We start from the raw sequence: 72089 nt of genomic DNA, 5'->3' as shown, positions 1-72089 counted from the left end.
AGAATGGCAAGATCCTAGTTTCTGTGTCTACTGAATTAGAAAAGGAATTATGAGTTGGTGTGAACAGAAACTCATTCAGTGATGAGTACAACACAAGGTTGAAATGTTTAGTATTTCTCCAGGGAAATTGTTTTCTTCATCTGATACTATATACCCCTTTTATTTTGATCCACGCCTTCCAAGATTTGTCCCAGCACAGGCTTTACACATTGCAATGTAGAAAAGAAATGAAAACAAATAAAATGCCATGAAATAGCCAAAAGTGTTCTAGGGATACCAAAAAGAAATCCCCCCACCACCATCCTGCCTCCTTTCCTTCTTTCTTGTCTCTATGACTCTTCCTTGCTCCCTTCCCTTTTGTTTTTCTTGTTCTTATTCTTACTCTCTTGCTCTTTTTTTTTCCTTCCTGATTTAAGTTGTTCCATAAAGCTTGATTCTACTTGTTCCTTTAGAGGTAAGAATATATAAAATCCGAATTTTAAAAATGGCACTTTAATGTGCATAAGCCATAACTGCTATGATAGAAACCTCTGCTGTGTGAGATGGTATCCTCATTTGGGATTCAACTTGTGATGTGTTTGCTTGGATAAGAATATTGACAAAAAGAGTGGCTTTCCAATTTTTAGACTTTGTGATGCCTGGTGGCTGTTTTTGAATGATTTACTCATCATGGATTTAAAAGCAGGGAATGTCTTGTTTCTTGTTTCTTTCAATAATTTTACCAAACATCTGCTAAGAACTCCCAGGGGTATATTTTGCACAGGACTGAAAAATGACTGCTGGTAATGCTACGAGCCTGCTACTTTCAGAATACGTAACACAGCTAATATGCATTATGATTTAATAAATCCATGAATGGATATTATATGGAGATTGCAGACCAGCTGTTTCCTCCTAAAACAAGCCAGAGGAACAAGGCTACAGCTAGAGGGATATGGGTTCAATATGAGGAACTGGAAGAAGTTGCTAGGGAGATTTTCGAATCCCCTAGGAAGATCCTTACTTGGAATGCTGAATGTTGTCAGCTCTGGCCTGTGATTTCCAAGTCTTACAAGTTAAAAAAAGAATAAAATATCAACTTGGATTTTAAACTTAGATGAAAATCATTTTATTCACTGGAACAGGTTCTCAAGCAAAACTGAAAATAAGGACAAAATTTCCAATGAAAATTTCTGGAGTTAAAATAGGCCTTGTTCACCCTCTCCTTCTCAATCTCAACCTAGCAAAAACTGAATCCGCACAGGTCTTGTACTAACTGCTCCTCACTATACCACCCCTGGTACTCCCTGTAGACTCCTTGTCCATTACCCTGCCAACCAGAGTAGTCCTGCCATAAGACTGAAGCTATGGGGTGCCTGGGTGGCTCAGTAGGTTAAGTCTCTGTCTTCTGCTCAGGTCATGATCTCAGGGTCCTGGAATTAAGCCCCACATTGGTCTCTCTGCTCAGCAGGGAGCCTGCTTCCTCCTCTCTCTCTGCCTACTTGTGATCTCTGTCTGTCAAATAAACAAATAAAATCTAAAAAAAAAAAAAAAACTGAAGCAACAATGCATCCGTCTGTTTGTTCTGTAATCTTCTAATGTCAAATGCTTTCTTGTTTAGAGTCTCATTTAATCTTCTCACCAACCCTACAAAAGAGGCATAATGACACCCATTTCCCAATGAGAAAAAAATTGGAGGGTAACCTATGCAAAATCACCTACTTTGTAAGTGACAAAGCCAGAGAAAACCAAGTCTTTTGGATGCTATTTAAGGACTCTTTGTACTACAACTCAGTAATTTTGATGCACTCATCTTCTCCCCCGCCCCCCAGAGGTGTTCCATCTTCTAACAATGTGGCTTATTCCTTTGGAATGATCTTGGATATCCACCCTTATAGGAAATTGCAAGGAAAATATTCAGGCCAGAGCTTTCCAGAAAGTACCCTTGATGCATGCATTCCTACTTAGTGGTTCACTATATGCATTGTTCCTCTGGTTTTTCCACTCGCCAACTATGTGGCAAGTTTTTTTTTAACATCTCGGTGTCCTCATCTATATAAATGGAAACAATAAAACACATACCTCAAAGGGCTGTTGTGAGGGAAAATTGAGTTCATGTATTCAAGGTGTTTAGAACAGTCTTTGCTTGGAACATAATAAGTGGAGTGAAAATGTTGGTTAATATTACAGATTTACTATCACCCCCAGACTCCAAGCTTGACTTTCCCATGTAACTGCAGAATAATTAACTAATTTTATAAAAGTTATCTATAAACATACCTCTTTTTAAGGCTTTGGAAGAATGTAGGAATGAATAAAAAAGTAGTGCCTGCCACCAGAAGACATGTTATTCAGTGGAGGAGATAGGGAATATATGTACATTTCTATTGTACAAGGCACAATAAATAATGTAAGATCAGAACACCAAAGGAAAGAGATACTTTTAACAGCTGGAAAGATATAATAAGATTTCTAGGAGTGGAGGTACCTTGAATACCTTGTTTGCCTTGTGTTTCCACAGGACCTGGTGCCTGCTACATAGGAGCTTCTCAGTGGTTAAGTATGAAGTGACTGAGCAGGTAGGGGTCAGGAATTTGGGAAAACATCCTGGGAAGGCAAACAGGATAAGCCACAAATGGAGGAATGGAAAGCATCCATTTAGGAAGGTAATGGTGTGTGATTTCACAAATTAGAATAAATGAATGAAGAAATTATAAAGGTAAGATTAGTCCTAGATATTGGATAGTCTTCCATGAAACTCAACAGATTTAAATTTTATATTGTAACAGTGGAGGCAAGCAGAACATCAGATAGTTCCAAAAAGATCTGACATGATTGGATATGAACTATAGAGCCATACCTTTTATGGTTCAGTGGAATGCTAGGGCTGGTGGTCTGGTATCCAAATATTAACAGGACTACAGTTATCCCACATTAAGGTTGCCAAGGGAAATATCCATGTGGGGGTCAAAGAGCTGTTTGTCCTCAACTTGTGAAAACTCTAGTAAGATGGGCTTAGAAGGGGGTATGTAGACTAGAAGCTAAAGCAGCCTCTTTGTTATCCCTAAGTCTAGACACTAACCTGGGCACGGTGTTCTTTTTGGCTTTAAGAAAGGGCAGAAACTTTTGAGATTTGTGGACTGAAATGAATATGAAAGAGAAGTGATGATCAGGACATTTGGATGACTCATTTTCCCCATGTGGGAGAACCCTGGACCACTTTGCCATTCTAGGCCCATAAAAGGAGAAAGCAAAAGAAAGAGCCATACCCATGGGTCCGATCATTAATTCACAGTGACCTTGCTCATTAGTAAATGTGGCCTAGGCACATGCCTGGGATTTGACTTATTAAATGAGTATTCCTCTCCTTGCAGGCAAGAAAAAGAAGGCACAGGGGAAAGTAGCTGTTTGTCTTTTCAGAGGTCTCCCTGGAAGGTGACTTAAAGAGGAGAACCATGAGAAGCAGAGAGAATTTGAGCTGGGTCTGAGTTAAAAGACATCGAAGATGCTGATGTTGAGGAGAGAGACGCAAAGGCGCTGATGTTGAGGAGAGAGATGCAAAGGCATTGAAACTGCGTACCAGTTTCCTATCTCTTGTTGATTGGTGTGATGGTGCTGCTGCCATTCACTGAGATAGCAATGAAGAGGCCACAATGACTTCTGTTCCTTTCCAGTTTTAAGTAGCCTTTAAACAAAACACATCTGCTTATATTCCGAGACTAAGCAGAACTGTAAGTTAATTCACAAGTAATATTATAGTGAGGAAAAAGGGAAGGATCAAAACCACCTTCCTTCTCTTCCTAGAGAATAAAGAATAAGTAGGTAGAATTCTTCAAAAGGGAGGTAGACTCAAGGTGTTAGAACAAATTGCTGCTTGTTTCACATTTTTCTGTGTGTGTCTCAGAAGATCTCAGAAAACATCTAAGAGGTGCTAAAAGCTTTTAGAAGGATTATGTAAAAAAAAAAAGTTTCAAAAGAAAGCAGTCATAGAAATTATTCTCTGAGCAACATTTTCATAGTTGAGCAGAGAGCCCTCTCTGGGAATCGTTTAAGTATGTTACAGAAAAGAAGAGATCCCTCTTAAAAGCCAACAATTGTATTTTAGAAAGAAGAAAAGGAGCAACTTGATGATGTTAAGCTCATGAAGAAAAAGACATTGTGTATCTTACCATTTGCTCGAGAATCACAGAAGGGAGCTGCGCATGGGTGCAGGATAAACAACTGAGATTAGAAGTGATGAAATGTAGTTTCACAGTCCAGGTTAATATTCTAGGAAGACAAGAAAAATCTGTGACAGAGAAGGGACACAAACTCAGTGATAACTAACAAATCTGTAATTTCTGAGAATACCATAGTTCATGAGGGTCAACTCCAGGCATAGATTAGAAGGCTCATGGGCTGTATACTTAAGCAACCATCAAAAACAAGAACGGACAATGGCCAAGATATAAGGTGGCAGGTAAGATAGGTAGATGGTGGTGGTAAAAGTAGGGCTACAACTTTGGCTGGTGCCTGGGGGGAAATTCTATGAACTCAGTGTAGAAACAGAAAGATGAACCATGGTAAGTGAGAATGCTTTCCTTCGGGTTCTTGTAAGGACACAAGTCATTTCTCAAAATGGGTTACCTTGAGCCCTTATAAGAGAATGACTGAGTGCTTCATGTATGTACATAGAATGATCCCAGATTAAGCAAAAGAAATACAGAGTACTTGGTATAGTATGCTAAGAGTTGTATAAAATAAAAGTTGTGTGGCTTAGAACTTATGAAAAGAAGCACAGGAATCTTTAATAGTGGTTGCTTGGTTAGTGGAAGTGGTTATGATGAAGAAAAAAAGGGGGGGGCGTGGAAGAAAGACTTTAACTTATACCTACAAATTGTTACATGATCTATGGAAAAAAATTAAAGATAAACATTTTAAAAATGTGTGTTGCTTAGGGTTTTAATGAGAGTAAATGGAGTTATATGTCTCGGAAAGGGTAGAGAATGAGGTGAGCAGTCATCTCACCTCATGGAAGAACCATTTTATCTTAACAAGTTGTTCCCAATATGCTTCAACCATAATTTGTGCTTAATGTGTAAGTTAAAAACTTGAACATAGAATTAAAAGTGCGACATGTATCTAGATTGGAGACCCATTTCTTTAGAGAACAGAAATCAATCAAAATCTCCCATTTTGGGGACTGTATGAATTTCTGATTCTTTCTTGATATCTTTAATGGTATAGTTAAATTCAGGAGTAAACCTAGAGGATGAAAAAATGTCATGTATGGGAGTCTCTGGAATAAAATTCCATGTGGCAACAGCATCATGAGCAAGCTCATCCTAATGGTAGATGTTTTGTTTTCTACTTGGTATTAACAATGTTTTGGTTTAAGAACACCAACAAATCAACCTAACCCAACCACAACAACAAAACAAACAAACCCAACAAAACAGAAAAGAGAGACAAGAGTTGATGGTGATGATAAGAAACATTGTATTTCACAGTTCTGCTCAGGACTAGTTTTGCTCAAAACATTTTTCCCTTAAGTCACAACAGTTTACAATAGCAATCCATGGTTCATGGCCGTTCTCCTGCTGGTAGTTCGCAATTGTGGCCAGTGGAGACAAAAATGGAAAGTGATTTTAGAGCAAGGGTGTGAAGTTTCTTACTATGAATGAAATTCTATCCAGAGTGACTGAAGGATTGATTTGGGCAAGTTATGGAGGCTGTGTTAATCATAAATAGGTGTTGGGTTCCACTTTGGAAGAGCTAGAAATTCTATGGGAGTACAGATTTATATTTGGGCGTTACTATCTCAAGACAATGCTAAAAATTATGGTCAGCAAACAAGTTTTAGTAACGTAAAAAGAAATGCGTATTTATAAAGAAAATATTAAAAACAAGGATTTTTGGATTCAGTCCTGATTCTGGCATTTCCTCCTTTTCTTTTCAACCTCTGCAACCTCAATGCCTCCATTCTTCTCATCTCACAAATGGGAAGGTCAACGCTCCTTCACAATGCTACTAGAAGAAACAACTTAAGAAATAGTATATTGGGGCAGTTGGGTGGTACAGTCATTTGAGTGTCTGACTCTTGGTTTTAGCTCAGGTCACGATCTCAGGGTCTTGAGATTGGGGCCTACTTGGGGCTCCACCCTCAGTGGGAAGTCTGCTTGAATATTCTCTCTCCCCCTCTGCCGATTTCCTCTCCCTGCTCATGCTCTCTCTACATAAATAAATAAATAAATAAATAAATAAGGAAATCTTAAAACAAGAAATATTATTGACTCATTCTGCATGGATGAAATGTTACAACTGTAGAAAAATTATTTACATCAATGCAAAATGATCACTGATTAGACTTATTGATAGCTCTTACATTCTTACCTACTCTTTTGGATTATGTTCCCTTGACACATCAATCGCTGTTCCTTTCTTTTTCTTTTTTTTTTTTTTTCTCCCTAAGATTTACTTATTTATTTTGAGAGAGGGATAGGGCAAGCACAGGATTGGTTCTGAGGGGGAAGAAGAGAAGGAATCCTTCAGCAGGCTCCTCGCTGAGTGTGGAGGCCAGTGTAGGCCTCCATCTCAAGATACTGAGATCATGCCCTGAGCCAAAATCAAGAGTCAGGTGCTTAATTGACTGAGCCGTGGAGGTACCCTGACTTTGCTGCTTTTTTGGAGACACTCTGATAGCAATTGAACCAACAGTGTTCCTTTACTTATTTATGTAAGTTTTTCTTTCCATTTTTAAACATCTCTTCTTTGATCTAAAGTGATCTTGGAGCCTTTTTTCTCTTCTTAGCTATAAGACAGATTCATGAAGAAGAATTGTTTTTCCAGTGTTCCAGTCTTGTTTATAATAGTAAGTTCTTTAGAAGTTTCCTAACTGATGTTTCCAAGTGTTCATGATTAAATATTAATGTATTGGGTCTGAAACTATCAAAGAGCAATTTCTGAAGGAAAGAATCAAATGGTCCACAAACCAACAAATAAGGAGAGCTATTAAATACTCTGAAATTCTAGCTATTTATCATTGGTGCTTTGGTAATTGTGATTTATTGAGGAGAGCTACAATGCTCTGAGTTCATCAGGCCCCACTTCTGTACTGTGGCCCAGGCTCACTGCTTCTGTTTGTAACATAAATCATGTCTGGATACTAAAGACTCTGGATCTGCTAAGCTTTAAGCTTTTTGTTTTGTTTTGTTTTGTTTGTATTCTTTATGTTTCCTTATTAGGAAATTTTGATGCTAGTTTCAATGCATATTATTTCCCTTAAAAGAAATATGACCCAGAAATATTATTTGATATAAATGTTACTAGAAGACAGAAGAGCTTCAATTTTATGGCACTTGATCCCCTTCTCCTTGTTTTTAAACTTTTATTGGTGTCATTTGGAACCAGAATCACCTACCTTAAAGACTGTTGTTTTTTGAGATCTTGACAATAAGTAGTTCATTCTTATTTGGGGTAAGTAAAAAATTGGTGTACTAAATATTGCTTTGTGAAGTCACAGGTTACTTTCTCTTTTTTTGAAACAGAGTCACAGGTTACTTTCTCTTTTTTTGAAACAAAAAAAATTTTTTTGAGAAAGAGAGCTCAAGTGAGGGGCTTGCTTCCTGTTTTTTGATCAAACTATATTTTTATGTGTAGGTTCTATGATAAAATTATTTTAAAAAGTCTATTTTTATTTTATCATTTTCAAAGCCTTATTTATTTATTTGTTTGAGAAAGAGAGAACACATATTCACAGTGGGGAATGACAGGGTAGAAGGGGAGAGAGAGAATCACAAGCAGACTCCTCACTGAGTGCAGAGTCCCACCTGGGGCTCAATCTGATCCCACCACTCTAAGATCTTGACCTGAGCCAGAATCAAGCATTGGCCACTTAACCGACTGAGCCAGCTGGGCACCTCTTTAATAATATTTAAAATAAGATAAGGAATCAGGCTTTTCAATTCCCTCTCATGTTAATTTTCTCCTTGATACTTAACAGTTTATCACCATTTAACATTACACACACATACACACACACATACACATACACATACCCTATTTATATATTTATCTTCATTTTCTGTTTCTCTTCAATGGATTGTAAATTGTACATCAAAGATTTCTTTCCATTTTTGTCTGTTTTGCTCTTATGTCTACTATGTGTCTGTCACCTAGTAAAAACATGACAAATGTTTGTTTAATGAATAAATAAATATTTCCATACATAATTTATAGACTTTTATTTTTTCATTTTATCTGTTGCCAGAAAAGCTGGACCAATGCTTCTTGCCACTTCACACTGTCTGTATGATGAAGCTGGAAATCTATGGGCAGAATTATAATTCAGCAAAAACAAATTCTTAAAAAAAAAGTCTGTGATTACACAAGGCCTTAATTTTGTCATTGTTTACAGCATACTATATGTGTTAAATATAAGTTTTTCTTGGAGGGGAATTAAGAAAAAAAAACCCATAAGAAGACAGTCAAATTAGCTCAAATGCAAAAAGTCAACCTCATGTTTCTGATGAATAAGAAAGGGAGCATTTTTAAAAAAATATATGATTCCATGGGAGTACCGTTTAATAATCCCATAAAAAAGTCTTTCTATTTTTTTTTTTCAGTTTTCATTAAGGAAAAAGAAAGAAGTTTTCTCTATTTTTTGGACTACCATACTTCTTTATATTTTGTCTATGAAGTAGGAGGAAAAGGGCTGGTATTTCCATGAGTTGAAATTTCCATAAATTTCACTTTTTTTTTTCAGGAAATTTGAGCTTTTTAAGTGCCAAGCACCCCTTCCCTTTCCCGAGTTAAGCTAGATTAAACTCAGGAGAAGGAACATGTTGAACAGCATTTCTTGCTTTCCAGTACATGAAAGTAAATGTTGGTCAATGTTTCAAGCAGGATGGGGTTGCCCTGTGAAGCATTTTCTTTTACAGAAAAACATGGCATCTCCTGTTCACAAGACTGGCAAGCAGAACAACAAAGAGAGCTAACGAGCAAACTGTCAGGAGTTAATAAAAATTTGAATGACCTTTTCTTCTTAGAGGAAAGGGTTACTGATCCCGGGCATGTGACTGACACCAACAAGTAAGAAAAATGAATATATGGGGTTGGAAAAGTAAATTTTAGGTCTGATAAATGGAAGCCACCTGTTGTCTCCAATTTATAGTTTATAAAATAAATTTCAAATGTTAGAAATCCCAGATTATAGAAAGTTTTTTTTTTTTGCATTAAATGAACCAAAGCAATAATTTCCCCTTCTGAAACACATCTCTTCCATTCATTTTCTCACTCATTCATTCCTTTTTTCCAACGGCTCATCATCTACTAGAGAGATAAACCTGGAAATAATTACAATGGTATGACAAATGTCCTTATAAAAACATGAGCAATGCATAGAGAAGGATTTGGTTAGCTCTGCCTGAGTGTTTAGACAAGACTTTTGTCAGGGAGTGACATTTGAACCATGTTTTAAAGAATAAGAAAGATTTTTCTAGCGGGACAACATGGAAGGAACGTATTAAACAAAAGGAAATGGGATTTTTCAAAGCAATCAAGATGAAAACTAGGAAATCAAAAACATGTAAGTCCTTGCCTTGTTCACGAGAAGGCTTGCTAGGCCATATTCCTGAATGCTAATATCTCAAATGTTCTTCTAACAATTACATACCTGCTTTTCATGTCCAGCCCAGGAGAGTTCCCAATAAACCAAATATAAATGACTGACTCCAGCGTGTCAGGGAGACATATTTTCAATAGAAATCATTTGCTTGAATCACTATGGTGAAGAAATGTGCTCAACAGACTGGTCAGTTACATAGTCTTCACGTTCTGCGAGCATTTCCAGGATACCTATTCATAATGATCAGTTCTCTTGTGGGTGAAATGTTGCTGTTTTCCCATTACTGGTGATGGACTGTCTTGATTAATATCTCTCACTTTTCTTCATTCTACCTCCTGGGTGTTTTGGCCATGACTTCATGGGAATTCAACGGTTGCTTAGTAGAAATATTTGTGCAGTTAGGACAGCTCATATATTCTTTTGAAACAGATATTTGTTTGCTCCCTTCACTCCTTCTGGCCTCTTGCCTTCTCTCTTAGCTGCCTTCACTTTCTCACTCCCCCCAAAAGAGTTAGGACTCTTTCATGCCATGATCTTGGTATTCATTTTTCTTAATCCTCATCATTTACCCAATATGGTAGATATTATAAAATTAAATAGACATTCCAAATCTAGTTGTTCTTGCTTAATACTTTAAATAAATGTACAATCATTTGAGTCCTAAGGTTACAAGAGAAATATTTTATTGTGTGCAAGTAATAATAATGATTCCTGTTTTTATGATAAAAATGTTTTCTATTTGAAGATATTAAATTTGGCTTAATCCATCTTTATGAATTAGCATAACATTGTGAAAAATTATATTTAATGAAATAGCATATTAACCTTTACATGTAGCTTTTAGGTGTTTAGTTATATGTAGGCAGTGAAAAAGGAGAAAGCACTATTATACAGACACTTCTTTTTTCTTGTTTATATTTATCACATCTAGACATAAATTATGACAATTATTACTTATTTCTATAAGCATTGATTTCTATAAGTAAATCATTTGTATTTTCACTTTTCTTACATGTGCCTAAAATATTTGAAGCAGAGTACAGCCAACATATTAGCTACCAACTTAGCCAAAAAAAAAAAGAAAAAAAGAAAAAAAGAAACTTTCTCAAAATACAGACTTAAAGATTCTGAAGTCTTTATGTTTTTAAAGCTGTAGCTGTATGTTTTTAAAGCTGAACAACATGGGGGTTAGAGGCACCAACCTCCCCTTCTTCCACCAGTGTAGTAAAAACTCTTCATGTTGCTTTCAACTCCTCCAAAACTTAACTACTAATAGCCTCCTGTTGCTCGGAAACCTTACTGGTAACATTAACAATTGCTTAACACCTATTCTGTATGTTACAGGTATTGTAACTCTTTTCTTAAGAAAGAGCAAGCTAGAGAAAAAAAAAATTTTAAGAAAATCATAAGGAAGGGAACATACATTTACAGTACTGCTGTATTTACTGAAAAAATTTCATGTGTAAATGGACCTGTGCAGTTCAAACTTGTGCATTCAAGGGTTGACTGTAGTAGCTGTCAATAACATTTAGGATGAGGTGCTTAAATGATCTTGTTGTTTATACATATTTAAACATGGTTATGTGAGAATCTGATTGGTTTTTAAATTAAGTGGCATTATTTAGGTGGTAAACTGAATTACCCTGTAAATAAAATCTTTTTGTCAACTTAATCTCATAGGTCATTTCTGTGGAATCATTCATTTTTATTTTTATTTTCCTTCAGTAGAGCATGTGACTCTTTTTTTAAATTTTATTTTATTTTTTTCATTGTTCCAAGATTCATTGTTTATGCACCACACCCAGTGCTCCATCCAATATGTGCCCTTCTTAATACCCACCACCAGGCTCACCCATCGCCCCGGCACCCCTCCCTCCCAAAACCCTCAGTTTGGTTCTCAGAGTCCACAGCTCTTATGGTTTGTCTCCTGCTCTGATTACCCCCAATTCACTTTTCCTTTCCTTCTCCTAATGACCTCCATGTTATTCCTTATGCTCCACAAGTAAGTGAAACCATATGATAATTGACTTTCTCTGCTTGACTTATTTTACTCAGCATAATCTCCCCCAGTCCCATCCACGTTGATACAAAAGTTGGGTATTCATCCTTTCTGATGGAGGCATAATATTCTATTGTATATATGGACCATATCTTCTGCATTCATTTGTCTATTAAAGACCATCTTGGCTCTTTCCACAGTTTTGTGATTGTGGCCATTGTCGCTATGAGCATGGGTGTACATATAGCCCTTCTTTTCAGTACATCTGTATTTTGGGGTAAATACCCAGTAGTGCAATTGCAGGTTCATTAGGGTAGTTCTATTTTTAATTTCTTAAGAAATCTCCACACTGTTTTCCAGAGTCAACTTGCATTCCCACCAGCAGTATAAGAGGGTTCCCCTTTCTCCACATCCTCTCCAATATTTGTCGTTTCCTGTTTTGTTAATTTTGGTTGTTCTAACTGGTGTATTTGGTATCTCAATGTGGTTTTGATGGCTAATGATGATGAACATTTTTTCATGTGTCTGTTAGCCATTGGTATGTCTTCTTTGGAGAAGTGTCTGTTCATGTCTTCTCATTTTTTGAAGTGACTGTTTTTTGAGTGTTGAGTTTGAGGAGTTCCTTATAGATCTTGGATATCAGCCCTTTGTCTGTTGTATCATTGGTGAATATCTTTTCCCATTCTGTGAGTTGCCCCTTTGTTTTGTTGACTGTTTCCTTTACTGTGCAGAAGCTTTTGATCTTGATAAAGTCCCAAAAGTCCATTTTTGCTTTTGTTTTCATTGTCTTGGAGACATGTCTTGAAAGAAGTTGTTGTGGCCGATGTCAAAGAGGCTACCACCTATGTTCTCTTCTAGGATTTTGATAGATTCTTGCCTCATGTTGAGGTCTTTTATCCATTTCGGGTTTATCTTTGTGTACAGTGTGAGAGAATGGTCAAGTTCTATTCTTCTATACATAGTTGGCCAATTTTCCCAACACTGTTTATTGAGGATACATTTTTCCCCTGGATATTTTTTCCTGCTTTGTCAAATATTATTTCACCATAGAGTTATGGCTCCGTATCTTGGCTTTCTACTTTATTCCACTGATTTATTTGTCTGGTTTTGTGCCAGTACCATGCTGATCATGGCTTTGTAGTAAAGCTTGAAATCAGGAAACAAGATGCCCTCCATTTTGTTTTTCTTTTTCAATATTTATTTCCTTAGCAATTTGGGGTCTTTACTCATTCAATACAAATTTTAGGATTTTTTGTTCCAGCACTTTGAAAAATGCCAGTGGAATTTTTATCAGGATGACATTGAAAGTATAGATTGCTCTGGGGAGTATAGACTTTTTAACAATGTTTATTTTTCTAATCCATGAGCATGGAACGCTCTTCCATCTTTTTGTGTCTTCTTCAATTTCTTTCATGAGTGTTCTGTAGATTCCTTGAATTCAGATCCTTTACCTCTTTGGTTAGGTTTATTCCCAGGTATTTTATGGTTCTTGGTGCTACAGTAAATGAAATTGATTCTCTAAACTCCCTTTCTATATTCTCATTGTTAATGTATAAGAAAGCAACGGATTTCTGTAAATTGATTTGGAATCATTCACTTTTAATATTACATAATAATACTTACTTTTAACAGCCATCATTTTATGTGTTTTTGTATTTATTGCCTTCTCCAGTAATCAGAACAGCCCTATGAGGAATTTACTAATGGATCACCTTGTTTTGTAGATATGGAAATAGAGGCAGAGAGTGGTGAAGATCCAGGCAATACAGCCAGGACCGTCCTCTCGGCCTCAGTTCTCTGCAGAATCTGTAATACTAACCACTGAATTTTATTGGTTTTAATAATTAGGAGCTCAGTTGGACTACTCTTTCTGCTAAATTAGCTGTGTACTGGAGGAAAATGTAATGAGTAATAGAAAATGATATATAGAATCATGACCAACAAAAATACCAACAGTAATACTGGGTGGTAACAATTTATATTTAGTTATGTTACTTTGTGTAAATCTAATTTCTCTGGTCATAGTTTCTTGATTTATGAAATAGGAATAATGATACATATCTTCGACCATGTGATTTTAAAGATTGAACAAGATAACTTAAAGTTAAGTTTGTATAATCTACAAAGAAACCTCCGTAAAACAAATATTACAAAACTCAAGATAATTGCAACTTGTTTCTCCTGCACTTAAAATGTGCATGTTTTTGTTCCTTCTGTTGGTTTCAGTGGTAGAAGACAGTGAAAACTCTACAAACAAGTAAAAATGAAATGACTTTAAAAACTTGTAGATCCTTAGAAGTTGCTGTATCATTATTGAATTTGTATTTTGTAAAAGCAACTAAACTATAATAAATATTTTGACCATTTGCCTTGGCTCAAATAATGGATTTAACTCATTTCTATTTATAAAATCTCTTATTGTTATGTACTTGATAACTATAGGAATTTTGGAAGGCCTACCATCAGCAATTTCACCAGAAGGCATTGTGGTTGCAATTCAAACAAAAATCTCATTCAAACTTTTATTTAATGCCCAGTATGTGCCTGACTTTTTTCCCCAAGTATTGTGACATAAAAGTGAATGAAACAAGTGAAATCCCTCAAGCATTAATCATGCTTGCAGACAGATATTTAAACTTTTGATAGTACTCAATGGAGTAAGAGTGATGATAGGTGGGTGTCATCAGAGGAAAGAGCAGAATCTTTAAACCAGGCTTCTTAGGGGAGGTGATACTTGATCTGAGATTCAGAGAAGAGTAAGACTTAGCATGCCAGTGGTGGTGTGGAGAAAGTGTCCTGCTGAAGGACTTACGCAATAAATTGGAGATAAGAACTACCATGTTGGTTTAAGGGACTGGAGTACTCAGTATGTCTGGAATGAGAGATTCATAATAGGGAACAGGCCGAAACAAGGCAGATCTAGATCACCTAGAGCCCTGAACACTTACATAGACTGTTAGAACTTGATCATAATACTTATGAGAGCATTGAAACAATTTGCGACTGTTACATTATCAGATTTGAAATTTGGAAATATCACTCTGAGAGGACAAAAGGAACGCCACCCCTGCAGGAGTTAGGAGTGATAGGCTGTGATGAGAGCATGGGAAGAGGAAGAAGATAAGAGATGTGAAGATGGAATCTTTTTTATTTTGTGACCACTCTAGTAAAGCTTTCTTTATTTCTCATCTGGGCAATTGAGAATTGATGGTGGGATTATTAGCTATGATAGGGAACACAAGAGGAGAGAAGTGGGAATGCTCAGGAAAATTTGTGTCTAGAATTTAAGGTCATAGTTTGGAGTTTAGATATAGGTTTGAGAGCATTTTCTGGCATGTGTGACTGACCTTCATCTGGATAAGGAGAAGTCCCCTCAAACATTAGATGCTCCTTACTTTACCTCTTTTATCCTCAAGTGGACATTCTCCTCTAGTCACATTTCTGATCTTTCTAGAATATTCAATATCAGCAGTATTCTTGCTTGAGGAGAGAATCAAGACAACTGCCAAACAAGCCAATCCTTCTCTTATTCTAAAAGATTGACCAGTTTTTTGTGAAGATATACTTCATTAGCCAACTGTTAGCAAGTTTCCAGATAAGAGGACTTTGGTTGCTGGTCTTAGCTGGTACCATGAACAGAATCAGAAACAGTTTAGATGTAACATAATTAAAGTGAGGTGGGTGTAAGGTAGAAGCAGAGTTCTGTGTTGAGTATAGTTACAAATAAGCAGAGGAGATGCTAGAATTTGGAAAGACCCATGTGGTGGCTATGGAATCACAGCTCTCACCTGTTGATATACATACTCAGAAAAAGTGCCTGACATAACACAAAGATTATGCAAAACATTTGCTTGAATTTCAGTTTGCTTCTTTGTGAAAAGTAAGTGAGAAATATCCTATAGAGAGGGAGAGGTGAGGTTTTAATTTTCCTTCAGTGGCAGATGGAAGTGAGGAATAAAGTTTCAAATAGATAAGTAGAATTTTTCTGTGGTTTGATAGTTCACATGTTCTCAGAGAGGATGTAAACGTTTCTACATGAAGAGTAAATATTAATCTGTCCTGACTAGCTCGGTCCAAAACTTCCCTGAGTGAGCCAGCAGGTAATGGGTTAGAGGTCTTGAAGAAAAAAAAATGAAATTTAGAACACTTGTTGAGGAGCATGGAAAAGATGAGTATGAATAGCTGGAAGAGCTTCTGGGGTTATTAATGTATGAGTTTGGAAATTTTTTTTAAAAAGATTTTATTTATTTATTTGACAGAGAGGCAGAGAGGCAGGCAGAGAGAGAGGAGGAAGCAGGCTCCCTGCTGAGCAGAAAGCCCGATGCAGGACTCATTCCCAGGACCCTGAGATCATGATCTGAGCCAAAGGCAGTGGCTTAACTCACTGAGCCACCCAGGTGTCCGAGTTTGGAAATTATTAATACTGGTTCTCATCAACAAGATCACTGAATGAAATTCTGCAGCAGTGCTCAGTAGTCTGGGAGACAGAAAAGACAAGTTAGGCAATTATATTTACCCATGTCTAAACTATTCCAGGGCAGATGAGGCAGGAAAACAAGATAGCACAAAAACAAGCATTTAGAGTAAAGACTAGGAAGTGTTTTTGTGACAGCCCTAAGCCAATGGGCTGGAAAGGGGAGGAAGTAAACCTGGAAAATGGAGCTAATGAGGAAGCATTGATGAGTGCCACAGGCAGACCATTTGTATGATGACAAGAAATAGAGTTGGAATGTTGAGTTTGTTGTGAAAGAGTGTAATATTGGAATTTAACTAACAATACATGAAATTTAAAAAAAAATCACCAAGGTTTCTAGAAACTGATTGTGTGAAGATAAAAATCACTGAATGGAGGAGGTCAAGAAGCACTTTGTCTAAGATTATAGGACCATCAAAGTGGACATGGATGTTAAGTCTAAGGATCTTTCCTCATTGAAGACCACATATCTACTGCTAAAAAATCATTAGTGAATGTGGAGAAGGAAATTGAATGTAAGTAGATGACAGGGATGGGGAGTCCCAAGGAGATATAATTACTCAAGGGAGTCAGATTCGGAATGCTATACAAGTAGCAATGCACAGCAAGAAATCATTGAATTTTTACATACTTCCTGGTCTCCACTCCTGTTCTCTCCTCTTAGTCTTGTGGGAACATGGAGTTGGAGAGTCTGCAACCTCTACTTGAGTAGACTGAAAGCAAATGCAAAAAGTCTTAAGGAGAAACAATCTTTATCTTTCCTTATCTTAAGGAAAAATAGAGGGAAATGTGAACTTCCCTTATGTCAAGGAAAAACAGAGGGAAATATGTTCTTAGCAATGGTTTTAGGTAGAGGGAACCTTTCATGAGCAAATTGAAGATGATGATAGATACATAGAGTTTACACTTGAACATGCATTCTAGAGAGCATCCTTAAAAGTAATGCCAAGGAGAGACTCAAAGTGATGATGAGTTGAATGAAATGGAGTTTGCCTGAGATTTTGGCAGGGAATAGAGTACAAAAAGACTTGAATTTTGAATAGAAGCCAACAATGCCAGTGATATGAGAGATAATGGCATTCAATGGTCAAAAGACTTGGAATGAACTCATATGTAATTGTTTTTGAGCCAACAGAACACTGGGCCCAAGGAAAGATCTTATTCTGTATGTGGTCTGATCAGAAATTTGTAGCCTTTGCTCATTATTATAGATTTTTAAAATTTTTAATTATTTATTTTTAAATTTCTTTTCAGATAAAATGATGTTTTTTGACTTGGCAAAGCTCAAAATTGTGTATGAAGAACAATGTAGTCAGAACCTAGTCAGGATGTTGTCACCAATCCCTTAAGACCCTTTGGATATAAATTTTTTTTAAAGATTTTGTTTTTGTATTTGACAGACAGTGCTCATAAGCAGCCAGACAGGCAGGCAAAGAGAGGAGGGAAAGAAGGCTTCCTGCTGAGCAGAGAGCCCAATGTGGGACTCAATCCTAGGACCCTGGGATCATGGCCTGAGTTGAAGGCAGAGGCTTAAACCCACTGAGCCACCCAGGTGCTCCAATAAATAAAATCTTAAAAAAAAAATAGTTTTCAGTTTCATTGTATTCTAAATTTGGTAAAAGTAAAGAACCCGTTCATTTTGTTTGCCATCAAATATAGGACAGCTAGCACAACTCCTGGCTCACAGTGGATGGATGAGAAACTTTTGGATTCATGTGGGCCTCTCAGTTGAGTACAACTGTACCAGGAAATTCATTTGAATTTTAAGCCATGGCAAAGAAGAAAACCAGGAGGCAGGTAGGGCAAAGTTAGTAATCCTGTGAGGAACAGGAAGAGGTAGGTATGATATAGATATGGAGGGTTGTGGAACAAGATATGTCTTGTGGATATTAGAGTTCAGCCAAAAGATGAACAGAGACTTCCCCAGAACATCTGGTGGCATCCTCTAAGAGAACGTCCATTCTACTCTAACTGGAAGCTTACATTTCTTCCTTTCCGTTTATTTTTCCTCTTTCCTTTCTCATTATTTTCTTTACTTTTCCCAAACAAATTAGAACAAATCAGACAAACAAAATTCTAAACTTCCAAGATTTGGGGTTAAAATATTGAAGAAAATACAGGTCATTTATAGTAAGTGAAATTTCCAGAAGTCTTTTAATTCATTCGTTAAAGAAAAAACAGTATCTACATTGCTGTTTATTAACAAAATAAAGGTTAATTTCCCTCATGAAATATTTAAATTTTACTGCCAAATTGTTGTAATGATGCTTTCCTCAGCTGAGACAATCTGGGAAATATGCTTCTAATAAAAACTCCTATAAATATCAAGAGGAAAAATTCCAGATTTCCAACTGGAGTGCATCCCTAAAGATGATTAAACATTAATATCAAAGGAACACACACCCATATATAAAAAGCAGACCATCAAAGGTCACATTTTTGAAGGTAGAAGATTAAGGAAACAGATATCCCAGAGGATGACTGAATGTTACTGCTAACTTCAAAATACTCTTGGTTTCAGTTATTTTTTCAAGATGTCAAAAAATCTCGTAGTCATTCCAGTCATTTCATGCCTAAAGTTTTCCCCAAGGAAATATGATATTTTTCAGGAAAATGTTACAAAAGGAGTGAAGGACGATTGTATTAAACATCTGCAGAAGCTCTGTAAGATTAAACAAAACTTGGTTGTTTCATAGTATGTTTACTCCTTTCTCTTCCTCGCTTGTAAAGTTCCTTGTGACACAAGAATTTTCTTTACTTAAAAAAAAAAAAAAGGTTGCTCTGAAGTATATGTAGTATATGTATCTTCAGAAATTATACCTATTTAAATATCCAAATGTGACCCCCAGGAAAAAATATCTATTTCTTAGACCAATGGTGGGTGTATTGAATAGTGTGATTAATTGAAAGCAACAAAAATAAATGAATTTAAGTAGTAAAGCAATTTATTTGGAAATCAACAGCAGCTCATCAAGTCTCCAAGAGGATCAGTAAACTGGTTTGGGCAAGGCAGCTGGGAACAATACCTCAAATCATGCCCTAAAACTATACATGAATTATCACTATGAGACACAATCAGAGTAACCAGTATCATCAATATCATAGCTGAGCATTTCTGCCCCTGGAAATTGTTACAGGTGATAATTCTTCTGCATTTCCACTCTACCATCCAAAACAAACCACACTGGATTCCATGTGGACCATTTTCTTGTCTTTCTATCTCAAAGTTGAAAATTTAGGAAAGGTGCTTATGATTGGAGAAACCTAGGTTTTGCATCTGTGCCCTACCTTCAAGGGAGGATGATATTATTGAAGTCTACATTGGGAGATAGTCTTTTCTATAAGCTACACATTTATCTTGGATAGAAAAGATGATTGGTTCATAGATAGCCTAAAGGAATAAAAAAAATCTGGTGCTATAACATTAGTTTCATTAGACATAGATTTTTGGTGTAAAAGAATGTGCAAATTTTAAGTAGTTAGTATAACCAAAATGTGTTTCTGGGTTTAAACCAAGTCTTGAGCATTTAAACTCATCAAACCTGAGTATTGTGTGTGTGTGTGTGTGTGTGTGTTTGTGCGTGTGTGTGCGCACGCGCGCGCAAGCGCCGATGTATGCCCTTAGGTGGGATAATATTTTGGCTTTTTTCCTGACTTACATTGTATTGAAATAGTCTAAGGAGAGGTATGTGAAAAGAATTTGAAAATGTAGAGCAAAGGAATTCAAAGTCAAATAAGACCAGATTCAAATCTGCACTCTACCTCTTACATGGTATGTTAAAAGGGGCTAAAAATGGCAACTTTTTGGACTTCTCAAAGAGTTTAAATTGGACAAAATCATTAAGAACTCATAACATAACTCAGGCCTAAAAAACATTCAACATACAACAAACCCAGCAAGGAATTGTGGGCATGTCAAAGTATCAGATGTTTTGTTGTTTAGTAAACACTGTATACACACATATTTCTGTATCTTCCAAAGGATACATATATATGTATACATCTTTTCTAACTTCTAAATGTCTTTTTACTCTAAGGAATAATATAACATATTCATCTAAATCACATTATGAAAAGTGGAAAGGTTCTTGACATCTGTTGGAAATATTAGTGCAGAGATGTTTGAGCTGGCCAGGACTATAATATTTCTTTTGTTCTACACGTGATATTGTGCATGTGGCAGTTTGTCTGTGTGCTATAACAAGCTTTCTTTCTGATTGGGATTTGCAAATGTTTCCAGGGAGCTGATCACACTTGTTAAAACAAAGCAGGAAATTCCTCTTAGATGAAAGAGTGTATTACCTTTAGGATGGGTGAGATTATGTACTAAGCCCTTAGAAGTGAACTGCTAGAAAAGGCTATGACTTGGAGAGGATAACTACATGATGACATCTGTTGCCCAGTGACACCTTTGTGCTCAAATGAGTTTGGGCCCAACTATCTTGTGATATTTTTCCTATCTGGGAAAAATGCCATTCCTTTTCATGCTTCAATGCAGCAAAGTTCGAGATAAAAGAAAATGAATCTCCCTCTTTATTCAACAGCATTTACTGAACTTTACCATATTCTGGTCATTATTGGCTCTAGAAATAAACTGAAAATTAAATGAGGCATTTAATTTTTACATTCTTTTATATTCTAGTAGAATAAAACAAATTTTTTAACAGTTATAATACAAGATGACCATTGTTATAATTGAGGCAGCTAAAGCCGGGAAGGTAATCCACATGTTCTCTGAGAATTCAGAGGAAGTCACAGGAGCTAAGACTTCAATGATACATAGAGATGTCCCTGGAGAAAATGGGCAAAGGAGAAAAATGCAGGTGGAAGAAATTTAGGTACAAAATCCCAGGGGTTTAGAGTCAACACAGGTCTGGGTCAGAGAAAAGCCAGTAATCTGGTGTGGTCATATGAGGTGAGTAGTGGGAGATGATATGAGATCAGAACACAATGAGCATTTATATGACTGCTAAGGATTGCTAAATTTTATCCTGGGAAGTAGTATTATTGCTTTTGGCTAGCTTCTTTAAACCAAACGGTTTAGCACTACCTTGGGTTAATAAAAGGAGGATTAACTCACTGTGAAATTTTGAGGTACTGATTTGAAATTTAATTCTTACAAGCTAATTTTGGGGGTCACTAGGATTTTTGTCTGCCATCTTGGTTGATCTCCCATTCCAGAATCAGATACCCAGGGAGCAGCAAAGCAAGGCTCAAACCCAGGAAGTCTGGCCCCAGGGGCCACCCACTTTAACCTCTGGTGTCCTGCCTCTCCAGACAGGTCTTTCATTCCTTTCACCCTTAGCCAATATAGTAGACTGTATTGTTTAATTATAAGTCATTCATATTTGCCAATGGATCCAGAACCTTCGAAGTTCAGAGGCTTAATGGATATGATAGTTAAACATCACATGTTAAGACAAAAAGCTGTCTTTTTAGGGATCTTCAACTAAGAGAGGATTCAGGAAAATCCTCACCCTTACCCTAGGTATTGAAAACTGAAGGTGGGAGGAGCACCTGGGTGGCTCAGTCATTTGGGCATCTGCCTTAGGCTCAGGTCATGATCCCGGGGTCTTGGGATTGAGTCTCATGCCATGTTCCCTGCTCAGTTGGGAGTCTGCTTCTCTCTCACCCTCTGCCCCTGCTCTCTCTCTCTCTCTCTCTCATGCACTCACTCTCTCAAATAAATAAAATCTTAAAAAAAGAAAGAAAGAAAGAAAAAGAAAACTGAAGCTGGGAAACGAGAGCCATTTGTTGTTTGTTGGCCAAAGGCTGTCAGCTTGTGACCTCAAAGCTGTCAGCGGCTGTCTCCACCATGCAGAGAAGCATGAGAGTAGGGACCAAACCAGCAGAGAGATAAAGAGCGAAATTTGGAGAGAGAGAGGAGACTGACAGTGTTCTAGACCTAAGCCCTTGCCCTAGTTAGAGAATCCTTTGCCTTTATAATATTTGATGGTGTTAAACTATCAAGCCCCCTTTTTTTGACAGAGCTACGTCGTCAGGATATTTGTAGCATTACCTCTGAGTACATGACAGCGTATGTTCTTCATTTTTAAAATAATTTAGTTCTTAAAATGTAAATTTTCATTGCATAAACCAATGTAATACTACTAATAATATCTAAATGGGATGATATAAAATGACTCTATTCCAAACTCTCTTCTTTCTTCAATCTCATACAACTAAATTTTTATATTATTGGCATTTAACCATCCAATGCCTTCCAATATTGGCACATAACCCTGTTTCCTTCTGAATCCATAACAAGTGATAATGTGAAAGAAAGATAACAGGTATATGACTCAGAAAGACAATAAGGGAAATAGTCCCTATAAGATAGTGTATGACCCCCTTTTATTTTTTTAATTTTTTAAAATTTTTATTTATTTATTTTTTAAGACTTTATTTATTTGACAGAGATCACAAGCAGGCAGAGAGGCAGGGATACAGAGAGGAAGGGAAGCAGGCTTCCCGCTGAGCACAGAGCCCGACCCCAGGCCCCTGGGATCATGACCTGAGCTGAAGGCAGAGGCTTTAACTCACTGAGCCACCCAGGTGCCCCGACCCCCTTTTTAAATAATAATTCTTTTGAGACCTCTAGTGAATTTCAACTGATAGGCAAATTAGGCTTTTGGAGAAATTTTAGGAGACTCTTGTCTGAGTGTGATATTAAAAAGATATAATTACTGTAATGCATGAACGTTGACCTATCAGAATGGATACTGGCCTTCAACAACTGGTATTTAGTCATACTGGTGGTGTATATATACACAGAGTGTGGTGGGAACTCACTAAACACAGGCCGGTCCTCATTCTAGGTTCTAACTCTGCCCTGAAGCATTATTTTGCTCCTTTGTCCATCCCTATATTCTCTATACTACCCTAAAAGTCCTGCCACACACACATGCACACACACACACACACACACACATACCATTGACTTAAGCAGGAATTCTGGGTTTTCATTGAAAGCAGAATTGGGCCCATGGGCTGAACAAACACATGTTTTTCCTATTAAGGTGAGGGCGGCTTGTTTTAAAATTTAAACAAGGGCCCTGTTTTGTATGACTATCATTTGACTATTTTCTGGCATTTTAATAACCTTTATTTATGGAATTCTTTTCCTATTACAACTTCTTCTGTGTCTTGAGAAAATGGTCAGTGTTCAAAAGAAAACCCATTTGACCTCAGCAACACTTCTTCCCACAGGGAGTTCAAAATGCGTTGGTCTTTGTGCTTTGTGTTTGAAGGTGCTGTTTGTGCCGATTTTAGGTTCTATGCTTGGCCTGCTCACTGGCAGGAAGACTTATGTATGGGTCGTCAGAGGCAGGGGTAACTTGCATGTCTCACCTTTGACTCTGGGACAAAGAAGCTCCCACAGTGAGGGTCAGCTTAGTGAGAAATGTAGTGACTGTGTGGTTCTTCCGTTGTTACATCAACACATAGCTTAGAGGCTCATGCTTTTCCTCCTTAAATCCTGTTCCACCCTTGACTGTTAATTAATACAGAGTTTTAACATACATAGAATTATGATGAAAAGGTTGACGCACAGAATTTTGAGGAAAGACCTCAAAGTGGAGGGGCATTCTTTTTGGATTGGGAGAAAGGCATCTCACAGGAATTGGGTAATATGGGAGGGCAAAACCTAGGGAACAGGGAGTTGAGAGGTGCAAGTAAAGGCAAAAGGACATACTGCAGATCAGCAAGGGCAGGAGAAAGGAATAGGATGATATCATATGAATAGGACAAAGCTGTCAGGAAAGCTATCCTGGAATTCTTCACTTCCATGGAAAGGAATCTCTCTAGCTATTTGGGCTGCCGAAGAGAGAGACCAAGTCATTGGAATCTTTGATGGAAAGTCAGCAATTTGCTTACACTGATTCTGAGACTCACACTAAGAACATTCTCCAACTCTGTGGAGGTCCAGCAGAGATCCACCATATGTTTTTCTGTTACAATCTAGTAACAAGAATTTAATGAAATCTAGAAATCATGCTAGCCACTTTAATAGAAAAGAAATGCAGATTGTGCTATAAGTTCAGCATCATAGGACAATTACTATTTAAAAGGACAGTAGCACAAAGCCTTCATTCATACAAATTCTGATGTGATTACTCCACACAAGCATGGTAAATCAGGTCAGCAGTAATGAGGTTACATCCCTCACTAATGTGCTGCAACACATGCTCAAAGCTTGCAATTTTCACTACTTAGGTTTGCATTTTCAAATGGCTCCAAAGATTTAAAAAATATTGTATTACTTCTTCCTTTGTATGAGACTTTTAGGTTTGTAGAACTAAGACAGTATGAACTATGGATAGAAAAATATATATTTTTTCTTTAAGGCTAGACTTCTTGGGACCCTATAAAATATGTAGTTACTGTTATTAAGAAACTGAAGACCTAATGTGAGAAAGGAAAGGAAAAATGCCGAAAAATGCAAAATTAAAGCTTTGACAAGCAGGCAGTTTGTCTCTCACGTGCTTTCATACTGGTAGTATACTGGGTTACACTGAACTTTAGACCAGGGGTCAGCAAACTATAGCCCATGGGTCAAATCCAGCTTACCATCTGTTTTTGTCAATAAAGTTTTACTAGAGAAAGCTACATTCATTGGTTTCTCACTACAATGGCAGAGTTGAGCGATTGCTACAGCGACCATATGGCCTGGAAACCTAAAATATTTTTTCTCTGTCCATTTCCAGAAACAGTTTGCCAACACTTGCTTTAGATAGAGGCTGCAGGAATACTTTGAGATATTCCTAAAGCTTTATAGGCATAAATTAGATCACAATGAACATGGTCTCCCCATGCTTTTTAGGAAATATTGAGGTTAAGATAAACTGCAAGGGTGTGTTTGAAGGCAAAAGGAAGAAAAGTGTGCATTCCCAATAGAGCATGGGAATGGAAAGGGCTGCTGCCCTCGGGGTCGTTATGATTCACTGACTGTGTCTACACCAGCCTCATATCTGTTTTCTGACCAGTTGGCAGCTCCTACCCTTCATTCCTGTCATGTGAAACTTTAGCCACCTGGTCCCAGGAGCAGAGAAGGCCCCCCAAACTGAGGGGCTCAAGCTGATTAGCCCAATTTGTTATACCCTGGATATGGTTGTGAGAAGTCACACAAAACTGGGACATGGTGAAACATAGAGCGCTTACTGAACAGGGTGTTAAGTGATAAAATATCCATCATGCGATGCACACAAAAGACATAAAATGTGTAACTTGATAGAGAAAGAGCCACCAGCTGGCATCATGAACCAAGAATGACCAAGAATGGTTGGATTTGAGGTAGGCTCTGAGGAATGGTGATAAATGGGGAAGAGCGAGAAATGTTCCCTTGTGGAATCAGTGGAGATTTTCTCCTCTCTGCCTAGAACAGAGCTAAGCGACAGCTGGCTGACTTCCTACAGAGAATGGCCTTTGTGCACAGGAACTGAAGACTCATTCCAGGCTTTATGCGCAAGGATTAAACTACCTCAGACATTAAAGACAGGGCATCCCTGAGCACAATTCTCACCATTGTTCATTCAGGAATTTTTATTTGTCTTATCAAATTTCTCCCCAGTGCTATCACAGTGGAAAGCCACAGGAAATATTTTACAATTTACACTTTGAGAAAGAAAGAAATGTGTATACATAAATCAATTTAAATGGAATTCACATGGAATGAATTTAGGAGAAGTAGCAATAAACTTACTTTCAAAGTAGAGGAAATTGGGGGTGTGAGAACGATTTTCCAGAGTGACAATTAGTGCCAGATTAGTTACTGAATTCAAGCCTCTTGCCTGAATGTATAGTGCTGATATGTAGTCAAAATGCACAGATCAGACTTTGCTTTGTTAACATATTTTAAAGAAATTTTCCTTTTTGGTTGGTAAATAGTCATTGCCTTGAGTTCCAAAAAACCTGAGGTAACCACATCCCTACTTTACTCGGGACAGTCCTGGTTTGTACTTATTATCCTAGTGACCTTTTAGGGTGTCCTTTATCACTCTCAAGACTGTTTTAGTTTGAGTGATAAGTTATATGGTTACTCTACCAAGGGGTCCTCCATCCTGTCCTCCCCTTGGATTTCCCTACAAATAGCAATGGGAGGGTTAATGGCAATATAGCCAGGATATACAGAAGGGAGCATGGACAAATACCAAGGCTGGTAACCCTACCTAATCAGTTAAGATGAGGATCCTAACTTTGGTGAGCTTAACCCCATTCAAGTAAAACCTAAAAAGGGACTGTTCTTCTAGAAGAAGGAGCTTTGAATAATGAGAGAGTCACCACAAACAAAATTTTCTGTTGCTTGCTTTAACAAGGGAGACAACTCTGTGACCAGGGATGTAGGTAGTCTCTAGTAGTCAAGCACAGTCTGCAGCTGTCAGCCAGCAAAGAAACATGAACCTCAGTCCATCAACCACAAGGAACTGATTTCTTCCAACCATATGAATGGAGCTTATTAGTGAATTGTTCCATGAAGTCTCCAGGCTAAAACTCAGTCTGGCCAACACATTGATTTTAGTTTCTAAGACCCTGGGAGAGAATTCAGCCATATTGTGCCCAAGTTCTGACTTACAGAAGTTTGAGATATTAAGTGAATATTGTTTTAAACTGCTAAGTTTATGATAGTTTGTTGCATAGCAAGTGATACTATACCCACAGTCTAGCTCACATTTTTTTCTTATCCTTGTATAAGATCATATTGTTTCCTTTACTTGGTCTTATTTATTTACGTATTTATTTATTTATTTTTAAAAATTTTATTTATTTATTTGACAGAGAGAGATCACAAGTAGGCAGAGAGGCAGGCAGAGAGAGAGGAGGAAGCAGGCTCTCTGCTGAGCAGAGAGCCTGATACGGGACTCGATCCCAGGACCCTGAGATCATGACCTGAGCCGAAGGCAGCGGCTTAACCCACTGAACCACCCAGGCGCCCCTACTTGGTCTCATTTAATTTCTAGTTTTGTATTAAGATGTGTGGCAGGTTGAAGAGTGTCTCCAAAAAATTCATATCTACCAGGACCCTCAGAATGTGATCTTATTTAGGGATAGGACCTTTGCAGATTTAATTAATTTAGGATCTTGAGATGAAATTGTCCTGGATTTACAGTGGGCTATAGACACGTCTGCTCTCCTCATAAATAAGGAGGGCACAGGGACACTCCTCTGTGAGAGTAGAGACTGAATGAAGTGTTTACAACCCAAGAAATGTTAGAAGCCAGGAAAGACAAGGAAAATGCTGTCCTAGAACCAGCAGAAGGAGCAGGGCCCTGCCAACATCTTGACTTCAGAACTGTGAAAGAATAGGTTTCTAAGGCTTTAAGCTACCCAATTGTGGTACTTTATTATGGCAGTGTTGAGAAACTAAGATAAGGTATATGATTCAAAAAATTTTGGACTGTGTCAAGCCCCTTGAGTTAAGTGTTGGGTCTATTTTTGGCCTAGGATGGCATCTACAGTGCCTTTCCCAATGCTTGGCATGGAACAGACATTCAAAAAGTAAATTGCCATCTAACTAGTGTGTATATGATTGTATGAATGGAAAATGACTAAAAACTTTGTCCCCACTTCTCATTATTTTTCTTTTTCAACACACCAGGGAATAAATATCTCTAATGAAATAAACTGCACAAGTCCAATTTTGAGGTCAGTCAGGACACTGTACATGTGGGGACCACAGCCTCTCATAACCTACTCTTGAATTATTCCCATTCAGGGCTAGACATGGATTTTGACAAAAATGTACCTTCAGTCCTGGACATCAAATGTACTGTGGACTACTCAACTGTTTGTGCAAATAGCTCAGTGGGTGTTCAGACTCTGGGTTTGCACTCACCAGAAACTGGCCTTCACTAATGTAAGCAATAAAAGAAAGCAATGGGTATATACTGAGTAGGTCACAAAATTGAAGGAAGAGTTGAATATCTAGACATCTTAAAGGACAGGAACCAAAGCCTCAAACATACTTTGGATATCTTAGAAACATGCACTCAAAACCATCCCATTACATTGACTGACTCAGCTCCAACCACCTTTTATACCTCAGAGCTAAAGATTGCATTTCCCAGGAGGGCAGATCTGGTTGGCTAACTTGAGTTATCTGTTCACCCAGTGGTCATGGTCCCATGATTGGCATTTTCATTAAACCATGTTCCACAAATAGAGATGGTACTGTTACCAAAAGACAGAAGGGAAGCTGGACAGACAACCAGGGAAACTTTTATACGCTCCATGTCAGCTCAACCTCAAACTGCAATGACCTGACCAAAAGTTTGTTCTGTGATTTTTACTTTTCTAGAGTCCACCTTCCCTTATTGTATCAGTGCCCTCTTATTCTTTGGGGAACACTTTCTGCCTTCATTTGGTGTGAATGGACTTCCAGATTTGGATAGGAGACCCTATCTAGGCCAATTCAAACCAAGGAGTATCCATGGGTTTTCGTGTTGTTTGTTTTCTGAGAAAAAGTATTCCATTTCTTCTGGAGGCTGCTAAGAGTATAACTCTTGAAGTTTTATTTCCATACAAAAGGAAGAGCCTAGCTGAGAGTGACCAACATAGAGGAACTCGGAACTGAGGAGGAAGGGGAACAAAACTGAGCCATAATGATGTGATTTGTGTCCAAAATCTGACCCAAATTCTGGGCTTTTCAGTTGGATGAGGCTTCTCCCTTCCTCTCCCTCTTCCATTTGTTTTCCTCTTTTTCCTTCCTCTTTCTGCTGCTTTTTCCTCTTTTTAGCCTTGAACAAGTATGAACTGTAGTTTCTGTTACTTGCAACCCAAAGAATTCTGAGTAAGTTGGAGGAAGGGAAAGATAATTCCACTCATACACAGTGAGTCCCCCAACTGGTCTCTGTGGATGCTTACTCTGCTATGGGGCATACAGACAGCACTGTCTTCCACCTTCTCACCCCCAGCTTCTACTGATCATGTCCAATCCCTGATGTGCTCTGATACGGCCCCTTGATCTGTCTTCCTACTCTTTCTGTGCCTGCTTTGACAGTTTCTTTCACTCTCTTAAAAGTTGCAAATGTTTCTCACTGTTGCTCTGAAAAGTGGGAACAGTGCAGAGAGGTGATATCTGTCAGCATAGCAGCATTGTGAGATAAGCTTGCCAAGCTGGTGAGACCCTGCACATTGTTTCCCTCAGGGTGTGGAGCTTTATGAAGGTTTATTTTACTTTTTCTGTAAAGAAGTCAATGCAAAAAGACACGTGTGCCTGCCTTGAGTGCAGACAGCACCTGCCTGAAGCTGTCTGGGTCACATGGGCGACCTGTGTGAGGACCCAGCCCCAACCATCACTTTTGCTTCAGGTCCTGGCCTCTGCTTTGAGAAATGTGATTTACCAATCTAAGAGCTTGAGCTGAGCCATGGCTGAACTAGGAGAGACAAAGTTAGGAGAGGACTTCTCAGGGCTTCCCTGTTTATCCTGGAGCAGCTGTTGGCATGGATGTAATTTCTTGCTGCCTACCTCTGACACAGCGGCCTAGTGACTGTTAGAATGATTGGCGACTAAGAGCAGCCATTTGATGATAAAGTAGAACATGGCCTTTATGGAATCTCAATATATTGTTTCAGCGGACAGGTGGCCTTCCAAATCCTTTCTTATGGAGGTGGGATGCCATTTCTTCGCAGTCACAAGTGGGAGTCTATCACTGCTGCACCATGTTCATGGCTTTTGTTATGATCATGCCCTTTGTCAGAACTGATAGAAACATTTTCTTTGTATGCCCAAATAACAGCAGTTGCTTGTTCATTTAAAAGAAAGCTTTACATTTTTATCAGTAAGCTGTTAAATGTCTCATGAAGAAATTCTGCAATCATAAACAGAATGCTCCTCAATATTCACTTGTTTATAATTTATAAATTTATTCTTACAAAAGATACTCTGGTAGAGCTCCCAGAAGAGCATGGAGGGTGCACTGAGGACACATTAGAAGTCTCAGAGGGTATTTTGGAGAAGGCTTCTGGAGGAGAATGATTTAGGGAAAAACAGTAAAAGTTGCCCAGGTGAAAAAAACAGCAAGGGCATTACAGACAAAGGGGTTGCCAAAATAAGCATGGTCTTTCCAAACATTCCCATAATATTCATAAAACTCACTCCTAAGAATGTAAGATGCAACAGAAAACTCCTTGACAGATTTTTTTCATACAAGAATATTAGAAGTTAGTATTAAATTTTCCATGGCCATTTGCTATCACTTGGACACTCTAAAACAAATAAAGGAGAAAACACTGTCCTATGTAGAACATGCCTATTACCCTTCATGTGAAGAGAGAAGAGGGCATGTCCATCTCTAGGGATGAGACTACAGATCTGTGCTCTCGAGTAAGGAAGATCCCTGTCTTTCCAACCTGCACAATCTGGAGAGAGCAGACCCAGATTTGACTTTCTACTAACTCTGTGATCTTTGCGAATTGTTTAACTTATTTAAATACATTTCTTCATCTGTAAAATGGAGCTAATTATTGGTTTCTCCTGAGCTCTTGCTATGGTCAAGTGAGAAATTACATTTAACGTGTTTGTCACTGCTTCTATAGAAAAATAAAAATAAACCATTTCATCCTTAAATAAACTGAAAGAAAAACACCTAAAGGAAAATATGGAAATGGTATAACACAGATAAAAGCAAAAATCGTCAATTACACAGAAACCTGACTTGATAAATGTAAGACATTTTTATGTTGGAAAAAAACAAGATGACTATTCAAATTTAACAACAACTAGAAAAAAACACAAAGGATAATCTTATGTATTCAATGCTTTAAAAGACTTATGCACTTTGATCTGGGATTTCCAATTCTAGAAAATTCTCACGAAGGAATAATCACAGAAGTGCATGAAGATTCAGAATATATGTATTATTTATTTTAGTAAAACAATAGAAGCAACAACCTTTAGTATGAAACTGATCAGATAAATTACGTAACTCATTAGGTAAGTAATGGTAAAGCTAAACAATCAAAATCTGTGCAGAATATTTATGGGTATAGGAAAAGACTCATAACATAACAAAGTGTAAAATTAAGCTAAAAAGCTATCTACTTAGATACTAATTTGATTTTTAAAAATCAATATGAATTTGGGGTGCCTGGGTGGCTCAGTGGGTTAAAGCCTCTGCCTTCAGCTCAGGTCATGATCTCAGGGTCCTGGGATCGAGCCCCGCATTGGGCTCTCTGCTCAGCAGGGAGCCTGCCTCCCCCTCTCTCTCTGCCTGCCTCTCTGCCTACTCTCTGTCTGTCAAATAAATAAATTAAAAAAAAAATCAATATGAATTTGTAGGCATAGGGAATGGGTACTGGGGAAAACTCATGATAAAGCCTAGGATATTCAGATACAATGGAATGATAGGATTATATAGTGAGTCTGATTTTCTTCTATATCTTAAAAAGAAAATCCTAATGTTGTGCAACAAACCTATATTGCTTTAGTATCAAGGAAAAGAATACTAAAATATGCCAGTTTTTTAAAGCCATACTTTAACATAGAAATAACTGAAAAATTTGTCCCCTTTTCCCCCTTTCTCTCCCTTCCCTTCTTTTTTTTTTCCTTTCCCTCCTTCCCCCTCTCCCTCCTGTAAGACTCTTTGTTAGATGGGGTAAAAGTCCAAGAATTCTTCCATAAACAGGCATTGACATTAAAAAAAAATTATGTATAAAAATGATTGTTTTTCAAAACTCCTCAAGGAGCTATGGGGGTGGGGGGTTTGGGTTGAATGTGTCCATCATTCCCATGGAAACTTCTCACATTCATTTATTTCCTTTTATATTTTGCCCAAGTGAGACATCCCACCCCAAGGAGGGAACTCACAACTATTCTCTCTTCCAGACTTACCTTAATCAAATACATTTTTCTTCCTGTCCCGGCAGCATAAAGTCATATTGACATGAACGTAAATGCAACCTGTATGCATAACTGGTTAATTTTTTAAAAAGCCAGCTGCATATTTTAGTTCTCTTTTCATTTAGGAAATTTGGATGGAAAATTAAGTCCATTCAACAGTTTCCTAAAGCAGTCAGAATAGATCCAGTTTCTACAAAGTTGCATAAACTTCATACAATGGATTCATTTCTCTATACGTACACTTATTTCTTAAATTGGTTTGCATTTCACACTTCTAAGGTTTTATTTCCTATCAACTTTATTGCCTGTGCCTTACAGCAAGTGAGTCCAGCAGAGCCGTAAACACGGGGCAAGGGTTGAGTTCCTTGGGTCAGCACAAGGAAAACACGGGTTCTTCCCGCACAGCAGCATTCTCTTCTGTAAAAGGAGAAGTTTATTTGCGTAAATTCTCTCTTGGTTGTTCTGGAAGGATTAAATAGCCAATGTCTGGAAGCAACAAGAGCAATTCTGAAAATAAGGCCCTGGGAATCTGTGATTTTCTTTCTCAGAAGGATTTATTGCTTCAGGATTGGAGCTTGCGTGCGTCATGTGTACAGAACTGGGAGTGACGTCTCTGGTTCAAGAAAGGAATCTATTTCTTTAACAAACACATGTGTAGTGCTTAGAATGTGCCAAGCGCCATTCTAAGGTCCTTACAAAATTTAACTCCTTGAATCCTTGCAGTAACCCTAGGAAATAGGCACTATTATTTCTTTTTTCAGTTTATAAGGTAAGGAAACTGAAGCCCAGAGCAGTTAAGTCATTTGCCCCAAATGTTTCACTCTGAGTGACAGAGTCAGGTTGTAAACTCAGGCTACCTGTCTCTAGATCCCATGTTTTAAAACCATGATTCTAGGCTGTTTTAAACGAAGTTTTGAGAACAGACTGAAAGTCACCACCATTTTTATTGTTGAGGTTTGTTTGCCTTAAATATAATCTGACTACTGCTGCCCACTTCCTGATGTCTAGCTTATATTTATCCCACATGGGAAAGGGATTCCTGAACTTAACTTTCAAGGGTGAGGCTTCCTCTTAAGGCTTTCCGTGAACTCAAGAAATCCTTTTCTACTTGAATGTATTTGAACTTGAGAACTGCTAAAGGGGGCAGAGGGAAGGTCCTCGTCCAGATCCACAGAGGAGGAAAGGGAGCTCGGAGCATGTTGCAGCTAAGTTGTTCTGAGGATTTTAAATCCAGGAGCCCAGCAGATTCCCCACAGTGCTGACGGACAAGATTTGATGGCCTAGCCCCGCCTCCAAGTTACACCATCGGCTAGGCCCTCAGTGGAATTAGCTTGGCAGTAGATGACATTCGGTATTTGATTAAAATTAATGTAATGGAGCTGCAGTTCCAAATAACATGTGTTATATATAGTTTTAAAATCTGTTTGCCTAACATGCAACATGGGCTCATTGTGGTGATGATGGTGATGATGATGATGATGGGGATTTGCTTTGAACAAGTAATGCAAAAGGAAGTACCTGATTTTTCAATTTAATAAAAGAAAAAAAAATCCTGAAATGTATGTTGCCATCAAGGCATCTCATTTCTTTCTGAATACAGACACAGAATTAAATGCCACCAATCTCAAAATTGACTCTGGGGAACAGAATAAAGCAATCTCCTTGAAATAACTGCTATCTGTAAGAGCTATAATAAAACTTGTGAACATCATCTTCGTCCTCCCTAAGTGACTTGGGATGATATTCTTAGTCTTGGTGGCACTTTACAATCGGAATTGTTCTATAATAAACTCTTTCCTGACAACCTCACACCATTCATTCAATAATTAATTTCATAATCCATTTAAGGGGCAGATGAATATTATTACCTTTATAATCCAAAGAAAAAAAATTGCCAATTACTATACTCAAAAAGTGGTTGTTAGTGTTAAGGCTATAATAATGAATAATGATGACAAAGAGAATGTTAAAAACCAAACATAGAAGAGACAATAGAACAAAACTGCTGTTTAAAAACTTCTACAAACAATGGACAATACTTCTCATTTTTATTTTAAAATACTTAGTTTCAGAATGCTTCTAACCAAATTCCTTTGTTTCTTATATATTTTTGGTAGAACAGTTTGTTTGTGTAGGCTGTCTACTAGGTCAAACCAAGAGATTTCAAGTAAATTGACAAGGTGGCATATACTTCTGCTATAGTAACACTGCTGTCTAAGTACAGGTCAGGTCTAAAGGCTTCTAAAGAACTCTCGCCTTCTGTATTTGCTCCCTGGTGACACTGTCTCCAAGATCTTGGAGCCAAGGGAGGCTGTGAAGTCCAGCCCGGGGATAGTGCTGTGCTTCTGCTCTCTGGATATCAACCTTGTTTCCTTTTTGCTTCATATTTGCTCAATACCTCTTTAAACAATAACTTGTATTCCTGCTCTTCTGTTTAAAGTATCTAAAATAGTTTAATTTTCCCGAATGGATCCAAAGCTTAATTTCAGCACACTCAGAAAATGAATGATGTTTCTTTGATTTTAATGATATTACTTAGAAACTTCTTTTCCACTGGTGCATGCTTTTTGAAGGGGCTTTTAGAAATATGCTAATAGCAATGTAAAAGCTTTTATCAGGCAATGATTAATTAATTGCATTTATTAATTAAACATTTATTGATGTGCCCAATATTGTATTTACTACATACACCTAATATTACTTTCTAGATTTTACAGAACTTTCTTCTCTTAGTTAGGTTTAACAGATTATAAAATAACTACTTAGGTTTTATTCTGTCTGTTTCTTTGCTTTTACCTCTCTCTCTCCATTACTCTGCCTTCTCCATGCATTGACTTTCAACTTTTCCACTCCAGTTTTTCTCTGCCACCTTCCTCGCATTCTCATCAATCTTATTAGTGTCTTTCCTCAATTTGGTATGATCTGCTTGAAATGCATATTCCATTACTTACTCTTTCTAAATAATCTAAAATTTCGATGTCTCTCTTAAACTTCTTTAAAAACAAAGCCCTCAAACCCAACTGGAATTATTTTAGATGTGCTATGTCATTGATCTGATTGGATATTTTTCTTCATGGGGCAGTAGCAGAGATAGCTTTGTTCCCTCTCACCATAGTAAAGCATCAATGGCTTCCTACTCCAAAAACAGTAAAGAGAGAAAAAGGGAGATGAAGAAGTTAAGGCTTTTACAGGGTCTAATAGTTTAGCACCTGAAGTTTGAATGTTACTAAAACACACGGTCAGGAAGTTGGGCAGCACACAGGTCTGGGTCCACATGCTCCAACCACTGAAGGGCTCGCCAAGTAGAGGTTGGCCAGCAGCCACAGCCAGGCATGTGGCCGGGGAATTCCTGTCCCAGGAGAAGGAGAACCAGAGGCCCTCCCATAACCCTTCTTGGATATTATGAAGGTAACATTTCTGGAGTGATGTTTTTCTCTCTTCTTGCTTATATTTCAAAGTAACTAAGACCTTCAACAGGGTTCAGGATGAGAGGACTAAGACAAAGTCCTAGTACATTCCAAGTACTCATGATATATTCAGCGTTTGGGAAAGCATACCTCTGTGTGTATTCACTTATTTAGTGGAAGGTCTAATATGATATGGAGACAGGAAACTTTTTATTATGAAGTACTTATGTAAAGGTACTTTATGAGAACAGATTATTTTTTCCATAAAATATTTTATCGTTATTTCCATAGCTTTTAATAATATACAAGCCTCTTAAAGCCTCTGCCTTCGGCTCAGGTCATGATCTCAGGGTCCTGGGATCAAGCTCCACATTGGGCTCTCTGCTCAGCGGGGAGCCTGCTTCCCACACCCCTCTCTCTGCCTGTCTCTCTGACTACCTGTGGTCTCTCTGTCAAATAAATAAATAAAATCTTTTTAAAAAATAATACATAAGCCTCTCAGTTATAAATAGAAGTGAAATTGAAATGGAAATAAAGGTCACTTTTCCTTCCCCACTGAAAATCTTTCTACTTGGCACCTAGTTCATCTGCGGGTATCACAAGATAGTGCAGTGTCTATCCGAGCCCCATAGTACACTCAACAGAATTAAGATGGAAGCCTGAAAAATAATCAAAGCTAAAACCACTAGCATGATAACTGTGCATTAAACTAAGTGTCTCTATGTTCTCATACATTATGTCTTCGTCGGAATTCTTAATAGAAAGAGTGATTAAAGGAGGTGACTGCTAAGTTGCTGTCTTCCAGAACACCTGATCTTGGCTTCTGCCATGTATCTGACATTTACAGCATTGCTCACAGCACCCTTCCATCTTTGTGTTTGTGGAACATATTTAGCTTCATAAAGATCTTTTACATGCATCATGTTATTTTCTATTTGTGCAGCACTTTAGCATTTATGAACAACCTTCGCCTACAAGGTGGCATTTGAGCATCGCAGCAATTGTGGTGCATTAAAGAGGGACTCACTGAAGACCAGAAATGATAAATCATCCCCAGGTAACACAGGTAAGAGGTAACTCAATCTCCTAATAAGGGCACCTTTGGAGACAGAGCTTCTGATTCCTTTTCTCACCAGAAAACATGAATCAGCACAAAAAATCTTGCAGGTGTGTGTGAAGAGGGAAGAGTGAACAGAATCTGAAAAGAACAGAAATCAGAGCATAAAACCCCCGTGTGAGATGCAGCTCTTATTAAGTGTAAAGATGTTGCCCTTTTCCATATTAAATCATTCCAGCTATATGAAATGCATCAAGATGACGCCAGCAGAGTACTGACTTGATTTAGAACTGAGCCACACACCTGTTCTTCTAAATATAAACAAATTTGCAACCTGAGCCATTGGCAGTCACTGGAGGGTAAGCAAGTGAGAGCTGGGACTGGGGCTTGCCTGCAGCCTGGCTCTGGGGTTGCAAATGTACGAGGGCCAACGAAGCATGATGCCAGCCAGGATATTTGGGATTGTGATCTGGTGGTCACAGTGACCTTTTATCTCACCAGAGGGATAATAATTAGCTTTATTATCCTTATTGTTATTTTTAAATGTGCTTAGTTTGTTCTTGTGGTTAGGCCTGTATCCAGCTTGTTGCGCATTCCCAGTCTTCTTGGTTTATATATATGAGATTTGCCTGAGTTGCCATGTTTGAAGAAAAGTTATTCTAAGGGAAGTTGTTTGCTGAGCTCCAGAACACTAAATAAAATCATGAGGTATTTTTATTGTCTATGTGAAGGCAATGCTGTTTTGGATGCTAGAGTTCCTGGCTATTCAAAGTATGTGACTACTCCTTGATATGGTCATGCCTCTTTCCATTCTTTTTTTTTTTTTTTTTTCAAAGATTTTATTTATTTGAGAGACAGAGATCACAAGTAGGCAGAGAGGCAGGCAGAGAAAGGAGGAAGCAGGCCTTCCACTGAGCAGGGAGCCCAATGCGGGGCTCAATCCCAGGACCCTGAGATCATGACCTGAGCTGAAGCCAGAGGCTTTAACCCACTGAACCACCCAGGTGCCCCTACTTCTTTCTATTCTTGCTCAGAGGGAAAGAGCCCATGCTATGGTTGTTGGAAACATTCCACATTATTCTTAACTGATGGAATACTAGAGGTGCTTGAATGTGAGGAGTCCAGTGACAGACATGGTATTATGCATATGGTGTAGTATTCAGAACTGGGAGACTTTGTTTGATCTCACTGGCCACAGCTCTTGAGATGGTCCAGATTATGATCATCAGTAAGTTCTGAAAACATTATTTCTAGATTCTCTGAATCAGCAGAGAAATTTCTTAATTTCCTTTCAAAATTAACAGTTAAATTTTTTTGTTGTGCAATTCCAAGAGCGTTCCATGTTGAATTTTTGAATATACAGAAAAGCCTCCAGGAAAACTGAAACTATTGCCATCTTTTGTTTGTTTATATGTTCCCCCCACCTCCAACCCAGTAATTTGACAAATCCTACTCAAATGTCTTCTAATGGAATAAATATTTGAATTCAAGGGATAAATCATACTTGTGTATGATGAAATGTTACATATTTGGGCATAGGTAGAGATATAGAGATTGGTATATTAATGTAGCTTGATCCAGCTGTGGTGACCAGAGAGGTATAGTTCATTTCTGCAAAGAGTAGTTGGCAGACAATCTCCATTGCTACACCTTGAAAACGACCTTAGTATTCAGGCTTTGGTCGCCCCCTCAGTCTGTTCTCAGCCAATGACTGAGCACAGCAGGAGGATTAGAATTGGGCCATTCTCCCTTGTTCCCATCCTCCACCAACAGGGTAAATCAAAACAGTATCATAGCACAAGGGAATGGTAAGGCTTAATGCCACCATTAATGACCTAAAAGATGCAGCGGTGGTGCTCTTCATCATCTCATTTAATTTACCAGTCTGGCCCCTGCAAAAACCGGATTAATCCAAAAGAATGACTATAGTCTGCCGTAAACAATCAAGTGGCTCTGATCATAGCACTGCTGTAGTAAATGTGGTCTCATTGCTAGAGCAGATTTATAAGACCTTATGTACATAGCATGTAGCTATAGATTTGGTGAATGCATTACACTTTATTCAAATCAGAAGATGGGGCAGAAATAGTTCACGTTCATGAGGAATACATGAATGTGGTTAGTTTTGCCTCATGGCTATGTTAACTCTCTCTTTTTCTTCCATAATGCAATCCAAAGAGATCTTGACTGTCTACATATCCTGAAGAACATCACATTGCTAGTAACTATCAATGACATCATGTTGATGTGGTAGACCGAGCAAGAAGTTGTTAGTACACTAGAGAACTTGGTGAGATCACATGTACTCTGCAGGCTGGTAATTAAATTCAGTGATGTATCAGGGACCCATTTCTCTAGTAAACATGTAGAAATGCAGTTGTCAGTAGAGTTCCAGGACATAAACTTCAAAATATAAGCCAAATGGCTAGATCTTGCACTGCCTACTACTAAGAAAGCAGGAAGCACAACTCCTTCTAAACTCCTTCAGGTTCTAGAGGTATCACCCGGTCCTAGTAATGCAACATTGTCTCCTAATGCTGGGTGACATAAAGGGCTGCCAGCTCTGAGTGGGGTTTACAGTAGGAAAGGACTCTATAGTAGGTCGGGCTGTAGTGTATGTTGTTCTGCCATTTGGGCAATAGCACTCAGACAATTTTATGTTGGAAGTATCAGGGATAGGAAAAAATAAAGTGTGGAACTAATAGCAAGCCTGATGGGGAGAATTACAGAAGAAATCCTAAAGTTCTGAAGCAAGTGTACTCCATTTGAGTGAGCATTATATGCTTTTTGAAGAATAAATTTTGACATTCGGTTGGGCTCTGGTAGAGGCAGAACACTTCACTATGGGATGACAAATGATGATGCATCTAGAACTACTTATTATGAGCTAGATCATATTGGACCACCAAGTCACACCATCAGCTGGGACAGCAGCCATCCATTGTAATACAGATCGTACATCAGGGATGGAGCCTAAGCTGGACCAGACACTATAAGCAATCAACATGAACAAGTAGCTCAGATTCTTGTATCTCCCACCAAAGTTGTATCAGCACCTCTCTCTCAGTTTGTCCCTCTGGCTACACTGTAGGGAGAGGTTCCTATATGGCCAGGGCTGAAGGAGCAGAAAAAGCCCAAATGTGATTTGCAGATGAGTGAGCTTGATAGGTTGGTGCAAACTAAAAACAAAAGGAGGGCTCATTATTACTACAATCAATCAGTGGTCATTCTAGAGAGTCAGTTGAGGGGAAAAAAAAAAAAAAATCTTTCCAAAGATGGAGCTGTGGGCAGTGCTCTCATGTAGAAAGAGAAGCAACTAATGGAGGAAAGTAACCGAAAGTGGTCAGAGCCTGAAGGAAAAGGATAGGAAAATTGGAGACAAGGAGTTCTAGAGAAGAAGCATGTGGATGGACATCTGAGTGGGCATGGGGTGTGATTTCTGTATGCCTGTCACAGAGCACTGACCTCTGAAAAGTCACTGGAAAATTTGGGAGACAGACGATTCCTCCAGTTTGTATTAGCCAGTTTGCATCATGAGCCATCCTAGAACTGGCAGAGTGAGCATATGAACTGAGTGGCTGAGGTGGAAGCTATGCATGGACCCCTACTTCCTGTAAATTGATGCTACATCTGCCTCTGAAGGGTCAACCTATTAGGAACAGAGACCAATGCTGATATCCAGCTGGAGACATTTCTCCAAAAATCTCATTCACCAGTTGGTAGTAAGTTGACTATATTGGGTGTCTCCCATTTTCCAGGGTAGATCCTTGCCGGGACAGAGATCTATTGTGTTATGAGTTTGGCTTTTTCATCCAAAGGACCTCAGCCAACACCACTTGTGGGGGCTTATGATTGCCTGATCCACAGGCATAGGATGCCATGTAACATCGAATCCAACCAGGACACGCATATCCCAGCCAAAAGTGTGTAGGAGTGTGCCTGTTGCTCTGGATTCATGGGACACCTTATATCCCATCCAGGAAGAAGTCTAATAACACATTAGAATACCCTACTGAAGGCAGAACTGGAATGTTAGCCTGCTTGCAGTTTTCTACAAGGCCAAATGCTATATTTCAGGGTGCATGTACACTGAATAGGAGACATCTGTAATGATGCTGTGTCCCTACAAGGAAGAGTATCTGTCCAAAGACCAAAGGGGAGAAGCAGGAGCAGCTTGCTAGGGACCCAGTTAAGTTCCATTTAAATATAAACAGTCCCTGGCCCCCAGGGCATGGACTCTGTCTGCACAACAGGTAAAAAGAGGAATTGCTTTAAGTCCAGGGGCTTAAACAAGCAGGAGAATGAAAGGCTTCTTTACATAAGAGAGAAACACGTATGGAACCCAGGTAAGCCACTCAGGCACATCCCTGTGCTTCTTTGCTTCACTGTAACCATGAACAGATTTGTTTAGCAACCCCAGGTTGAGGACAGCATCATGACCAAGTGCTTCGACCCCAAGGAATAAAGGTTTGGATCACCCACCACCAACAACTATCAAGACCACCTGAGGCGATAGATGAGGATGACGGGAATTTTAAGTAGAGGATGGAGAGAAAGAGAATGAGTAACAGATGTGGCCCTGGGTCCAGCCACAGAGATGGGGACTGCATTTTATTCCACCAACTTCTTTCTCCTCTGTGCGTCCTCAGGAGGAGAGGCTGTGGGGACTGGGGACATGTTGCTCCCTGAATGAATGTGTGAAGTGTGTTCGTGAAATGAGAGGGGTGTGTGATAACGGTCATTAAGTTGTGTCACTCACGTGCCACTCAGAGAATCAGGTGGGTCCAGTGTGGTTGGCTGACAGCCCCAGGGTGCTGCACCTTTGGACCCACCACAGTGTTGAGGCCATGGCCATGCTCTCTTCACGTTGCTCCCAGTCAATAGCTGAGCAAGGAGGGGCGCTAGAGCCCAACTACTCCTGCCTCTCATGGGCATTCTTTGATTTCTTTGCTCTATGACGTCTCATCAGTCTGGCCAGGACTTTCTCTGAGCTGCTCTGCAATCTGAGTCTCTCTTTACCAAAACATCCTTGCTTCCCTCACTGCTTCAAGTGTCATATCAGCAGTGCAGACTGAAGTCTCCTCCTGTGCTCTCTGGACTCCTCCTCCACTTACCCTTCACAGGCATTTCATCCAAGCCAACGCTTCAAGTCTAATCACATCTTGATGTCGCCTCTGCAAAGACCTGTAGAGACACCTGAGATTTAAAGCTTGAACGCTGATTTCCATGCTTTATCTGGCTCTCCCACTGCCCCTCCCTCCGTCAGGTCTGTTTTCCTTGTGCCAGACTTTCATCCTCAAATCTGCTCTATTCACTTGGTGGCATGGACAGCTGCAGGCAGGGCTGCCCTCAAGGGCACACAAACTGTGCAGTGGCACAGAGCCCCAAGCTTAGAAGGCCCAGTGTTTGCTTTAATTCTCCATTGTCACTCTATCTGTTTGCTAGGGCTGCCATAACAAAGTACCACCAACTGTGGGGCTCACACTATTAAAATGTATTTTATTATGGTCTAGAGGCTGGAAGTGATCTCTTGTCCAAGACCAAAGTGTTGGCTAGGTTATTTCTTTCTGAGGCTGTGAAGAAGAATCTGTTCCAGGCCTTTCTCCTAGCCTCTACTGTTTTGCTGGCAATCCTTGGTGTTCCTTGTCCTATGGAGGCACAGCCATGATCTCTGTCTTCATGTTCACATGGTGTTCTGGGTCTCTGTGTCCAAGTTTCCCCCTTCTACAAAGACACCAGTCATATTGAATTAGGGCCCACCCTAATGACCTCAACTTAACTAATTACATCTGCAATGACCCTATTTCCAAATAAGATCATATTCTGACACTGGGAATTAGGAGTCCAATATATGAATTTAGGGGACACAATTCAACCCATAACAGTCATCATCTTGAAATTCCTAGTGATTTTCATTTTGTACCAGTCTCCACAAATTATGTAGCCAGTCCTGGCTCTGGACTGCTAATTCTGGGCTTTAATTGGTCTTAACATCCTGGATCCCAGGAAAGAGTGATTTTTTTTTCCCTATAATTACAGCAAGTCTCCCTAGAAGGCTTGATTGGCTTCAAATGCAGCATCTAGAAGTTTATAACTAGTTGTATGGCCACAAAGACCTGGGACTCTGGACAGCCAGGCTTGGGGCTTATGACTTCCAAATCATATCACCTGCCCTTGGGAAAGGGGATGGCAGAACAGTCTTTGGTCCACTAGAGCATTCTTGTCAGGATTTGGGACCCGGTTTATGTTTGTTTTATAGAATAGGGTTGATAGCTTTCCTATAATTCTTTGATATGGAATGGTTTATGTCATTTAAGAATCATCTATGATTTGAATATCTATTAAAAAGCATCCATGAAGTCCTCTGTTTCTCATTTAAAAATATTTAAAAAAAAAACTTTGATATATTTTTACATCATTACTCATCTGAGAGTTTTCTGAGAAAGAAAATTTGCATTTAAAAAAAAATGCTAATTAATGAAATGGCCGTTTTAACATTTTCTCCTATGTGTAGTTACTTATGCCTGTTATGGGCTGAATTGTTGTCTCTCAAAATCCTGAAGTTGAAGTCCTAACTAACTCCCAGTAACTTAATGACTACTTTTGAAGATAAGGTCTTTTAAAAGGTTATTAAACGGAAGTCATTAGAGTGGGCTCTAATGCACTGTAACCCGTATCTGTGGAAGAAGAGGAGGTAACATAGACATTTCCATATACAGAGGGAAGACCATGTGAGGAAACAGAAGAGGGTCATTTGTAAGCCTAGAAGAAAAGCCTCCAAAGAAACCAACACTGCCAACACCTTGATTCTGGACTTCCAGCTATTTAAGGCAGTGAATCTAGGTTCCTCTATTACGGCAGTCCCTTATAAACAAAGACGATGCCTAAGGGTCATGTTTGCTTGTATTTTCTCACTTAAGTTTCTTAAGACTTAACATTTTTTTTTTTCCTCAGAAAATGTATTTGGTTGAAAAACCTCCTGAGACTTCTCATGTTTGATAATATCTGTTTCTCTTCTCTCCATTTGCTATAAATTTCTTGTTTCATGGCCATTTTTCATCAAAACTCTGTGGACAATATTTTATTGCCTTCTGTCATGTTGTGTTATGAAAAGAATTTTAATATAAAGTGAATACTTTATCCTTTGTAGACAACCTCTTTGTTATTCTCTCTGAATTCATTCAGAATGTTGTTTTCTTTATTTCTGAAATGAAAACATATCATAAGAAAATAGAGCTTTTTTCACTTTTGTCTGGCATTCATGGCCCCTTTGACCCCAAGCCTCAAACCTGTCTTCAGTTTGGGGAGAGTTCTCTCTGATGGATTTTGAGTCTGCCTCCCATCTGCCTCCTGTTTTCTCTTGAAACGGCTGCTCCATGTGTGTCCTGGTTCCCAGGTGCTTTTCTGCATCCCATCTTTTCTCTTATCATTTGCAGATCTTTGTTCTCAACTCATGGTTATTGAATGTTCTCTGAACAATCTCCCTTTATTTAATAAAAAAGCTGGTCTCTTCTCTAATCAGCAAAGGTTTTCAGGAATCTCATGAAGGGAATGCTGCCTCCACAGTGCGTCTAAATCGAGAAATTGGCATCCCTTCTGAATCTCCAGTGACTGCCACTTCATACTTGACTAATATTATAGATTCATAAATGCAATATTCTCTTTCACTTTTCCTCAAATCATTCTCCTTCCATTGCAGTAAATCCAGTGACACTGAGGAATATTTGCTAGATTTCTTGGATTGGCTCATTTCTTTTGAACTGAAGTCACCTTTTATGTATTTGGTTATTTTTCTGTGTTTATCTTCACACGTCCAAGGTTGTCTAATGTCACAAATTTTGGTAAATTTAATAAAGATTGTATGGTCTTTTGCTGGATCTTATAGGCTCAGATGAGGGAAAAGGACTGCTTTTACACATATGACAATTGTATTCACCAGATAGAGGCACGATATGTGAGGGATAGTGTTGAATGAGAGTTCAGCCCCTCTGTCAAGCAGTTTGTTTTATTTCTTTTCCTTTCTTTTTATTTTTTTTCCAGCTTTACTGAGGTATAATTGACAAATAAATTGTAAGGTATTTAAAGTGTATAATGTGATGATTTAATATATGGGTATGTGGTGAAAAAAATTCCTCCCAGTAAGTCAACTGTCATATCTCACATATTTATCTTTTTTGGGTATGTGAGAACATTTCGGTTCTATTCTCCTAGCAAATTCAATCATATAACAGTGCTAACCAACTATGGGCATCATGTTGTACATCAGATCCCCTGGCCTTATTCATTTCATACCTGAAAGTTTGGAACATCTTACCAACCTCTCCCTGTTTCCACCACCCTTAGCTGCTGGGGACCATTTTTCTATTCTGTTTCTGTGAATTTGACTTTTTCTTTTCTTTTCTTTCCTTTTTTTTTTTTTTTTTTAAAGATTCTATTATAAGTGATACCATGCAGTATCTCTCTTTCTCTTTGTGGCTTATTTCACTCAACATAAGGCCCTCTAGGTTCATCTGTGTCATCATGTATGATAGAATTTCCTTCTTTTTTTAAGGCTGACCATATGCCACATTTTCTTAATCCATTCACTACACTGACAAACAGTCTGTTTCCATGCATTGATTATAGCAAATAATGCTGTAATGAACATGGGATACGAATATCTCTTTGAGGTAATGACTTTTCTTCCTTTGGATACATACCCAGAAGTGGGATTGCTAGATCATGAGGTAGTTCTACTTTCAATTTCTTGAGGAACCTCCATATTATTTTTGAGTTCCCTTTCTCTATATCCTCACCAATACTTATTATCTTCGTCTTTTTTTTTTTTTTTTTTTTTAAGAAAGAGAGAGAAAGAACAAACACAAGCAGGATGGGGAGAGCATCAGAAGGAGAGTGAGAGAGAGAATCTTAAGCAGGATCCACACCCAGTCACAGAGCCCAATGCAGGGCTCAACTCCACAACCCTGAAATCATGACCTGATCTGAAATTAAGAGTCAGATACTCAACTGACTGAGCCACCCAGGTGCCCCCTTATCTCTTGTCTTCTTGATAATAACCATCCTAACACATGTGAAGTGATATCTCACTGTGGTTTTGATTTGCATTTCTTTGATAATTAGTGATGTTGAGTATCTTTTTATGTACTGTTTGATCAGCCATGTGTCTTCTTTGGAAAAAAGTGTCTATTCAGTTCCACAGCCCATTCCTAACTGAATTATTTGTTTTGTTGCTGTTGAATTGTGTGAGTTCCTTGTACATTCTGAATATGAACCTTTTATTGGAAATGTGCTTTGCAAGTATTTCCTCCCTTATCACAGTTACCTTTTCATTTTGTTGATTATTTCCTTTGCTTTATAGAAGCTTTTTAGTTTGATGCAGTCCCACTTGCTTTTTTTTGGATTTTGTTGGCCGTGTTTTTCGTATCTTATTCAAGAAATTATTGCCAAGACAAGTATCAAGGAGCTTACCCATTTGTTCTCTTCTAGGAGTTTTTGGTTTCAGATATATGTTTAAATCTCTAATTCATTTTGTGTTGACTTTTGTGTATGGTGTAAGATAGCAATACAGTTTCATTCTTTTGCATGTGGCTGTCCAGTTTTCCCAACACCATTTATTAAAGAGACTATCCTTTCCCCCTTGTATATTATTGGCTATTTTGTTGTAAATTAATTGACCATAAATACATGGGCTTATTTCTGGAATCTTTATTATGTTTTATTTTTTTGTTTTGAGAGAGAGATAGAAAGAAAAGAGTGTGCATGAGTTGGGTGGATAGGGTGGGGGGTTGGGAGGGAGGGGCAGAAGGAAAGGGAGAGAGAGATTCTGAAGCAGCTTCCATGCCCAGAATGGAACCCATGCAGAGCTCCAGCTCATGACCCTGTGATCATGACCTGAGCTGAAATCAAGAGTCAAATGCTTAACCCTCTGAACCATCCAGGCACCTGTCTATTATATTCTATTAACTTATGTGTATCTTTATGCCAATACAATAGTGTTTTAATTACTATAGCTTTGTAATATGGTTTAAAACCAAGAAATCTGATGCCTACAGCTTTTTTTTTTCTTTCCCTGTGGCTGTTTGGGGTCTTTCACAGGATTTTTAATTATTTTTCTGAAAAAATGCCACTAGAATTTTGATGGAAATTGCAAGTCTATAGACTGCATTGGGTGGTATGGACAATTTGACAATATTAATTCTTCAAATGCATAACCATGGAATACCTTGTCATATATTTGTGTATTTTTCAATTATTTTCATTGGCGTCTTACAGTTTTTTCACCTTAGTTATATATTCAGATCTTTCACCTTAGTTATATTTATTCCTAGAATTTTATATTTTTGATGCAGTTGTAAATGGGAGAGTTGTCTTTATTTTTTTTTCCTGATAGTTTGTTGTTGGTGTATAGAAAGGAAAGTGATATTTGTATATTGATATTGTATCTTGCTTCAATCCAACTTTTTTGAATTTGGTAATTAGTTCTAACACTGTTTGCAGTGTTTAGGGTTTTCTGTATACAATATCATGTCATCCACAAATACAGACTGCTTTAATTCTGCCTTTTTGATTTTTTATCTATTTTTTTCTGTCTTATTGCTCTGGCCAGAACTTCCCATATATTGAATATATATACACCCCATATATTGAATAAAAGAGTTGAAGGATGACACCCTTATCTTGTTTCTGATCCTAGAGAAGAAACTTTTGATGTTTCACCACTAAATACGAGCTTATCTGGGGGGTTTTCCTATATGGCCTTTATTATATTGAGATATGTTTCCTTTATAGTCAGTTTGTTGAGACTTTTAATTATGAAAGGATGCTAAATTTTTTCAAATGCTTTTATCAGCATGTATAGAGAAGATATGAAGTTTTTCCCTTCATCTTGTTAATGTGGTATAGACTTTTATTGATTTGTGGATGTCAAACCATCCTTGCATCCCACTTGATTGTGTTGTATGATTCTTTTAATATTGTTGAATTCAGGTTGCTAATATTTTGTTGAGGATTTTTGCATCTATGTTTTATCAGGGATATCGGCATGTAGTTTTCTTGTACAGTCCCTGTTTGGCTTGGTGTCAAGGTAATGCTGGCCTCACAAAATATGTTTGGGAGTATTCCCTCATTTTTAATTTTTTTGAAAGAGTTGAAAAGTATTAGTATTAGTTCTCTTTAAGTATTGGGTAGGATTTGCCGTTGAAACCACTTTTTGCAGGGGGTGATGTTTTCAATTAACAGGCTCCTTACTAGTAACTGTTCAGATTTTTTTATTTCTTCATAATTCAGTCTTGGTAGGTTGTATGTTTCTAGGAACTTGTCTACTTTTTTTAGGTTGTCCAATTTGTTGGCATTATAATAGTAATCTCTTACAATCCTATATATTTCTTTGGTATCAGTTGTAATTTCTCACCTTTCATTTATAATTTTATTTGCATCCTCTTTCTTTTTCTTGGTACCTCTAGCTAAAAATTCATCTATTTTTTTTCTCTTTTAAAAAAACAGCTTTTAGTTTCATTGATTTTTTAGAAATGTCCTTTTAGACCTTATTTCATTTATTTCCACTCTATCATTGTTGTTTTCTTATTGTGCTAACTTTGAGGTTAATTTGTTCCTTTTTTTTCCTAGTTCTTTGTGTAAATTTAGGTTGTTTAGTTTAGAGTTTTTTTTTACATTTTTTAGTGTTTTTGTGATTTTGACTATATAAAAACTATTGTTAGTTTTGCTACTGCTACTTTTTTGCTAACTGTTACTTTTCTTTGCTATACATCCTGTTTTTTCCCCTGTAGTTAATAATTGCATTGAAAATTGAGATAATTATAGATTCCTATACAGTTGTAAGATAATACAGTAAAACCTTCTTTATATTTTGCCCAGTTTTCTCCAATGGTAACATTTTATAAAACTATGGTATAATATCACAACCAGAATATTGGCATTGATACAATCTCTCTTATTCAGATTTTCCAGTTTTACCCATGTGTCTGTGCATGTGTACATGTGCATATATGTGTGTTAAGTTCTGTACAGTTTCATTACCTGTGTAGGTTCATATGTTCACCACCACAGTCAATATTCTGATCATTCCCAATACCACAAATATGTTTTGTGTTGCTCTGTTATAACCATGTCTTTCTCTCTCTTCTTTAACTCTGTGCCTAGGGCAACCCTAGTATTTTCTCCATTTCTGAAATTTTGGCCTTTCACAAATATAATATAAATAGAATCATACTGTAGGGAGATTTTGGGAATTGCTTTTCTTTGCTCACTACATTCCTTAGAGATTGACCTAGGTTGTTTTGTGTATCAATACTTTGTTTCTGTATATTGGTGACTAGTATTCTGTGGTGTAGACACACTGTTTGTTTAACCATTCACCACTGAAGTACATTTGGGTCACCTCCAGTTTGAGGCCACTGCAAATAAAGCTGTCATACACATAAACATTACTGTACAGGTTTTTGTGTGAACATAAAATCTTTCATTTCTCTGGAATCAATGCCCAGAAATGTCACTGCTAGGTTGTATGGTAGTTTTATGCTTAGCTTTAAAATAAACTGCCTGACTCTTCCAGAATGGCTCTTTCACTCTACGCCCTTACCATGTGTGGGTGATCCAGTTTTTCAGTGTCTTCACTAGCATTTGTTGTCACTGCTTTTTACTTTAGCCATTATCTTAGGTGTATAGTGATATATCGCTGCATGAGGTCTTTTTTTTTTTTTTTCTTTTTGTAGGTATTTATCACCAGAGACGTCTTTCCTGTAACTGCTTGTGCTGCATCCCATAAGATTTGGTATGTTGTGTTTCCATTTTCACTTGTCACAAGATTTTTTTTTTTTTAATTTTTCTTTTGATTTCTTCTTTGACCTGTTGGTTTTTCAGGAGCATATTTTTAAAATTTTTTATATAATTTGTGAATTTTTCAGGCTTCTTCTTGTGATTGGTTTCTAGTTTTGTACAGTTGTGGTTGGAAAAGATGCTTGATCTGATTTTAGTCTTAAATTTATTAAGGCTTATTTCATGGTCTGCGTGTGATCTACCCTGGAGAATGTCCCCTCTGCATTTGCGAAGAATGTGTAATCTGCTGCTATTGATGGAATGTTTTGTATGTGTCTGTTAGGTCCATCTGGTCTAAGGAGTAGCTGAAGTCCAATGTTCCCTTTTTTTGTTTGTTTGTTTATCTTGTTGAGATAGTCAAATCAGAGAATTCTTCCATTCTCCCTTATTGCTCTCATCACTTGGCAACATGGTGGCATTACCTCCATTTATTGGGCTAATATATCTCTGGGCAGAATTCACATGTTTCTGAATGAATATTTTCGAGGAGTGGGTCTGTTTCTGTGATGCCACCTTCTCTACCCCAACCACAGCCCTACAGCGCTATCTCACAGGTGGGGCTTTCTTCTTCAAAATTGGTATGCTGTTGGGTTCAAGTCAGTGTGCTCCCTCTTACTTGTGTTTGGGGCTTTTCTTTAACATATAGTGAACAGTGTGTTGGCTAATCATCCCTTATTTAGGATTTATTGATACCATGAAGAAATCCTGTGTTGAAGAAACCCTTAAGTTTCTGGCCCATCAATAGCATCTTTCCCTGGCTTCTAAAACTTGTACAGAATTTCACCAATTTTATATTGTTTTGGACTGTGTAAACACATGAGCTTAAGCTATCAATAACAGTGTAACAAATCCTTAATGAACTTTGTTCTGTGTGAAAACATTTATGACTAGAGTCACATTCATCCTGGCAATAGTAAGCTTAAGAAATTCTTCTTCATTCTGTGATCACAATAGTCATTACTGATAGTAAATGTGATAATTAAAAAGGCATATGCTTTGGTTTCAGACTCACATACCTGTCTTCCAGTTCTACTGAGTCCTTTACCAGCTGTGAGTCCCTAGGAAAATTATGAAGATTCTCAGAGCTTTGGGTCTACCCTCTAAAAATAAGTAATAACTGTAATTCCTTTGCAGGGTGTTTTTGGAAAGTTCACCATCATTGCAAATACGCAGTGATTGCTAACAATGTGCTAGCCATTGCTGTAATATATACATGTGTTTATATACACATATAATGATCAACATTATGAATAATATATATTATACATAATCTAATGTTATAATATGTATGACATGTATTATGTTCAACATAATATATAATATATTTTATATATTATTTTATATATTATGAGATACATAATCTTATGTATCTTATGGCCACTGTTATTTCAAGTATTTCTTCTTCTCCATTCTTTGCTTTCCTTCTGATATTTCAATTGTGTGTATATTATACCTCTTGAAATTGTCCCATGAGTCTTGGATGTTCTGTCCTGTTTCATTCTTTCTTTTTTCTCTTTGCATTTCAGTTTGGGAAGTTTCTGTTGACCTATTTTCTTATTCACTAAATCTTTTGTCAGTCTGTTGATGAACCCATTCAAGGCATTCTGTGTTTCTCTGTCATGGTTTTTAATTTCTAACATTTCCTTTTAATTATTTTTTTAGTTCTCATATCTCCTGATATCCAGTGTACTAATGAACCCATCAAGGGAACTCATTTATAGAATTTCCTTTGATTTATTTTAGAGTTTTAACCTCTCTGCTTATATTACTCATCTGTTTTTGAATTTTGTCTACTTTTCCATTGAACTTTTAACATATTAATCATAGTTATTTTAAATTCCTGTGTAATGAGTCCAACATCTGTATCCTATCTGAGTCTGTTTCTGATGGTTACTATGTCTTTTCAGACTGTTCTTTCTTCTTTCTTCCTCCTCTCCATACCTCCTTCCCTCCCTACTTCGCTCCTCTTCTTCTTTCCTTCCTTCCTTCCTTGGAATGCCTTGAACTCTTTTGAAAACTAGATATGTTGCATTGGGTAATAGGAACTGAGGTAAATAGGCCTTTAGTGTGAGGATTTGTGTCAGTATGACTAGGAATTTGACTATATTGCTATAGCTGTAAATACCCTAGGCTTCAAATTCCTCTACTGTTCCTGCTTTGGCTTTTGTCCTTTGAGTTTCCCTAAGTACTCCTTCTCATGGAGAGTGCACTCGGTTATTATAACCATCATAAATCTGGTGGTTACAGGTGGGGATGGGGGAATGTTCTGTAATCTTATGATTAAATCTCAGTATTACAGTGGACTTTCTTCTCTAGTCTGTGAGCTTCCCAAGTCTTGTTTCAGTGGTGGTGAGGTGGGCAAGCTGAAGAGGGCTACAACAAGAGGAAAGCCTTTTCCAGCTGGGTTAAGTTCTGGTAAATGCCTTTTCCACAATGACTACTCTTCCCCTCCCCTTGCCTGAGCCAGTCAGGATATTTTGCAGGATGTTCGTTGGGAGTATCTTGTGTGGTTTCTGCAGTGAAAACCCACAAAAATGTGGGGGATCTTCTTAAGTTTGCAGCCTCAGGGGTTTCTTGTTGTAGTGCATGTTCAGCCTGCAACAACTTTTCAAAACTATCCTTTAAGTGTCCTACTAGTTTATGTCTCCAGCAGTCATGTCCATCTGTTCTAGGGAAGCAACTCTGACTCAAGATTTACTTCTCTTTCCAAATTTTGGGATGATGGTTTGCTCTGCAGCTTCAGTTTTCTGATGGTCCTGAGATTTTAAGTTTGTTCAGCTATTTTCTCTGAGAGTGGTAGTGAAAACTTTAAAGGTCTTTATTATGTCAAGACTGATTATTGAAGTCCACATCTCGCTTTTTAATGAATTTTCTTACTTCCATCTTCAAATTACCCACAGTGATGCTTAATGCTTTTATAGTAGGCAGGAATTGTAAAACAAAACAAATCAAAACAAAACAAACAAAACACATTGTTTTAAATGTGGGAGATAAACCACAAAGAAGAATTGGTACATGAATGATACAAATGCTTTTATATTATTTACTAGCTCTCACATGGTATGCTAAATATCTCCCTTTAATCCATTTAGCCTTCATAACAACCTTATGAAGTAGTTCATTCTCATTTTATAGATCAGGAAACAGAGGCACAGAGATGTTAAGTCATTCTCACAGCTATGAAATGACACTCGAACCCTAGTAGTCTGCATCTAGAGTTTGCTTGGTTAAACACTGCTGTATGTAATCTCTCTCCTTTGTTAGCTGAACACTTCTAAAGGTGCACAAACCTGCAGACCTTGTACAAATACCAGTGGCAGATACAAAGTCTCTCTGAAAGTCCTGATAGGACAGCAGAAATATTTTACTGGGCAATTTTGGTCAGCCCCAAGTCTGCTATTGCTTTATATGATTTATCTACTTTACTCTTTAGATTAAGGATCGTTACACAGTATTAAAACTACATACAAGATAAAAATACATGTAAGGGAGAAAATGATGAGCTAAGAAAATATAAGGGTGCACTAAGGGTTAAGTTAGCTCTCATGCTGCAAGGCTTTGCAGGGCCAGAGCCAGTATGATGTAAGTGAAGCATCCTGAGTACCTCCTTGGTTTTTGGCTTTATGTGCCTTGTTGGCCTCACCCCAGCTGTCGTCCTGAGGCCATTTGGGAAGATATGGATTATGGACTTGTCTGGACTGGGTTTTATAGCAATAAATACAAAAAGGGAAATGTGATAAATTCTACAACTCACAACATTCATAGGATAAAAAACAAAGTTAATAACTTGGGAGAAATAGAAATATTGTTGGAACCTGAAGTAAGAAGACATTCTCCAGTGGTTTCTCATAGAGAGATATTTGTTTAACATCTCCCTACCCCCCAAAAAAACCCCCCCAAAACCTGTTCTCAACAACATCAGAGTGATAAAAATGAGGAGTATCATGGGAAGAAGTCCATGGCATGATATCTAAACATAATTCAGTTAAAGTGGTGACCTCATATGAGGTTTCAAGGCAAGATAGTCCTATGGTCCAGGATTATCCTTTATTGCATTACTTACTTCTAAGCCCCATCCAGGGGAATAAAAGCCTTACATCTTAGTGACCCAGCTTGTTTAATTTATTTAGCATGACCAAATATAGTGATTAATCATAATTGTGTGTGTGTGTGTGTGTGTGCATGTGTTTTGAGTGGGGAGAGCCAGGACTCCATTACTAGTTCACATTTATCTCCAGTTTTAACAATATGAGACACTTCTGAATGATTTTAAGTGTCTTTAACAATACTTCAGAATGCAGGATTGATAAACATAAAATTAGATCTAACAATAAGAAGGAATGTGTGATTACTGGGATGTCATGGCATCAAGAACAATAGGAAGCCAGAGATAGTAGCAAACACTGACTTGGCTTGACTCTTGCAATGTGGGAAGCCCAGAAGGAATTAATTGGATAAGTTCTTCAATCATTTCTTTATTTAATGATCAGTCATATTCTGTATCCTGACAGATGGTAGAGTTCTGTGGAAATCAAGACAGCTTTGTATAAGGAAATGTGTGAAAACTCAGTAGCTCCTCCTACAAAAACTTCATTAATATTCTGCAATTAGGTTTAACTTGTGGTTGAATGTGTGCATGGTTGAGGTTTGTCCTTATTAGCGATGGAAGCACTTCTATAAAGTATGTACCAGATTACATAGCGGTAAAGATATTTATTTAAGTGTTCACGTTCTTGAGTATGGGGCTAGGGTAATATTCTTTTGGAGAAATCTACTTCCCCCCATAACAGTTACACTTTTAATGGGGGTTTATGCACTCCTATGGGATTGGATTATTTCTGTTATTTTATAATTCAAGAGATAAAGTAAAAAGAAAATTATTTCTTAGACTAACCAGACTTTATATATTTGGGGTGATGTTACTGGGATTCAACTTGTATAATTCTCTATTCTCCATTTTTGACTCCTACTCCTGAAGGGCAATGCCATGGATTTAGAAAAAGGAGACATATTTTGGGTGCCCATAAAGAGTGAATATTTTTAATGAGAATGAGTTAACTGGGTCATAGGGACTCTGTGGCTATATCAGATACAACAGGGCTGATTTTACCCACAGTATTTTTAAGGGTAGAATGATCCAGCAACAATTTGATTACGCCTCTATTCCTTAGGAAAGGTAAAATATCAATGAATTTAGACTATATATTACATTTAACAACTCCCAAGCACATACAGTTTTCTTCTTGTTATTCTCTCTTGACACATTTGCTTCTTATAGGTGGGAGTGTGAATTGCATAATGGATTTTTTTTCTATTACTCAAATTTTATTCTTTGGACTGTGAGGTTTTCATGGGGGTGGGATGCTTTACCAGGGAAACCATCAGCATAACAAAATTCTGAGTTGTGGATCACATTGTGTTTTTTGCAAACATCTGACTCATTTATTTTGGTTGATTTCAAATCTCTTCTTCCATTCAGTTGAAGTGCTAACCCTTCCACATAGTCTTTCTTAATTCCTTTTCCCTACAACAGAGCTTTTAATCTTTCATTCTTATAGTGTTTTTTGTTTGTTTGTTTTTACTTTCTTTCCTGTATTATAAGTGACAGTGCCCAAGTCTTGTGTCCTTAATAGACTGTGTTCCACTTAAAGGCAAGAACACTGGATTCTTTGAAAATCTAGCTGTGTCTTCTAAAGAGTTGTTGTTCAATGTACATCGTTGAATGAGTATATAAAAGGTTCTACTTGGCTGATGCAAAGACAAAGAGTGAGAAAAAGGTACTCAGCTATAAATGGGTTTTGAGAATCTTTTGGAAAATGGATCTTACACCATACATGGGCTGAAACTACTGGAACATGCCATAAGTGACCCAAACATCAGTTAAACCTTCATTTTCCCTTGAAACTACCTGTTCATGCCCTCCACATTCTAGTAAAAGAAATTCAAGCACGAGTATAGAATCAATTGAAGATGTGCTTTAAAAAGCACAAGATTGGGTTATAGCATAAGCAATTTAAGACTTATTTTCTTCTCTTGTCCCTTTTCAACTTTCCTTTCACACAGTACCGAGCTTTTTCTAAAATACAATCTCCTTCTCTCAAATATTTTTCTAAAGTACAATCTCCTTCTCTCAAATACTTCTTTTAAATAAAAAGGTCTCCAAATACCTTGCCCCTCTATTAAATGTAGAAATTTGCCTCTCCTGACTTATTACAGTACTCAGCAAAATGCCCTCTGGTTAGCATCATCTAACCTCCTTAAATGGTATTGGAGGATTATATTCATTCAATAATTCAAAAGAACCTTTATTAAAATGATTAAATGTTATTAATAATTAATGCATTAACAAAAATTGATGTTATCTGATAGTATGCTTGTCCTAGTTGTGGCAGGTAGGAAATTTCTGTAATACACACAAGATTTTAGTCACTTTTTTGTTTGTTTGAAGAAGATGAAAATAAATGAGTCCAAGGAAAATACAAGTTATAACCCACCTCAGGAAGCTTTCAATTTTGTGGGTCTAACTGGAAGTGAGCAGGGAGTCTATAATTCTGTGTGAACACCATTTCTGTTAATGAAATAAACCTTTACATGTTAGCTGATGGTCAATGGGAGTATATTAGTTGGACATTGCTCAACAAGAATGTGAATTCCATGAAGGCATTTTAAGAAAGATTTCGTAGAGCAAAATTTGGAAGAAGGTTTTACTGTTGTTTGCAGTAACCCCAAGCTCTTTTCTTTCTATACTTTTATCATAAGATGCCTCTACCTCTATTCATTCTTCTGCAATGTATTTGATGACTGTGAAGGATAACCAAATTAGTATTAATTTGTACAATGCTCCATTATTTTGCTTATCATTCAGAACTAATGATTAGATAGATATTATTATTATTATCATAATTATTTTTTATTAGTTTCAGAGGTAGAATTTAGTGATTCATCAGTTGCATATAATACCCAGTGCTCACTCCATCAAGTACCCTCCTTAATGCCCATCACCCAATTGTCCCTTTACCCCACTCACTGCCCTCCAGCAACCCTCAGTTTTTTTCGTAGGGTTTGGCATCTCTTATGGTTTGCCTCCCTCTCAATTTTCATCTTATTTTATTTTTCCTTTCCTTCCCCTGTGTTCATTGGCTTTTTTTCTTAAATCCCACATGTGAGTGAACTCATATAGTATTTGTCTTTCTCTCACTTATTTCACTTAGCATAATAATCTCTAGTTCTATCCACATTGTTGTAAATGGCAAGATTTCATTCTTTTGATGGTTGAGTAATATTCCATTATATATAATATATATACCACATAATACATATATATTATATATACCACATCTACTTTATTCATTCATCTGCGAATGGACTTCTGAGTTCTTCCCATATTTTGGCTATTGTGGACATTGCTGCTATAAACATTGGGGTACATATGCCTCTTTGAATCACTATATTTGTATCTTTTGGGTAATTACCTAGTAGTGTAATTTCTGGGTAATAGACTAGCTCTATTTTGAACTTTTTCAGGATCATTACTATTTTTAGTGAATACAGCTAATTTCACCATTTCTCAGAAGCTTTGTCTTGCTGTAGATATTCTACTCTGGGTTCCAACAGATGATCTGTCTTCTCACAAGAAGCTGTAGATGAGCCACCCTATGGCCCATCATACCTTTTCCTTCCAACTCTGCTTACCTTAATTCTACTTCTCCAGCTAGTTCTTTGAGACCATCAAGATTGAATTTATTTAATATTAACTTGGAAGAATGAAAAAAAATCTCAGTTGGATTTGGTTAGGCAACCAACAGTACACATGTAATAGAGGTCAGCCCATAAGGTTACATGCCTTTATCAGAATGAAAAGGGGCTGAAGGCTAACAGCAAGTGTAGTCCACTGTTGGTTAAAGGTGTCTACTCTTCTAGTGCCCAAGGAGATCTTGACCTCATCTTGAGAAATAGTCCAATAGATTGATAGTCACAGGGTGATTAAAAGGAAACAAGGTAGCTAAGAGTAGATGACCAGAAGGTAGGCAGGCTTTTAGAATTATCCTCCCAACTACACAGGTGCAACTGTGTAAGAACTACATGATGCTGAGGAATGACAACAGGAGTGACTCATCCAATGCTTGAAATAAAATGGCAGAGCCACCAAAAACAAAAGAAAATAAACCAAAAAAACACACACAGAAGCTAGAAACCAGTGGTTACATTTCTGAATCCCCTGTCCTTTCTATGGAATCCCCCAAGAATGTCTTTAGTCAATCCTATAACTGTTCCATTTTATAAATTTAATTTTAAGGCACACAAATTTCCATTAAAGGGAATCGAGTTAAATACACTTTATTTTTTATAAGAACATCACTATTAAAGACATATTTAAACAAACCATAACAAGTATTATGAAGTCATTTCCTATACTGCCTTATGGATAATCATAATTAATGTCATCTTCAAATATGAAGGACAGACCCTTCTCTATTTTAAGAAATGGGTATTTGGAAGTAATTTGCACTCCAATTATCTCAACCTGAATGTCAGTTGCATTTAGTCTGCATTGCTGAAAAGGTGAATAAAGCCAGTTGCCAAACCACTAGGATCATTTTTTAGAGCTATTTCTTTTATTAGGTCAATTGAAGCAAATTGAAGCATCTTTGTTTTCTTTCTTTCTTTTCTTTTCTTGTTTCTTTTTTTAGGAGCAAGAGGGGAGGGCATTACAGAGGACAAGATGGCTGATTAATAAATAGAAAATGCCTATGTCCAGTGTAATAGGCATTGAGCCATCCTTAGTGTTATCAGGTTAGGTAATAAGTAGGCCATTTTGATACATTTGTAGCACATAGTTGACCACATCACCAAATTGTCCTCAAAACTAGATTCCGTATTGGTAGTGTCCACAGAGAGGCCAATGCTTAAATAGTGTATAAAGCCTGAGCCACCAGCTCCCTTTTTGAAGGTTAGATTGCAGCAAGCATAAGAGGGAAAATAGTTAGAGTGGCCTCAGCAGGCTGGGCTTCCTTGTCCAGTTTTACCTCTAAAGTCATATCCTTCACAAGACATTCATTAACTTCTTATGGTCATGCAAGACTTCAGGTGCGCAGAGTCAGGATGACTCAATCAACTATATCCCCTGTTACTAGCACAATGTTATTGTTCAGATCATAACTCTGTGACTATTTTGTCCTAGTTTGGCTCTTTGTTCCAGCTCCATACCCTTCCCGGGCACTGATATCTGACATATGTCCTTTTAACCCATCTTCAACCAAAACTGAAAAAATGTAAACATCCATCAACATATAAACATTGGCTAATACATAATTGTGAATTTCACACAAGTAGATAATTTGGTATGGATTTTACACATTGCAACCTGACCTTTTTTGGTGTTTTTAGCATCTGTCTATGTTTACAAATGTAGCTTGATTCTTTTAACTGTAGCATAGTATCCCATGGTATAATTATACCGCAATATTTTCTATCTATTCCTCCACTGACAAGCATTTTGATTGTTTCCAATTTTCTGGTACTGTCAGATTTACAGTATAAATAATACTCTAATGAACAACCAAGCACATGTTTCCTGGTAAATTTGTGCTAGGCTTTCTCTGGGGTAAGGAACAAGATTGGAATTTCTGAGGCTGGAAACACATCCACTTTTAAATTTGTTTTTCAGAATGGCTATGCCAGCCTGCAGCACTGGAGAGTTCCCAAATAAATTCACATACAAACAATAGTCATTTAAAAGAAAACAGAAAACTTTCAGGGATGTGGTTATGGTATTATCCAAGACTAGATAAGTACTTGAGAAGCGCTTTTCAGGGGACCGATCTGTTGTCACTAAGGAAGAATTTCTAGTTCTGCCAATATCAAAGGCAGAACAGAAATGATCCTAAAAATCTGGTGCTCCATTTTTCAGTTGATTGGTGTTTTTTAGGAAGCTGGTGAAATTTGACCCATCACTTCACACACTGACTTCACGCCAACGTTCAAGTGTCCCTGCTCACAACCCCTCAGTTCCTTTCAACCTGCTGGAGGTTGAGCACAATGTGAGAGGATGGGTAACTTGCTGAAGCATGCAATCACTTCTGCCTGTGGGCTTAGATTAAGCAGCGACAGAGGAAGCAGCTGTGAAAGATTCATCAATCACAGGTTGTCTATTATTGGAATTAAAACACCTTCTAACTGTGGCATAGATTTACACTGATTGCTATAGGCTGTGAGTAACATGCTGCCTATTTGCTTGCACTCCTTTGGACCAGAAGCTCAGATGCATGGGTTGATTTCCTTTCTTGCTTGGAGCCTAGTTCTGCACCAGGATGCAGAGACAATGGGGTATGAAAGGAAATGCAGATAAATTGGATGACTTGGTGTGTAGTCGTTAAAGGTAACATAGAGAGCAAGTCTCTGAGAATTGGAAATTGAAGAATATGATCTGACAAAAACGTTTATGCAAATTTAGCATCAGGCAGGCTGAGAGATAATGTGTGACACTAAACTATAGTATATTGGAACAAGCCAAGAATACACCTGAAGTCAGAATTTTAAAAATAGGGATGATGACCATATTTATAGTATTTTAACAAGTGTCTTTCATATTACTCTTCCTAAGATTTGGAAAGCCAACCTATGTCCTTACATAAAGACAAGGGAGGTAGGTTTTATTAAGTAAAATCTTATAATTAGGAGTTTGTTCTTAGGTAAGGCAGTATATTTTAAAGTTATTTTCAGACTTCTCAAGATGCTCTAATTTTCACAAGTAATAACTCTTATTGATAATAACTATCAATTGTTGAACATGTATCAGACAGGGTGCTAGATGCTTTCAATCATTTGATCCTTACAACAATTTAAAAACTAGGTTATTACTCACATTTCATAATATGTAGGTTACGTTGAGATTAAACAACTTTAACTGATTTACGTTAAAGTGATCAGTCAGTATTAAAATACCCCCGGGAAGTGTAAATTCATTATTCATAATTGTCAGGTACACCCAAGAGAAGATAAGCAGGGATCAAAGACATTTAGCTCCCTGGCATTATCAAAGACAAACTTTTCTTTAGTATTTATACAGGTGATCCTCAACCTTTATATACCTTCCTTTTGTATAATCTCTACTTTTATACATTTTACACCAATGTCTCAGATTACTTTTCACCTGTCAAATTCAGACTTTAATTTCTTAGTGGTCGATGAACATTTTGAGCTATAATATGGTGATACCAAATATATCTCTACAGTTCAATTTTAGGAACATCTTCATTTTTATGCATGTAGTAGTGTACATTTGTGAAACTTAAAATGTTTTCTTACATTTTAATTTATTCGATAAGACTAGTTATTGGAAAATTATAAGTTCTAAATGTTCTTTTGCTTATAACAATAAGGGAGAATTTACTATTATGGTACTTGATGGATATTATTAATCTCAACTGGGTATTATACTGGATGAATGCAGTTCATTGGAATTGCATGAGAAACTTGAGATACTGCATTTTATGTATAACATCTAATTTACTGTTTTACTTGGAAACACTTTGCAGAAATCATGTTTTATTTTGCATCATGGGGCTTTCTCTTTCTAGGAACTGAACAGTTTCCCCACTAGTAAAGATCTCCTTGCATCCCAAAGCCTCACTCTTTGCGAGAACATTGCTTTCAGCATGCATATGGCGGTGCTGGAGGAGTGAGCTGAACTGGAGCCTCCGGGCTGAATGGCAGGACAGAAAGAGCTATTTAAGAGAAACCTCTGAGACCAGAATCTCAAACCATGAGGTGGAACAGAGGAGGGACTCCAACTGCCAGCAGGTTGTTAACTGGCTTCAACGTCAAGCCTTCTTTGATGTACATTAAACAAACAATAAATAAAACAAGCGATAAATAAAAATCTCCTTTAAAAATACTTCCTTGCCAAAAATATAAATATATTTTAAATAAAGTATTTGAGAAATGGATACTAATTACATATGTAAATAACTATGCATGTAAATTTGAGATTTACATGCATGTAAGTTCAAGATTGGGCTATAATACCAACAAAATTCAGTTGGATTTTGGCATTTTCCCTCAATGTTCTTTAAAATTCTTGGATATGTTTAGTAAGTACAAGTTTTAGTTTCTAAAAACATAACACATACATGCTGTTTTTAGTTGCTTTTTTACATTATACTCTATAGAAATATTTGTTTCAATGGCCATAGACATATGACATTTCAAATGGCTACATATTATCCCCCTGTATCATTATATTGTACCATAATTAATTAGCCAAATCACTGCTAATGGATATTTACAGTGTTTCTCATGATATACTCAACATGTTACTAAACATCCTTGAATATTATTTGTCTAGATACTTATTTTAAGGATTGATTCCTATAAGTGAAATTTCCATGTCAGTGTGGATAGGTAAAATTTTTAATTTAGTTCTCTAAAACTCTCTCCAGAAACATAGCAAATTTACACTTGTATCAACAGTGCATGAAAGGGGCTTCCCACATGCATACTGATATCACATGGTATGATTCTTTTATATTTTGCAAATCTGAACTTGAATTTGGTTTGATTTGCTTATTTTAGTTTATATTATCAGTGAGTATAAACATCTTTTCAGAAATATGCTGGTCATTTGGTGAATTATCATTTCATCTTCTTATGCTATTTTTATATTGTATTTCTAGGGTTTTTTTTTTTTTCCTTCCTGATACATAAGTATAATTTGTGTAGTAGAGATATTTTTAAAAAAGATTTTATTTATCAATTTGACAGAGAGAGCATAAGCAGAGGGAGCAGCAGGCAGAGAGAGAGGAAGAAGCAGGCTTCCCACTGAGCAAAGATCCTAATACAGGACTCCAACTCAGGACTTCAGGACCATGACCTCAGCTGAAGGCATACAACTAATCAATTGAGCTACCCAGGTGTCCTGTAGTAGAAATATTTACATTATATCACAAGTTGCCAATGCTTTTCTAGTGTGTCATTTGATTTCTGACTTGGTGAGGCTTTTTTTGCTTGTTTATTTTGGAGGGAGTTTGCTGTGGAATCAAAGTTTTAACTTTAAGGTAATCAGCCTTTGCCATGACGATTTCTGAAATTAGTGTCATGTTAAAAAACAGTGAAATAAAAATTTGGTCTTGGTTCATACTTATAGTGTATTAAGAATATATGTTTATATTTTTGGAATATATTAGCAGTGTTTAGGGAAGGCAAAACATGTGAGAAATTGAAATTAGATTTCTATCTTGGAAGATTGAAACAGGTATCTTTTTATTTATTTTTAATTTTTTTTTTTAAAGATTTATTTTAGAGAATGAGAGTGTAAGTGTGCAAGCAGGGGGCGGGGAGAGGGAGAGAAACTCAAGCAGACTGCCCACTGAACAATGAGACTGACATGGGGCTCATTTTCATGATGGTGAGATCATGACCTGAACTAAAACCAAGAGTTGGAGGCTCAACCAACTGAGTCACCCAGGCACCCTGTTAGCTTTTTATTTTTAATGGAAATAAGATTTTAAAATTTAAACAGTTTGTGGGGAGTCCCTTAACTGCTTCATTTATTGTTTAAGGAGGAGAAAAAACTATTTTCAATTCTCATTTTGCATCAATGTATATTAAAAGAAAATAAATCAGTGATTATATGAAAATAAGTGATTTTCCTCAATACTGTTTTCATCAGAGGACTGAAGTCAGTTATGTTTCTATTATTGGAAAAATGAGTAGTTTTTATTTTTATTTTATTTTATTTTTTAATTTATTTATTTGACAGACAGAACACAAGTAGGCAGAGAGGCAGGCAGGCAGAGAGAGAGGAGGAAGCAGGCTCCCCGCTGAGCAGAGAGCCCGATGCGGGGCTTGATCGCAGAACCCTGGGATCATGACCTGAGCCGAAGGCAGAGGCTTTAACCCACTGAGCCACCCAGATGCCTCATGAGTAGTTTTTAAAAGACAAAAATATTCAATTTAAAGAGGTAGGTTTGGTATTTAGTTCACTTTGCTGGGATAAATATAATTATATGTTATGGCAGACAAATGAAGAATAAGGCAGATGTTCTATGAATTCACATTCGTGCTTACACCATGAATCAAACAGGCACATTCAGTATTTATTAGTGACTTTACAGTGGATTCTTCGGTCTTTGTTGGAAAGCATGATCTCAGTGGCACAAATTAATAAATAGTCTGCACCTAGAATTAATAATGTTTCTTTATCCTTATATTTCATGGGGAAGAGTGGGAGATGGCCAGGAATCTCTAAGAATTATCTATTGCTTAATCCCTGCCCCAAAAGTACATGTCCTAAGAAGAGGTTAAGAATGTATAGAATCCAAAAAAAAAAATTAAAAAAAAAAAAAAAGAATGTATAGAATCCTTAGGGGAGTGGGCCAAAGGAAGTGGAAGAACAGTGAGAAGTTGTGGTCTGGGCTGAGCATTCCTCCTATGTATGCTCTTCCTGCTCCCTGAGTCCTCCTGGGTCTCCAAGTGAGCACTTCTGATGGTGGCCTGCCAGCACACCCCACAGAGGCTGCAGTCGACTTGGCATATTGGAACCTTTATTGGCCAACAAACTGAATATACAATGGACGATCTTTAAATTCTACTTCAAATAATTATATTTACACAGTAGAGATAGAGTACTCACGACAAGGTGGAGGGGAGGTATTGAAGGGCCCTGAATTAGCCACTTTGATCTGGGCAAGTGATGGATATATTCCCACTGCAGGGCAGAGCCACGCAGATTGGAGAACTTTATCTTCTATTTAAAAACTCTATGGACAACTCTATCAGGCTATTTGGCAGGTAAATTAAACAGAGTTCTAGCTTCCAAGAAGCCCAACTCATATTCCTACCTGGCAGCAACAAATCACAGTCCTTTCCATCCACTGAGCTCCCTCTTTAAGAGCTTCACTGGCTTTAATGCCCGCCTAAGAATTTATGCCTCTAAGTCTTAACCATCCAAGCCAGGTCATTGAGAGCCACCCACAGCTGTTTCCCCGGATGTGGCCATTCCCGGAACAGGTAGGATTTTCTTCTTGCACAACCCACCCAAAGGGCATTTCATTCATTCACTGCGCTTGGGGAAATCTGTGGCAGTGACAAAGCACATGACACTGAAGGGAGTGAATTCAATTTGGGGACAGAGACACCCAATGCCTTCCACTTAATTTCACTATAATTGGAGAAGAAAAAAACCCCAGCCAGGAGGAGGAGCCAGGAGCTACTGAGGTCAGTTTCCTGAAGAGAGGGTTGCCTGGGTGGCTCAACTGGTTAAGCATCTGCGTTTCGACTCAGATTGTGATCCCAAAGATCCTGAGACTGAGTCCGGCCAGTCCGATCAGTGGGGTGTCTGCTTTTCCCTCTGTCCCTCACCCTGCTCTTGTGCTCTATCTCACCCTCTCTTTCTTTCTCTCAAATAAATAAATAAAATCTTAAAAAAAAAAAAAATTCCTGAAGAGAGACACTCTGTAAGGACTAGGAAGGCGTAATAAGCAAACTCTATGTCGGATATTTATTAAACATATAGTGTATCTGGGTACCTAAGACATGATGGTAAATGGTGAATAATACACCCGAGGCCTTATTTACAAGGAATAATAAAATCCCCATGCCTTATGTATATGTCTTGAGAGTGCTAATATCTAACTAGATTGCTAACTAAGTGCAATGTAAAGAAATACCTAGTCACTGTAAGGAAAGGCACTCTAAAGAAATAACCTCTGCCTCTTTCATCATGTGGCTTCAGTTTTTCTAGTCCTTTCCATGAGTGTTTCTCTGAACTAAATACCTTGGTCTAACTGAAGCCTGCACAGCCCTATCTGTTATTTATTATCAGTGTGACTTCACAGGTGAAGAGACTGATGCTCAGGATGTTTTCTTTCATCCATTCCTTTCTTTTCTTCAACTGATATTGTCAGCTATCCCAGACACTGTTCTGGGGTCTAGTGTTCAAGGTCTGGGGGGCTCCAAAGTCTCTCAGGCACTAAGCTATGACTTCCCCTGGTAAGTATGCTCCATTCCATGTTGGAGGGGTAGGTCTAGGCTAGGCTATAATTAGGGGCACTTGAAACAGGTTGATCGAATGGGAATCATCATTAAACGAAAGGTGGTTTCCATTGTGGCAAATTCAAATGGGGTTTTGGATCCCCATTTGAAGAATGGGATTTCCATTGATTCCTTTGGGCCCTCGCTTTGTTTCTGAGTCTGAACCTTGCTCTGAGGAACCTGACATGTTGTCTTGATAAGACACCCGATGATCTGGTGATGTTTAAATTGAGGTGCTTTCTGGTTCTTGCCAATCCTCCCAATGACTGGATTGCTGTACTCACTAATCAGCTCCATATTCGGAGATAACCACCTCTAGTCCCCCTCTGATGGTCTACTCACAGCTTGGAGTCATGTGTCTGATCTACTGAAATGCCAGATATACAGAAACCTAGGGGTCATCCTTGACCCCTCCTTCTCCTTCATCCCATATGCAATCCACCAAAATCCCATTTAGTCCACCATCAAAATAGCCCTGTTTCTTTCTTTATCTCCCAGCTAAAAGTACTATCATCTCTTTCTGGGCTCTTGAAGAGAAAGACTTATTTTGATCTTCCTGAAGCCAGAGGGACCTAGGCAGTTCTGATAGCTCTCCTCTTTCTGGTAACTCTGCCATGCTCAAACTTTTTTTTTTTTTTTTTTTTTTTTGTAATCTCTCTCTGTTCTTCTTAGATAAAGACAAAACTCCATAACTTCTTCCCCCTTTAGGCTACTTTTTGTTGTTGTTGTTATTTTATTTTATCAATAGACTTTTGGAATACTTTTAAATTTATATAAAGAAGTTGCAAAGACAGTACAGAGAATTCCCATACCTTCACCTAGTTTCCCTTAATGCTAACACTTTCGTGTATTTGTCAAAATTAACAAATTAGCATTGACACATTACTATTAACTAAACTTCAGACTTTATTAGGGTTTTCACTTTTTGCACAAATGTCCCTTTTCTATTTTAACATCTAATGCAGGAAAGACACTGCAGTTGGCCTAATTTGTTTTTTGACAAAGGGAACTATAGAGTTTAATGTCTGATTGAGGATATTTTTGAGAAAGGAGACACCGTGGGAAGCAGGTGTAACATGATATTGTCCCTGGTCACCCTATCTAGATTGGCCAGGATGTGATGCTCCTTGTACATTCAAACTCATCTCATACACTTGAGCTCTATGCTCAAGAAACGTCAGCCTTCTTTCACTCTTGCTACTCGTTTTTCCTTTCTTATATGCTCTTCCCACACATCTTCACCTAGTCATGAGCCATAAACCTTCCCTGAGCTCCTACACTAAGTCAAATCCTCATCCTCACATTTCCATAGCACCATATGCTTTCCTTTTTAGCCTGCCAGTTGCAGTTGTACTGATTTTTGTGAGATTATTTGATTGCTGTCTATCCTGATTAGAAAACTCCACAAGGGAAGGGGAGGTGTTTTATTTTGTCTTCCATTGTCTCCTCCATGCCAAGAACACAGAGTGGGTATTGAGAACTCTGTGTTGAGTAATTAAACAAAGAAACCTCTTTGACATTCTAACGTCATATTCTGAGTAACATGCTCCCCTTGCCTGGCAGGCATCCTTCTTCCTGGGGTCCTTCTCTAAGCCTTTGATTCACTACTGGGCAAGTCTAGTTTTCAGGCTTTGTCCATAGTAGGTACTGGACACATAGTTGTTCAGTGAATGAATGTCTATTTTTATATGCTTATCTCTGTACCCCGTATAAGTTAGGACTCTTTCAGTTGAAAGCAACAAATCCATGTATGTATATCAAAAATGATATGGAAGGGGGAAGTAGTGACACATATATATGAGGAGTGTATGAGCTGACTAGTTTGCCTTCTGGCCTTGAGTCAGGTACTTAGCCACCAGGATGCTCTCTCTCCATCTTTCTCTACTTTGCTTGTCTTTGTGTTAACTCCATTCTCAGACATGTTTTTGTCACATGGTGAAAATGACCAGTGGCTGCTTCAGAATTTAAGATCTTTAAGAGTCAAAACTCAGAAGATGAAAAACTTTCATTCTATTAATATTAATCTTTATTCCCCACAGAAGATTGGGATTTGGCCTTACTTGGACAACAAGCCACCATGAATCAACCTCTATGACTGGGGACATGAGTCCTTCTAAGTGACCACTGGGGATGACACACTCAGTCCTCTGGAGGGGAGGCCTGGCTACATGATTCACTGTTCTGCTGGGTGGGAATGGGAAGATGAAGAAGAGCTGTTCTCTGTTACCTTGGTTTCCAATGTTTCACAATAAGAAATACGTGTTTAATCGTTTATGTTTTTTATTTTTACTAATTTTAAAAAGTTTTAATAATAGCGATTTTTTAAAGAAAAAAAAAAAGAATGGAAGACACTGTTCATTTACATGCAGAAATAAACACCAGCGTTTTTCTATGCAAAGTACTGATAAACTTTATAAAAGGAAATAATTGAGGTAGTATACATTAATGATTTGAAAAAAATCCCATCCAGGTCAGTTTTCCCTGACTACCTTTCAAGCTATCAACCTTGAATTTAGGCATTGCTGGTTTTTGGACTCAGTGTTCCATATTTTATCTGTTATGTTTTCTGGCAATAGGAAAAAAAAATTAAAATGTTCTTGTTTCTACTACCCCATTAGGAATCCATTTGTTTTCAGAATTTCATTTAAAAGGAAAGTTTGAAAGGAATAATCTTCTAAGTGAGATAGGTTTCTGTTTCCTAGAGTAATCATAAGATAGCATGTTATGATTAGTTTAATATTCTGATTAACTTGGAGTAATCTAAAATACCATTTGAAGATTCTCATTCATTCTCTTTATAAAAATAAGGCCTTAAATGATTGACTCTATCATGTGTGATCAGGAGGGACTTTAGACACATGTATGTCCTTTAATTTGAGCATCACAGGTGAATGGCTGTGAGAGCATTTTGAACTTTCTGATTGTTTTGATCAGGGGTTGGCAGTATTTTCTATAAATGGCTAGATGGTAAATATTTTAGGCCTTGCAGATCATATGATCACTATCTTACCTACTCAAAAAGGCAGAACAATTGCTATAGACAATAAGTAAATACATCAAAGTGGCTGTGTTCTAATGAAATTATGCTTGCAAAAACAGGAAGCAGATGCGTTGGCCCATGAGCCATAGTTTGCAAAACACTGGTTTAGATTCAGCATGAACAGAACGTATGATTGGTATTTTATGGTCATGGTCAAATGTTGTGTAATTGTTTGCTGCTTGCCTTGATAGCATGGGTTAAGCAGAGAGCCCTGGAGGAAGAAATGAGCTCAAGGGGTCCTGGGTTTATATGTTGAATTTAGCCCAATGGTTAATCCCTCCAAGACTCGATTTTCTAACTTGTAAAATGGAGCTAGCAATAACTATTTGACCAATCTTCAAATTGATAATCAGAAAAGGGAATGTCCAGGAAATGGAGCTGAAATGTAAATGTTTCTTGCTACTCTAAGGTATTATCATTTTAACTCTGTGACAAGGCACTTATCAAAATATATGAAGAAAAGGGAAGCATATGCATAAAAAAATTAATAATGTGTGTATCAGCTAGGGGTCCTGTAGAAACAGTTGGACACTTACCTTAAGATGATTTTTATAAGGTTTTATAAGGGACTGTTTGGAGAGATATGGGCCAAATATGAAGGAACTTACAAGGGGTAGTGCAGTATTCTGGATTGAGTTACCTCAGAGTTTTGCTGGGCTAAGATCCATAAGGAGGTAAGAATGACAGATGGCTTCCATGAGATTAGTTATGTTCTCTGGCAGAGCGATACAATTCAGTAGACCTGAGGAGCAAAAATCCTACCCTCACACTTTTGTCTGCTTTTCCCTTTTGTCTGCTTTTAACATCTCCAACTGGTAGAACCTAACCAGAAGCCAATCCTTGGAGGTCAGAAAGCCAGGTCAGGGCAGGATGGTAGTTAAGAGAGGATATGGAGGCATGTATAGAAGCAATTCAAGATGACACGTATGTCTTCTTCTCACCAAGCCTTCTTCTCACCAATATACACAGCTTATTGATAACATTCTGCATGCTGCATTTTTTCCCCTCTTCCCTTGCTTGCATGTTTACTTGTTGGATATCATTATTATCCATTAAGCCCCATTTAAAACATTATATAGATTAAAGAGATGACTTATGTGTACAAGTTAGAATACGCTGAAACTAAATAAAATTGGTGAAATTTAAAAAAAAATAACCAACCTATAGGTGAATTACAAATTTGATGAAAAAAAGAAATTGGATGTAATAATGTTCCCTACTATTTGCCCTTATCTTTTCATATTGCTCTATTACTATTACTATGTTGCTATATATAATTATACCCTATACTGTGGTGAATAGGGAAATCTGGTAAAAGTTATAATAAATTTTATAAATTAATGTTTGGGCCACAGGATATTCTTTGGGACATAGGCTCATCTCTTTGGTCTGGTTTTAAATAGTAATTATTCTTGGTTGTTTGCTTCCTTGTTTTGCTTTTGCTTTTTTTTTTTTGACTCTCTCCCCTCTCTGATGGTAAATCTGTGACTTGTTCCCCATTGTAACTCTTAAACTTAGCTTAGTACATGACAGAGTGGGTGCTCAATAGATATGCTCTTGGACAAATGTGTATTTTATCCACAGGTACAGGGCCAGTCACAGGGCAGTCTACTGAACACACATGAGGATGTAACAGTTACTAGACTTGTCTGAATGTCTGTCTTACTGGGGTTTGGAAACCCACTGGGTTTTCTATATTACCCACTTGCTTTCTTCATTATTATAGACAATGGAGGCTGCTGTTAAATGTGGCTCATGAAAAGAATGCATATGTAAGGTTCTAAAATATGCAGTGCCACAAATCATGAGGATTGACACACAGACAAAATCTATGTAAATGAATCACGGATCAAAGATAAACTTGTTAGGAAAGCAGACTTTCTATGACACCAATCTATACATTTCTGAGGTTTTCACTGCATTATTCATTTATAGAAAGTGTTCATGGGTCTTGGCATTTACTTTTAAGAAAAGTGCATAATAGATAGACTTTGGGAATGTCTTTTCAAACATACTCTTTTCTAAGGGCAAAATTTATAACATTTTGGGATAGGACAATTTGACATATGTTATTTAAACAGGTTTTGGAATCATACTGCTAGGTTTCAAATTCAGGTGTTATGTTATTTAATCTCACTAACCTTTAGGTTTATTAATAGTCAAATTGGAAGGATAATATGCCCAGAGCACTTATCTAATATGTGTACATCTGTGTGTTTGAGAGAGATAGAGAGAGGCAGACAGACAGACAGAGACAGAAAGAGAGATGGAGAGAGAGGCAAACAGATGCTATAAAGCATCTGTTTGTAGAAACATATTTCCCTTCCATTTCTATCTCTTTTCTCCTTCTCTAATTTACTCCAAAGTAGAGCCATTACTTGGCTGTTTCAGGAAAAGGCAGGCCACTATCTCAGAAAAGTTGAAGACGAAACATGTAGGCTCCTAAGACATGCATGTGTTGTTGGTGGTGGGTGGATGGCTGAACCATGAGTGGTCTCGTCCAATGAAGTCATTGTCATCCTTTAGGTTAGTTGTCATTTTAGGAAGATCAGGCTCCAGTGCCCAGCAGGGCTTATATGTTTGATTGATTGATGGCATCCATGGTCATCATTCTTCAGTCATCACTGAAGCCATTCTCTTTGTCATGTGAGTTGCAGTGCCTCTCATGAAATACGTGGGGTCTCTTTCCCCAACCTCTTCGTTCTGAGTTGGCCATGTGTTTTTCGTTTTTCTTTGTACAAAAGAATGTTAGTGGCTATGACTCTTTCAGGGACTTAAAAAAGCCCTTACATATTTCTCTTCTTATTCCTCTACCTCCTGGTGAGAACATATCCAGAGTTGAGACACATAATGTAGTCTCCCCAGTTAAATCCATCCTAGAACAGATAATTAATGACCAGCTGACCCCTAGACATGTCAGTGAGTCCAGCTGAGACCAGAAGAATATGCAGGTTTCACCCACCTGAAGATGCATGAGCCAAATAAATATTCATTGTTTTAAGCCCCAGATAGCTTGATAGTTTGTTACTCAGCATTATTGTGGAAATGTATATTTGATATTGAATATGTGAAGAACAGTCTCCTGGAATCCAATGTAGAATCTTTCCAGTGTATACCTGATTCTGTTGTGTCCTATCTAAATGGCTCTTAGTTAGGCCCTGCCTGTCTCATCCTTTCTACTCCTATACCCCAAACACTATACTTCTCTCAAAATTGTACTTGTATTCTGAATATAGCTTATTACCTCAGTCTTGGGCCTTAGATTGTGCTGCCTGGAAAGATTTCTTCCATTCCCAGTGAATTAAATTTCACTTGTCTCTGGTTTTCATTTTAGGGATCATTTCCCTTAGAAAACCTTCTCAGGCTCATTAAAAAAAAAAAAAGTTTATTTATTTAAATTCAATTAGCCAACGTGTAGTACATCATTAGTTTCAGATGTAGTGTTTGATAATTCATCAGTTGCATATAAGACTTAGGTCTCCTCACATCATGTGTCCTTTTTAATGCCAATCACCCAGTGACCCCATCCCACCACCTACCTCCCCTTTAGCAACCTGGGTTTATTTCCCAGAGTTGAGAGTCTCTCATGGTTTTTCTCCTCCTCTCTGATTTCTTCCCATTCAGTTTTACCTCTCTTCCCCTATGATCCTCCGCACTGTTTTTTATAGTCCACATATGAGTGAAACCATATGATAATTGTCCTTCTCTTATTGACTTATTTCACTTAGTGTAATATTCTCCAGTTCCATCCATGTCAATGTAAATGATACGTATTCATCATTTCTGATGGCTGAATGGCTTATCCATTCATCTGTTGAATGACATCTT

The 72089-nt window shown here is 37.6% G+C and overlaps 1 long non-coding RNA gene across 1 annotated transcript; it reads right to left on the bottom strand.

The window, feature by feature from the left end:
• Nucleotides 1–30138: 30138 nt before the first annotated feature.
• Nucleotides 30139–49200, bottom strand: LOC116596837. The gene is made up of 3 exons (XR_004288333.1): nucleotides 49119–49200; nucleotides 34427–34433; nucleotides 30139–30150 (listed from the first exon to the last, which is right to left on the bottom strand). It is a non-coding gene; the product is annotated as an uncharacterized LOC116596837 (long non-coding RNA).
• Nucleotides 49201–72089: the final 22889 nt, after the last annotated feature.

The sequence above is a fragment of the Mustela erminea genome, chromosome 8 (assembly GCF_009829155.1).
Source record: "Mustela erminea isolate mMusErm1 chromosome 8, mMusErm1.Pri, whole genome shotgun sequence".
NCBI classification, from domain to species: Eukaryota; Metazoa; Chordata; class Mammalia; order Carnivora; family Mustelidae; genus Mustela; species Mustela erminea.
This window is presented reverse-complemented; position numbering and strand designations above follow the sequence as displayed.